This window comes from Apaloderma vittatum, unplaced genomic scaffold (assembly GCF_000703405.1).
Source record: "Apaloderma vittatum isolate BGI_N311 unplaced genomic scaffold, ASM70340v1 scaffold9018, whole genome shotgun sequence".
Classification (NCBI taxonomy): Eukaryota; Metazoa; Chordata; class Aves; order Trogoniformes; family Trogonidae; genus Apaloderma; species Apaloderma vittatum.
In genome coordinates, this window is record NW_009732407.1 from 1 (window position 1) to 64,176 (window position 64,176).

Below are 64,176 nucleotides of genomic sequence, written 5' to 3' on the forward strand. Positions count from 1 at the left end.
AACCCCTAACATTCTGTGATTCTGTGACATTACAAAATATCAAACTATGAATTTTTGGTCTAAGAGAAAAAGAACGAGAATAAATTACAACTCAGTAAAAGGTACAAATAGAAGTTTCCTTTCCAGAAATGCACAGTAAGAGTACCTAAGAGTGGGTGTGATCAGTCAAGCTGCTAAATAATGTTTCATATGATATTGGCCACTAAATTCAAACTATCACCTAACACAAGTGGTTTGTAGTTCTCAGTATTTTTTCCACCACTGAGATCCATTACTATTCCTGGAGTAATTTTGTAATTCATATAATTCATGGAGTTTCCAAATAGTAACTCCTTTTAAGAAAGCAAAATTTTAAGATAATAAATTGGACGTGCTTAAAAATACTGTTGGGAATGAAGCGAGGGAAGGAATACAAATGGCAAGAGATTCAAATCTGTCACAAGAATAATTCCACAAAAGAGTAAAACTAAAAGGTATCCTTTTTCACAGCCAAATAATGGTAAAATACTGGGATACAACCATGTTTAAGAAGAAAATACAATCAGCTCTGTGTTTCAGATGATTTAATACCTTTTATAAAGTGGGTTCTTTTCCTTCTCTCTTCACCTGGCTCCCCCTCCAAATGAATCTGAATTAAATTCTCCTGAATTTCCCGACCTTGTGATTTATGATCTAGCATAACCAAAATTTTGTTTCAAGTTCTCATTTTTGTTTCTTTTTAAACACTCAGTAACTTGACTTTTATACTCATGTGATACTAGAGACACATAACACTGCCGGTTATTCCTAATAAGCGTCTTAGAGCATTTTTGCTATTTAAGAAATTGAAAAACTCTTTAAGTAAAACTAACTTTCCAACTGTATACCCTTTCAAATGTAGTTACAGCAGATTTGGAGACTCACCTTTGTGCTTGAGTGCTATAGCTGTTATCATAGGAATCGTAGCTTTGCTCATCATAAGCAGTTCCATAACCGTCATCATACTCCTGAAATTATACAAAAGAAAGGTAATATTAACTCCAGATACAAAGTCATAACCTGGTTCTAAATATGGAACCCTCTCCTGAAATATGACATGTGCACCATGAAATGGCAGTATCTTAATGACATTAACAGAGACTACTTTCATTTAAGAGGCCGTGCGCATCCAAGACTAGGATTATAATTGTTTTGAACTACTGGCAATGTGCTTTGAAAAAATTCTTTCAGTTAACACTGCCAGAGACAGTACAAATGCTTCAAGTCTCTGTGTACTTGAATTTGAGATGAGTGAGCTATGGATCTTCAAGAAGGATCTGGGGAGAAACTCAGGAATAAATACTGTGCAACTGACTTAAAAAGTTTATTTATTTCAGGACAAAAAATTTCAATATTCTATGTAGCCTACAGATGGGAGGAATTCCCTAGAAATAACACTAGTAAAAGTTATGATTTTACTTCTTTGGATGACCTCTGTATCCTCTTCAACTTGTGGGACTCTAGTATCCATTTAGAAACTAAAAGTAAGGATTTCTTACTCTTCTCACATTATCGACACTATTTAAGTATACACTGTAGTAACACTCTTCCCAAAATAGCATTGGATTTAAATATCAAGTTGAACAAACCACTGACACCAGCTACAAGATATACTGAATTTTAAGATGAAAACCAGCAACAATGATGCTGTACTTTCCTAGACGAGGATGAACTACAGAAATTAAGAGAACTGTCACCAAATTATCCTTCCATCCAATAATAAACCTGAGCTAAACACATGGGAAGTAGAAACAACACTTCCTTTGTTCCAATTCCTAGGAAATTCTAATACCCAATATTTAGGGGTATCTTGTCCAGTTTTGCCAGGTGAGGATGACCTCCTGAAAAGACACTGAAGATACAAGGATCCAGAAAAATTAAAAACAGGCATCTTACATCTGCTGTTTCCTGAACAAGCATATATCAAATCCTGGCAACGTAAGGATGAAGTCTCAGTGAAGCACAAACACTTTCCTGTGAAAAGTAACCATTAAGAATCTTTCAGTGATGAGAGAAAACAAACCCAGCTAGTGGTATCAATCAGGTAGGGATGACAAATGATGGGTTGTCCAACTCCAGCAGAAAACATCTCCAGAGATTGGATCTGACAGCTTTCCAGACATGGTAAGGAAAGCTTTCTAACAGTAGAAGCCAATGCCAACCTCAAAACAACTGGTAGGAAACTCAACTTGCTAAGAGAGTTCTTAGCATTTTTTTTCCAGTCCTTTAAAATTGCTGTTATGGAAAAGCTGGCAATCTGCCCATCAATAATGTTGCAGCCCTGCTACAGTGAACATCATTGTTCCCAGCAGCGACAAGCAGAAGGGTGTCCATGAATATTTGCCAGCACAAATGAATGGCAGCCTATTCATAGGTCTGGAAGAAGTGAGGATTCTTCCAACTGCCGGTTGTGAAGAGATCCATAGATAAATACTCCCACTTGAAAAGGAAATGCATTGTTCTCTCTTTCAGTAATTCACTGTCCTGAAACTAAAAATTACAATAGAGCCTTAGCATTTTTTCTGCTCATCTGATATGGATTTTTCTTGATAAGCCACACACTAAACCCACAAAACCATTGCCTCCTGGCCATTAATACAAAAAAGCACTTTATTACTTATTGATGCCATGCACAGACATCTGTTAACAATACAGACATTGATCAACAGAAGCTGTCTGAGACATCTTATTTGCCCTGTTTCAGAAGATTTATGTGACATTTGGTCTCTTATAGAGAATCTCCCAACTGTGAACCAGCCATCCCTAAGACAGGCTCCCAAAAAATTCAAACTATGCACTCCCAGTAGTGACAACAAATCAAAGAAGAGGACTGAAATTAACCTTTTAACATGTTTGGAAAAGTTTGCCACGAAGAAATCACTGCAGAATTAGGCAATGAGTCCTATTCTTCACATTTATGTTAACTATTTTACTAAAAAGTTGATCAGGAAAGGGGAGAACAGACAACTGTGAAGTTTTGGTATGTCTATGACTTCTTGAAGACAAAGGAACAAAGTAAACTTGAAATAGGAAGATCCTTAACAAGATCGCCAGGAGAAAAGAGGAAAATTCTGGGAGGTAAATGCTGTACTAAGACTGAAGTGTTGCCAGTATTAGCATTTCTCTTCTGGAAAAATTTTGCCGACAACTCATTACGGCTCACCATTTTGTGTGCTAATAAACAGACTACTGTGGAAATCAAGCCCTGCACTATTATATTGTTGGAGGTAGTTCACATAAGCTTTGAATGGAAAGATATCTGGTTTGGAGTTTACACATGGGACTCCTGTCACTTAGCATTAAAAAGATCAACGTGTGGTGCTGTAATTATTATAATCTGCTTAAATAGATCAATTCTTCCATTTTTATTGCCATATTTACATTTATAAACCCAAGAATTTACATTAAAACAAAGATAAGCTTTGTGAGCAGCAAGCTGTAAAAATAGAATAGGTTTAGAGAGCTGCTCTCAATGGCTTGTTCTGTTAAGAGGTAAGAGACTCAAATTTCAAAACATTTGTTTACTGTGCACTATTCCCTTGAAGTAGCAATTAGGCAGGGGCAGCTGAATTATGTTTCAGAGCTTTTCTTGAATTAGGTCTGACACATTATTTTCTCTTAGTCACATAGCATTTAAAAACTTTCTCTTTCAGGAGGTTTCAGATAAGGTTGGCCAAGGCAGAATGTTTTACATTTTAGATTAAATCCACACTACTTGAGTATTTTCTTTCCGAATCACAGACCTCTTGTGGCTTCAATAAACGTTTTCTTTATTTAGTATCTAGGTGATATATCCTTGGCCATCCGGCATGTTTCACTACTACAAAATATCATGCCAAAATAAATGAAAATAATTATAAATTTTACATATATATTGAAAATTGACAAGACAGAACAGAACTTGAACACACGGATATCCTGTACTACATCACAGATTCACTGTCAAGCATCGCTACATAGATTTCTTCCTGTATAATACAGGATGAATTACACCCTCATAATATTTTAATTGTATTTCTCCTGTTGATTTTTTGGCATGTTTTATTATTTATAAAAGCATTCATTTTTGTATTTAAAGCCATTATTGTTCTTCATGTTGATGACAGCATTTGTATTCCTACTACCTAGCAAATGCAATACAATAGAATTCCTTCTCTGTTCCAATTACCTAAGGCTATAAATAGCTGTTCCTACATGTACTTGGCAATCAGAAAGAGTTTACTGTTGAAAGCATATTTCCTCTCCTACTCCAAAAAAAAAAAAGCCCAAAGAAGACCATATTTTCATCCCATGAATGGAATATTTTTGTTTTGTTATTAATTATTCCACTTTTCAGGATAACCTGGGAAACAAATTTTCATCAAAAGAAGGCATGTGTTTTGTACAGATTGCATTTGCCACACAAATATAGAAAAAAAGAGCCGAAAATGCTGGAGTCTTCTTAAACTACAATATTCCCCACACAACATTTGAAATATCATCAAGGTATCTAAAGCAATTTTCCCAACTTCTGTGAATTTCAGTCATAAGAATATTTCCGTGATGTAACAGAACGGCTTGATTTAGAAGACAAATCTTCTGAAAATACGAAACAATTCTATAAAATCCCAAACCTTGTAACTCCTTCATTAAGTCAACCTACAAGCCAGAATCACACATTTCCTCTTAAATAGAGCTTCTGCCTAAGGTTGTCAAATGACAGCGCCCGCATCTGATATAAATCCAAGAGCCAGCACTGGTAATAGTAATTGTTCACTGCAAAGTGCAGAAATTTTTTACGAGTAGAACCGAAGGCAATCTGTAAATATGCACTCTTCAAATATATTAACTTGTAAGTCTCTATCACAGGTCAAAAGATGGTAAAAGCAATTAAAGCAATCTTTGCCAAAACCCCTGCACTACCCGAAGCGGCATAATTCACACTAAGCCTTGCCCTTCAGTGTTTCTTCTAATAAGTAAGTACTCCGAACATACACTTTTTCATGCGGAATAGGAAAAAGTGGTTTTAAATTATAATCTGCTGGTAGTGACAATGACAGACTAGTGCTTGGGCCTGCTTTAGGGGAAATTAACAACATTTCAAAGAGAAAAAGACAAAGAAACAGTAAGAAAGGAGAGGGTATAGAGTTCATCTTAACAAAAAGGTAATTTGCAGTGCTGGGGAAAAAAATCATGGAATCAATAAGAAATCAGTTTCCCAGCTCTCCTCAACTACAGAAATCCATCCAAGGGAAAAAAATTAAGGCTGTTATCACTACAACTAAAAAGTGGTTCGTTTTCCTCATCGTTTTCTGAAATTAATACTTACACCAGTACTCTATCACTGAACACTGGAGGAATGTCTTCCCTTTAGATAAGAACTGTCACGTTCTAAAAAAAATTTGTTCGCACAGAGATTAACTTGAAGGAGAAAGAACATGAGACATCAGTGCAGCACAATGAAGAATTTTTTCAATTTTTTTTTTTTTTTCAAATTAGAATTGTAAAGGGAAGAAATAGCCATTTTCTTACATGGAAATAACATCTCCCCATCATTTAATCAACAGGGAATATGAGGCAATCAAAACAAATATGGGTAGCTACTACCATCTAAAGTCTGAGAGATAACATTAAGCACATTAGCAGCAAACGTGCAGAGACTGTAAGCTCTCAGCTTGTAGATTTTCATGTGTTCTCATCTAGAACAAACCCAGCACATATTCAATCAGAACAAATAAGGCATCCTTGGAATGAGAGATGTACTAGTGGGTTGTCTTTCGTGCACCTCTGGGGAAAAAAATAACAAAAAAAAAGGTTGCTAAAGTTGTTGATGAATAAGAAGTAACATTTAAACCAAGTTACTAAAAGGCCCAGACTCTTTGGGTTTTCTAAATACAACTGCAGGGAGCACTGTCAGAATCAGGAGGATAACTAAAGCTCATTCAATAATATCAAGTCAGAAAATGGTCAACTTAGAGGAGTAGCTTAAACTAAAACACTTTGAAAAGAAAATATTTTATATGCCCATTATAGGAGAACTTTCAACTTCAAGACAGGCAGGTGGAAAAGCTTCCCAGCCTTTCCTCTAAAACATTCCACTGTTTGTACAGCCAAAGCCACCTGAGTTCCTGAGAAAATTAAAACTTTCCATTGTCTCTTCATCTCATTCTGTAAACCCCAGAGAAGGTAAATGTAAAGCATTCAAAATAAACCCAAAAAACTGAAGGAATCAAATGTAAAAAGAAGTTTTAAATTTATTTCTTGCTTGTCCTATTTCGCATGAAAAATAACACTGCAATTGGCAAAAAAACCCCAAGAAATAGTTTGATGTTATGAATTTCTTTTCCAATAGTTTTATCTGAATTCTGACTGATTTTAAGAACAATGTTAGCACTTCTGAAAAGCCAGAATACAATAAATACATTGCTTAAAAAAATGTAAAGTACCTAAGTGAAAACCACAGCATTATCCACAGAAGGGAACAGAGAGAGAATTCTTACAGAATGAAGCTACCTCATGTTCTTTAATGGGAATCCAAGCAAAAAGCTTCACAGTCAAAACAGCGAAGCAAATGAAAACATTTTCAATTAATATTGCCTGTTATTAGTTAACTATCAACATTCAGAAGACCACGGTAAATTAAAACATGGTGTGACTCCTGCAAAGTATCATTAAAATTACAGTAGAACACTCTTCAGGGAGAATTTAAATTCTTCTCAAAGTCTTATGCCATCTGGACTAGTCCTTTCCACACATAATACTGTGCCACTTCCTCTCTAAGAAGCATTTATTTGCAAATAAAAAGCTCGGATGTTTTCAGATGGTATATACAAAGCTTTTGCGTTTTCTTCCTACACATCTTTCCTCCTTCAACCGTGAACAGCAAGTGAGTGTGCATTAATGGAAAAAAAAAATCTCCTTTAAAAACAGTTCATCATACAAAACCAGCATTGTACAAACAGCTTGAAGAAATTGCTTCCACATTAACCAAAATTTTCAGGTTTTCAAAATCTACACTAAATATGATCTTAATAAGGAGATAAGGAATTCAAGATCGGTGCTGGAGATAAAACAGAGAATTTGCACTAGCTTTCTAGGAGTCATAGAATGGCCTACGTTGGAAGGAACCTTAGAGATAATCTAATCCAACACCCCTGCCATGGGCAGGGACGCCTCTCAACTAGACCAGGTTGCTCAAGGCCTCATCCAAACTGGCCTTGAACATCTCCAGGGAGGGGGCATCCACAACTTCTCTGGATGAGGTATTCCAGAGCCTTGCCATCCTTGTACTGAAGATTTTTTTTTTTCCTAAGAATCAATATAAATCTATTCTCCTTTAACTTAAATCCATTTCTCTTTGTCCTATTGGTGGCCACTCTTGTAAAAAGTCCCTCCACTAAATAATAGGCTACAGGTTATTCAGCTGAATGGGCTCTAACCCGTAAGGAGTAAGACTCTGCATGCACTCTTTTCACTAATGGATACATACATGCATATTTTATAATAATCACTGGATCATGAAATGGATTTTGTTCTTAGCCATCCAGCCAAATGTTCTTTGTGAACAAACTTCTCTTAAGCCTTCCCACAAATCTGTAAGCACTTCATGCAAAATAGCAAAGCACTGCTGCTGCCACTGTGTGCGCCAGGTGAGCCAGTGTTGCGGTCGTCAGCATAGCAGCTCCAGAGGGAACCACGGGGATGTGAATACCTGCCCCAGGAATTTGAACTGAAGGCCTTTGCTACACTCACCACATCAGCTTTTCGGGTGAGATCTTGTTAGACCACAGGGTATGGTAATGTCATTTGGGTCTTCCCCATTTCTCATGGGAAATGGTATGAGCACAGTCTCAGACTACTGCAACATCTGTGTACCTTACAGTATACACAGTGTAAGCATAGTCTCGTGATATAAACTTAGCATGAGAATTACAGGCTTAAGTCTGATTTCAGTCTGGAGCATTGCTTTGTCCATCAGGAAAAGCAACGTATTTTTATGAAATATCCAGAAATGTACGTTTCGGAAACTAGTAAGCTTAAAAACTTACCAATCCTTAATCTATGAGTTCTTCCAGAATCAGGCAATAACTGTGTTTAAAGAGCAGATTTCAGTTTGTTACTGGTATCATTTTTGCATCCAAGTGTTCTGTATAACCTCCTAAGTAGCCTGTATCTGTACCTTTAAGTTAAAAAAATCCTGGCATGTAATTGTAACTTGAAAAAGAACATTATGAACTATTTCCAATTTACTTAACATTAGAAAGACTCCCTAGGTCTCTTACTGGTAGACATTCCATCTTAACTCAATTTTGTATTACACAAGGCAATCTCATTGAAGCATTCTAATTGAAGCACTAACTACTGGAAATTATACATGTGGTCACTGCATTAGAAAAATCTGTCACTGAGGTAACTCTTGTCTGAACACAAGAAAACAACAATAAAATTGCTAGAAACAGAACTAAATCTCTGCCACAACTTCCCCACACACACTAGGAGGCACATTTAGATCTGACTGCTTTCCAAAGTAGTGCAGAAGTCTTAGCTATGACTTGCTAGACTGCCAAGTTTTATTTTTTGGTGTAGATATTTCACACTGCCACAGCAATGGATTTTAAAAATCATGTTTAAAGTCCAATTCACCATGTCTAAAAATCTGATTAAGAATTTAGATAAATCTCACTTTGTGTTTAACACACTTAAAAACAGCAAAAAAGGATGTAACACAGCCTCACTACAGATATATTCAGGCAAAGCACAGAACTGAAATATTTACAGAATATTTCTGTTTGACTGAACATTCCCTAAGGAATTCACACTATTAAAGAACAGTGAATTGCTAGCATACTGTTACTAATTACCTGCTTATTGAAAATTATGTAAAAACTTAAAGTTTCCAGCTAGCAGTTTAATACAACTTCTATTTCTCATCTTAATGGAATAAATCGTCAACTTGAAAATACACGAAAATATTTTTATTGTTACGGATTGGTTCAACGGGAAAAACTGTCATATAATTAAGAAAACAATGTTGCTGAAACTAACTGTAAGTGCTTCAATAAATCTAGAAACCACCTATTATGAATTCCCTTATCCAAGTACTATAAAAATAATCCTGGCCATGCTTCACACATCATACTAGGTTTTCTCCTGACCTGAGCTGCTGAGGACAGAAAAATGGGAGGTGTGAGAGCTTTCAAAGAAAGTTTATCACACCAAACAGAGCAGCGAGGTTAGAACAGCGATTATAAAGCTGAATTTTTCCTATCACCCCAGCTGATTTTCCAGCTGAAGATAAATGGTGCTAAAGAGACAATGTTCACAGAAAAAGATAAGGAACTGTCGTTTAGTGACTTCAAAAACTTAATCTTGCTACTAACAATATGATGAAGTCCCAGGAAGAAGGGGTCCCAGGGTCACAAGAGTGACTGGCAACAGTGGAGTTGGAAAAATAGTTACAAGGAACTGGAAAAAACATGCAGATACTGCTGCCAGTCTGATACATTGTGTGACTTTTACAGAAGGTGAAATCAACAATCCCAAGTCTGCGCTGCAAATATCCCAGAACCATGAGAGACGATGGAGGTCGCCTACCTCTGCACAGAGCTTTCTGCAATGAGTAAGTTCTGCACAACTCTTGTAAGGGCTCCAAGCACAGGACAGCAATGGTCACCTCCTTGTATTAATCTTGAGCCCACATTAAAAAGCACCTAAACTGAAATTAAAGATTTTATTTTTTTGCCTCTGGCATGATTTTCCCCACATGAGATATTGACTCCAGAATTAACCCTTCCAATTTTTCAGAATGAAATAGGTATTCCCCCTTCCATTTTGATGTTTTCTCTTCAAAACCAACTTCTTAATCAAGGAGAGAGATTAGGATAGGCAGGACACAGAACTGAGTAAGTTCCTCATAGATGGTAAAGATTCATTGGTCTCAAGGACTACAGGAAGAAATTAACAAAGAGAGCAAAGGAAAAGGGAGGCTGTTTGTGACTCAGTGATGGCCTCAATTTCTCTCACAAGATACACTTAATAGTACTCCACAGAGGAAACGGACAAGGACTTTATGTACCAAAAGCCCTGCGTCATCTTTGAGATATTTACAGAGTCAGAGAAGCAAGTGGTTGAAGGCTTCCATCCAGAACAGAGTTTGCTTCTTTCTGAACTTGCATTAGTTTCACATTACTTTAATGAGTACAAAGCAAAGGCGCGTAAGCCTAAGGGAATGAAAAGCTTCATGAATTCTTGCAGACTTCCCAGTCCCCAGTGGAAAGCCTTCCTGCGGTGGGCTCACCCTGGCTGGACTCCAGGAGCCTGGAGCACCTCCTCCCCATCCTTCACTGACCTTGGCGTCTGCAGAGTTGTTTCACATTATTCTATCTCCTCTCTCCAGCTGAAGTAGCCAGTTGTTTTTATTTTTGTTTTTCCCTCTCTTCTTAAATATGTTGTCACAGAGGTGCTACAATTGTTGCTGATAAGCTTGGCCTTGGCAAGCAGTGGGTTCATCTTGGTGCCCGCTGCCATTGGCTCCATTAGATGTGGAGGAAGCTTCTAGGAGCTTCTCACAGAAACCACCCCTGCAGCCCCTGTTACCTAAACCTGGCCATGTAAACCCGATACACTTCTAAAGGTTGCTCTGTAACCCCTCCGGATACCCCAGTCTCTGACACTCTGAAGCTACATGCTGCTTAAAATAACTTCTTAGGATACCCACAAACTCAGTGATGTTCTTATTCTGTGGATACTTCGCAGCAAAGAGGGAGGGACACCTTACCCTGCTCAGGTATTCAGGTTGGCAAACCAGCACTTACTACTAGGTATGGCTAAACAGTAATTAGTAAGGAAAGGACAAAATTACTACTGACTGCTACCATGTGACCTTAATCTGTAAACCATAGTTAAGGCTCTTTGGTAACGTACTACAAATGGGCAGGTAAAATATACCGTGCCTTAAACTTAAACATACAACACACTAAGGGTTCATGTCCTTTCAACACTTTGTTCTAGCGAATCTACATTTTAATAAAGGAGACACAGAAAACACAGTAATTTTTAAATGGAGCTTCTAGCATCACTTTATCATTTACAGCTTTAAATAAATATCTATCCCAGTTAAGATATCTCCTCTGGAAGATAAATGCCCAGTTCTAGAGATCATTCTTTATAGAAGCTATTTACCAGAGCACTATTTTTCTTTATAGTGCTATTAGCTAATTATTCTCTCCCAGAAGTAAAGCATACATCAGGATACTGATTCAAACAGCTGTTATTCCCATGCCACTTCTACAGACACCAGCTATATATAAACATGAAGTTACTCCAAGAGGTTTATTTTCTGTCACAGCCATACATTCTTCGGTGTCTATCCTAGAAACAGGCTGTATAACAGGGACTAATTCCTCTGAAATTGTCGTGAAATAACCACTTATTTGCAGTATCCACCTCAACGAGTCAAGTCAGCTAGAGCCAGTGGACATTTAGATACGCTGTTCTAGTTCTCATAAAATTAATAAGCTACGTTAATTCCTTCTGAATTGTTCAGGTACGTGTATAAATATTTGTACTAATGGCATTAAGCTATTTTGTGCATAAAGCTGTAAGTGTTATGTAGAAAGTTAGGTTTCTGATCAAATAAATGTCGAGATTTGGTTTAGAGAGTTTCTGAGGGGGCAGTGGAAGAAGAGAGGGAGAAGGCAGGTGCAAGAAAGGTTGAGATAAAAGCAAAAAAATGTCTAAAGAGCAAAACTATTTTCTGGAACTCATGAACACTTTTATTGGTAGCCTCCGTAACAGAGAAGTCCATACAGACTTGGGTTTAGAGAGGGAATGCTAAAACCTTTAAAATATATGAAACATTAAAAGCATTGTCCTTGAAAATGTTGTTTTCTATAGGACTAAATCCATTTTCATGATGGTAGTTTTCATAAGTTTTCTTTATCTTACTGCTCTGTAAGTTTAACTTAAATTACCATAAAAAATCATAAGGGTCTATAATTTTCAATCATGTACAATATAAGTATTTTGATATGGTTTTTAATTTTTAATACAATAAAAAGATAAATATGCATGGCCTATTGAAATACACTGTATATTGTTAAAATTTTAGGATCTTTTCTGAAGCTTTCATAAACATGTTTTAATCGTCTAATCATTCAAGAGTTATATAACCACAAAGATAGGCTGAGGAAAAAGGGCAGAGTATTATTCTCAGCTTTAGCTCAGCTTTAATTCTCAGCTTTAGCTGAGAATTAAAAATCTACTGACAACACGATTTTTCAGCTTTTTGTAAAGCAGATACCTAACATAATATATTTAAGAGGTACATAACTATTTTGCTAAGTGCACTGTAAGCATCTTTATAGTAGCACTTATAACCTGAAGCTGTAATAATATCAAATAATTCAAGTCGGTAAAGGTGACAAGAGTTGACCACATTTGCCACAGGTTCAAGTCTGAATTAAGTCTAAGGAGATTGTTCCGAGTTCTGCAGTGATCGTTAGGACCATCCCCTCAAAATTTTACACTTTATGCACAATACGTCAACAGCTCAACTTACGTATTCACCGTACGTCTCCTGGGCTGGAGGTGGTGGAAGGGGCCGGTAGCCTGCAGGTGGAGGTACTCCTCTTGTTCTGGGTGCCAGAAGTCCTCGGCTACGACTGACTGGTCCTCTACTGGGAGGCACTCCTCTAGGTGCTGGTGCCCCTCTCGGTACTCCTGCCGCAGGTGGAGGCACTCCTCCACGGCCCCTGTGGACATACGGACCACTTGCCATTAAACACCACACCCCAAATCCTCCCTGTCAGCAGCTCCCTCCACCCCCAGCAAGACAATTTTGTTTTGCGACAGCCAGAAAAAGGTCTAAAAGAAGTTTACTGTTTGACTTTTTTTTTTTCCTCTATGCTTTAATCCAATTACACACACAATGCAAAAAATGCTGAAAGATACGAAACTAGACATGTGATGAAGTGATGAACTTCTCACTAGCTCGAGCCATTCTCGCATACACAGAGACACCAAAACCAATTTCCTGGAATCGGTCACCTTTACTAGAATTTGACTTTTAGTACATGAAATCACAGTCATAGAATAACAGATTAATTTGAAGATGTCAGGCTATATCATACTCAAACTCTGCACAGAGGAATGAGTTGCAGCTTGCTTCCGATCCTGTGTCAGCTTCTACATGCAAAGAACACAGTGCGTGTAAGAGAACGAGTGAGTCCGAAAAAATCACATTTTCTTCTGGTTCTAAAGAGATTTCCAGCTGTTGCAGACATATTTAAACACGTAATTAATGTGCAGGGTGATTATAGGATATAACCTGATGTTCTATATGTATTTAAGAACAAAAAGTAACATATATTTACTTCTAAAGTTCTGAAACAATGGTAAGCTTCCAGACATCTAAACCAAAATAGTTTAAAAAAATATTTGATAGATTTAGAGGTGGCATTCCCTCCCTGCCTCCCTGTAGTAAAGGGAGAGACTTAGAGGTATGATCTGTGAGAAATCTGCATCATTTATTCTAAACAGGATGCCTAAAACATTGCTAATAGATGTCTCCTTTTTAAAGGAGATCATTTCACCCCATGGACTATAATTGAATTTAAATGACTGCGCTGTAGGCAAATATCCTCATTGTATTCTCTAACATATACACAGAAGAAAACATAAGCACAAGTTCTACACTACTTTTCTACATATCAAGCCATCATCTAATTAATCTCAAAATGAAATTGAGTGAAAATACTCTGTCCTGATTTCAGTAGAAATTTTCAACTTGATCTGATAAAGTAAGACTGAGATTTGGTCTTAGGTTTTCCTATCCCATTTCAAATAAGTCATATAATTTCTCACTGGTAAACTTATTTAAAAAAATCATTTTATCACAAATAAAATCATTTTATAATACATAATTAGTATTTGAAAAACTGCATCTCTAAATGAAGAATGTAAAAATGTAAATACTTGATACAACCAGGATAGATTTTATTAATTCAATTAATTACTGATCAAAACACAGTTACAAAGTATTTTAAACAAGCCTAAAGAGTAAGTGATTTAAAGCTGTGCTTATTACTTGGTTTTGGCTAATCTGTAGAATGCCTCCTCAGGACAGGGTACCAGCTGCTTATTTGACTTCATTGTAGTGGGGGCAGGGGTGAGCAGTGAAGTTCCCAGACACAGCCTGCTGAAGTAATATAAAGAAATAGCAAATGTGATACTTTCCAAGTGAAGCCAAAGAAAGGGCATGAACCTACTGGCATAGACAATAGTCAATACCAAGTTAATTTATTTTTTTTTTTTAAAAAGTAGTCAGTAAAAAGGACTCAAGAATCACTAGCCATAATCTTCACAGCATCCTTCAGACAGGGTGCAAGTGAAAGCAGCACGAAGTAGGACATGCTGAAAAACACGGGAAAAACATTTCAGAGAGGTGAAAAAAAAAAAAAAAGTACAGTTTTAAGAACCAGAACAGATTTATTCCTGAAGAGTAATTAGGAAATTAGGACACCAGATCCATGTGATGAGATGATCTTTTCTCATTTCCAAAACAGTTTATAGGACTGGAATGGTGATGGGAGGGAAATCTTATTTCTCCTATATTAGAAGACCACTTACATGCTCTTTATAAGGAGTTGCTGCAGGGAATAAGCAATCTGAATAAGAATAAGTAATGTATAGTTCTGTACTACACCACTCAGGTGGTTACTGCACCAGGCTGGAGGAGACTGTAAAGGCGCAGAAATAGGAAACCCAGTAACAGGGGAGTTCAATTTCCATCATGCAGATTTGAGTATCATCAGGGTATAATGCTAAGAACAAATTTTTAGAAACTGTTATTTCATTAAGTAGTTACCAGGGAACTAAAAGAAATTTGATTGACATAAGCAATGAAGAAAAAAATTACTTAAGATATTGAGGAATCACTTTGAATAGGAACCTTTGCAAAAACAACAGATCAGTTCTGATATTGCTTAATTTGAAGAAGGACAGCTACATAAATGTTTAAAAATATTTAAGAGAGTAAAAAGTAAATACACAATATGGGAAGACAAAAAAAATCCCATGGGAAGTCAGAGCAAATACATAATTTTTTTTTTTTAAAAAAAAGATACAGGGTCAAAGGAGCTTGGTAAGGCTAGAACAGGGTAAAGAGAGGTATTACTAGAAAAGCTGAAATGATCTCTAACATCAGAGGACAAATGTTAATAAAACAAACATAAAATACACAGAAAAGCAGGTCACTGAATTAAAGAATTTGTAAAAAGCCTAAAAATAAAGTCTTTCAAGCATCCTGGAACTGGGAAAACTGCCAGAGTCAAATTCCAAATCACTAGTGAAGAACAGGAAGAAGGTAAGTATATATGTACATATACATTCATTAAGTTTTTGCTGCGCAATCATGAAAGATCAGACAAGGTTCTCATGCTGGAGTCTCTCCTTACAGGGAAAGCATTGGATGTTGCTGCTGACTGACTTACAGAGACAAGTTACAGGACAAAATGAGCAATTAAAAGTAATTGCACTATCGTTCCATAAACTACAATGGGAGTTTCAGGTATGTGCCTCTTTAATCTGTATCCGAACTCCAATCTGAATGTGAAGGAAAAAAAAGGAAAAAAAAAATAAATCAAAGCAGCAAAATGTAAGAGGGAACAGTTTCGACTTAATATACATACATACACATAAATGTATAAATCCTAATATTAGACAAAGTAATAAGATTCTGAGCTACCACCACCCACAGAACACTTTTAAATTAAGATTGGCCCAGTGCTCAGGACACTAAAAACCAAATCAAGTTATAGAAAATATAAGAGACTATAGAAAACTTTGTTACCCTACAGTGTGTATTTACAGTCTTGTTTCCTAATCTGGAAAGAACATCAAAGAAATAAATGGATGTGTATCAGAAACTATGTCAAAGATGACCAGCAGTATAGAACAGCTTACACATAGGGAACAATTAAATAGATTTAGGCATGTGATACTACAAACAACAACTGAGGCTTATATGAATCCAACAGAAATATCAAGAATATACATAAGGAATTATTCATCAGTCGTTCTCAATCTAAGACTCAGAGGACATCAACTGGCAGAGATGGAATATTAAACTACACTGCTTTAACGTCTGAGCCACTATGCCTGCTACTATAAAATGCAATCACTGAACGGCAACATGCTTGAGGTTGGAAGCGACCTTTGGTGGTCATCCAGTCCAACCTCCCTGCTCAAGCAGGGCTGCCTTAAGCCAGTTGCCTGGGACTGCGTCCAGATGTCTTCTGAGTATTGCCAAGGAGCAAGACCCCTGTGCCAGTCTCAGTCACTCTGACAGTCAAGTGTTTCCTGATGTTCAGAGGGTACTCCTGTGTCTCAGTTTGTGTCCACTGCCTCTGGTCCTTGCACTGGGCACCACTGAAAAGAGTCTTCTCTAGGCTGAATTATCCCAGCTCTTTCAGCCTTTCCTCATAGCAGACAAGCTCCAGACCCTTCGTCGCCTTTGTTGCTGTTCAACGGGCTACCCAGTATGCCCACAACCCTCTGGTACAGGGAGCTCAGAATGGGACACAGTATTCCAGCTATGGCCTCACCAGTACTAAGTAAAGGGAAAGGATCACCCCACTTGGCTTGCGAGCAACACTAATACACCTCAGGATACCATTAGCTTTCTTTGCAGTAAGGGCACAATGATGGCTCATGTTCAGCTTATGTCCACCCAGGTCCTTTTCAGCCAAGCTGTTTTCCAGCACATATTGATGCATTGAGTTGTTATTCTCTAGGTGCAGGACTTTGCATGACCCCCTGGCTGCATTTCGTGTGGCTCTTGCAAGGCCATTTCTCCAGAGGTCCCTCTGGATCGCAGCACTACCCTCAACATTTCAGCTACTACAGCTAGCACAGCATCACCTGCAAACCTCCCGAGGGTACACTCTGCCCCATCATCCAGATCATTTATGAAGTTAAACAGGATTCAATTCAGTATCTACCTCTGGGTTACACTGCTTGTTACTGGCCTCCACCTGGACATTCTACCACTGACCACCACCCTCTGGGGCTGGCCATTCAGCCAAATTTTAACCCACCTGTCTCCTCATGCAGCCCCACACATTAGGAGTTCCTCTATGAGGATCTTGCAGGAAACAGCCTTCCTGAAGTCACAGCACACTATCCACTGCTTTCCCTTACCTATTAGGCCAGTCACTTCATCAAAGAATGCTATCACACTGATCAAGCACGACTTCCTTTCCATAACTCCATGTTTACTATTCATGATGACCTTGTTTATGTACCTGGAAATGGTTTTCAGGATTAGTTGTTCCATCACCTTTCCAGGGATTGAGGCCAGGAGTGACATTTACTTTCCCCTAGTCCTCAGGCACCTCTGTTGATCTGCATAACTGTTCAAAGACTGAGTGGCCAGCTCCCTCAGCACTCATGGGTGCAGCAGAACCCACTAACTTCTGACCCGTTTGCCTAGCTACTCTCCAACTGGATCCTTTTCCACCAAGGTTATGCCTTTCTCCTCACTTCTGGATCCTTGGATTTCAGAAGGCCCTCTGACCAGTAAAGACCGAGCACAAAGAGTCATTAGATACCTTAGCCTTTACCATGCCCTGTATCACCACGGCCCCTGCTCCATTCAGCAGTAGGCTCACATTTTCCCTAGACTCACGCCCTATTGCTACTTAAGTATTCGCAGAAACATTTCTTGATGACTTTGACATCCCTCACCACATTATTGATGACTCCTGCAGTCATCTCTACTCAATATCTACTGGATATGTCTATCCATCATGGACTGAACTGATGGACCTCTAGGGTAGTTACCTCCCCCTGCATCTCTTACAATTCTCTTCTTCCATGTGTGCTTTTGCTAATCCTTCCACAGCTCTCAATTCCGATTCATCTTGCCTACTCTTGTTTTCTGTCTTCTATAATCTACATATTACTCCAGGTGTTTAAGGTTGAACTGATTTTATTTCACTTTTTAAGTAAAAGCTTCACTCGCACATACTTGAATGTAACTCATGACTACCATTAAGGTCAGTGAACGTGTTAATAGATTTTTCTTGACACCTTATACCCTGGATATTGTCATGTACAAACACAGCGTATCAGAAAGCACTCCCAGTAGGTATCTAATGCCTTTTCAGTCAGATTTCCAGCTGAGTTTCTTCACGTGCTCTATGTTGTATTTACCATTTCTGACCCAATCACATTTTCCCTTTTGAAATATTGTCCTTTCACCTTCCTGAACTTATTTCCCAATCAACTAGTTTTTGAGGGGTAACCATCTGCTTCTCAAGTCGCTGAAGAAACTGCCAAAAGGTCTTTTCTCTACATCTGTTTCACATAAAAAGTCAAAACCCTTGTACATCTGCTAACATTTAGATTCATTCTTCTAATTTCTAGCAAATCAAGACATCTTGAGCCGACAAGAACAGAGTTGACATCTCAGCTCTATTTTATCACATTTACACAGATATCTTGCCATCAAATTAAATTCATCATGGCTCTCAGTTCCCTCAGGTCTTTCATCGCTTGCTTCTTTGACCAAGAACATAATTCCGCAGGCCAAATTTCAGCTGTCATCACCAACTCCCCTTGACTTTGAAGCCCACAGATTATTTTTCTTTATAAAAACACCTTCTTTTCAAATTACATGAAAAATTTGGCATGGAGATTTCAGATGACATTAAAACTTTCAGATAATGAATGGCTCCCCTCATAAAAAATGAGATTCTTTCATGTTAATTGAGGGCTTAGAAAAATAAATTTTTGAAACTTTCTGAAGCATCAGTGATTAGATAACAAATTCCTATTTATTTTAATTAAAATGATGGCACATTTAAACAAACAACTATGAAACAGTCTTGATCCACAACTTTGGTTCAAGTACATAATTCATGGTTTCATCATTACTGGGAGCAGTGGTGTTTAGCATGTTTGTTGGCAACATGGAAAATCTGATCGAGCGTACCCTCAGTAAGTTTGCTGTCGACACCAAGCTGTGTGGTGTGGATAACACACTGGAGGAAAGGGAAGCCATCCGGAGGGATTTTGACAGGCTGGAGAGATGGGTCTATGCCAACCTCATGAAGTTCAATAAAGCCAAGGGCGAGGCCCTGCACACGGGTCGGGGCAATCTCAAATACAAATTCAGGGTAGGTGATGCGTAGATTGAGAGCAGCCCTACAGAGAAAGACTTGGAGGCGTTGGCTGACAAAGCACTTAACATGAGTCAGCAGTGTGTGCTGGCAGCCCAAAACACAAACCTGGGCTGCATCAAAAGATGCGTGGGCCAGCAGGTCAAGGGAAGTGACTGTCCTCTGCTCTGCTCTTGCGAGACCACACCTGGAGTACTGCGTTCAGCTCTGAAGCTGCCAACACAAGGAGAACATCTGTTGGATCTATTGGAGAGCGTCCCAAGAAGGGCCACAAAGATGATCAGAGGGCTGGATCACCTCTCCTACAAGGACAGACTGAGGGAGTTGGGTCTGTTCAGCCTGGAGAAAAAAAGACTCCGGAAAGACCTTATAGCTACCTGAGGGGGGCTACAAAAAAAAGGAGGGGCTCTTTATCAGGAAGCATAGGGATAGGATGATGGACAATGGCTTCAAACTGAAAGAGGGTAGATATAGATTAGATATTAGGAAGAAGTCCTTTACTATAAGGGTGTTGAGACACTAGAGCAGGTTGCCCAGGGAAGTTACGGATGCCCCCTCCCTGGAAGTGTTCAAGGCCAAGCTGGAAGAGGCTTGGAATAATCTGACCTAGTGGGAGGGGTCTCTGCCCATGGCAGGGGCGTTGAAACTAGATGATCCTCAAGGTCCCTTTCAACTCAAGCCATTCTATAATTCTGTGATTACAAGCAACACAGCTACTGGAAATAACTTTCACTTTTCAAAAGGAAAATTGTGCTATATTAACCCTCAATCAATGATTCTGCATCTGAAATTTTATCAGTATCCCAATATATATCCTTGCCCGTTAGCACTCTTAATCCTTCTGCTAGTTCTTTCATAACAGAAGATTTTTTTTCTACTTCTATAGCCCACAAAGCATCCCACCCAAACCTTTACAGTGGTACATTATCAAAACTCATTTGTCAACCAACGTCAGCCTCAACTACCTGCGCATATTCTGAAATACAAGAAGGGTCTTTTCACCTTTACTTTCCCCCTCACTATCATACTATCATCAACTCTTTATCATAGTGCCCATAAGAACATATTTTACAGTATTGAGACTGCGAATATATCCTGGCCAACGGTGTACACAAGTGGGCACTAAAGCCCCCACATATCAGCCTTTAAACTTTTTGAATACTTTGACTGTGTAAGTACTTTGAAACAAAATTAATGTGTCTTATTTTCAGGACACCTGAAATAAAATAGTCCTTACCTGTAATCCCTAAGATTTATGATGCTGCAAATACACAACTGAACCATCACAGGAGACACTAGTGTTGGGTTTTCTTTTTGCTGCATTTGTATGAAAAACTCTGCTCTTCTGAATCTTACATCAGTATGCTATCCAGAAGCTCATATATTTCTTTGGATGATGGAAACTTTACTCCTCAAGTGCCTATTAACTGTATTTTCTACTAAACAGGCTATAGTAGTTAAATAGAGTACTTAAACGTACTCAGTAAATCCTAGCTTCCAGCCAGGTGCTGTTATTGTTGCTAAAGTATATCTGGAGGTGACAAAGTGATCATCTACCTACTTGAGACCATTGAGTCCTACTCTCAAAGAAACACTTTACTGCCCTACACAGGATTATCATGGCTGTGAGAAAATTTAAAACATTTCTCTTAAAATAATTCACCTTTATTACCTCTTTGGTTTTGATTTTCCTGGATTTATTGATCTGGCAGTGGTGAATTCAGTGAAGGAGGTTAACCCTTCCCCATTAAATGCACAGGTGATTTAGGTGGATAAATTAAGAATAATTTTACTCCTTAAAGTGGTAATTAACTCTGCATTGAAATAAACATCTTTTTTCAATCTGAGTACCATGGACTAGACTAAAGGCAAATCCTGGTGACTCATTTAATATTTTTCATTTCACTACACTGAACAGTGTACCAGAGTAGTAGGGGGGAAATAATCTAATTCAGCTCACTCTAATTTATATCACAACAACCTCAGGAAGACAATGTCCTGAAAATTAGCTTTGTTGGAACCTGACTCTTCCCCAAAAAGCATTATTTCATGACTTATACTTCCAATTTAGTATGAGAGAAAATAATAACTGAAGTACTTAACTTTTGTAAAGCTATCATACACACATTAGAGAATGGGAAAACAAGTCTTTCACAGAAGTGCTAGAATATTCCAGTGTGATTTGCAAACACAGTAGTGTAGTTATAGAAGATAATTTTAATATATAACAACCTGAAAAGCATACCTTACTGCATACAGTAATTCAATTAAACACAGCCAACTAAATGCTGCTCAAGCAGTAAACTTTTTTGTTCATGTTTTATACTAGACAAAATGTAAAAAATAACAGGCCTATTAATATAAAATGTCAGCACCAAGACACTGAACACTCATATCCAGATACCACTCACAGACAGAGCTAGGATACCTATCATTTAATCTGTTTTTATTAAATGAGTCACTTTTGAAATTAACACTCAAGTGCAGTTTTCACAGAATCACAGAATGCTATGGGTAGGAAGGGACGTCGAAAGATCAGTCAGTTCAACCCCCCTGCCAGAGCAGGATCCCTTAAGGCAGCCACACAGGAACCCGTCCAGGTGGGTTTTGAAAGTCTCCAGAGAAGGAGACTCCACAATCTCCCTGGGCAGCCTGTGCCAGGGCTCTGTCACCCTCACAGTAAAGAAGCTTTTCCTAATGTTTTTCTGGAACCTGCTATGTTCCAGCTTGTATCTGTTGTCCCTTGTCCTGTCATTGGATATCACTAAGAAGAGCCCAGCTCCATCTTCCTGAGATTCTCCCTTGACATATTTATAAACATGAATGAGGTCACGCCTCAGCCTCTTCTTCTGCAAACTAGAGAGACCCAGCTCCTTCAGCCTTTCCTTATCAGGGAGATGTTCCACTCCATCATCATTGTGGCTCTGCGCTGGACTCTCTCCAGATTCCAGATGTGGCCTCACCAGGGCAGAGTAGAGGGGCAGAGTAGAGGGGCAGGAGGACCTCTCTCTATCTAGTAGTCACTTTCCTTCTAACACATCCCAGGATGCCATTGGCCTTCTTGGCCACGAGGGCACACTGCTGGCTCATGGTCGTCCTGTTGTCCACTAGAACCCCCAGGTCCCTTTCTCCTACACTGCTCTCCAACAGACAATCCCCAACCTGTATTGGCATATGGGATTATTCTTTCTCAAGTGCAAAACTCTACACTTGCCTTTGTTGAACTTCATCAGATTTCTCCCTTGCCAGCCCTCCAGCCTGTCTGGGTCTCTCTGAATGGCTGCACAGCCCGCTGGGGTGTCAACAGTTTTGTGTCATCAGCAAACTTGCTGACAACGCTCTCTAATCCCTCATCCAGGTCATTGATGAATATATTGAAAAACACTGGCCATAGCACTGACCCCTGAGGGACCCCACTAGACACAGGCCTCCAGTTAGACTCAATGACCAGAACTCTCTGACTTCTTTCCTGCAACCAGTTAACAACCCACCTCATTACTCGGCCATCCAGACCACACTGCCTCAGTTTACCTATGAGGATGCTGTGGGACACAGTGTCAAATGCCTTGCTGAAATCCAGATAGACCACATCCACTGCAGGGTCACCATCCATCCACCTGGTTATGTCTTCATAAAAGGCTCTCAGGTTGGTCAAACATGACTTCCCCTTGGCAAAGTCATGCTGACTGCTCCTAAGGACCCTTTTATCCTTGACATGCCTAGAGACAGCACCGAGAACATCACCTTTCCAGGAATGGAGGTGAGGCTGACTGGCCTGTAGTTACCTAGGTCCTCCTTCCTGCTCCCTTTTTGAAGGTATATTTTTATATGAAAACATCAATATGTTTGCGTTTTGATTTTATGGAAATTGGGAGATTTATCACAAGACTAAAGGAGGAAATGCTACTTTATTTGCAAAATGTCCTTAGAGGTGCACATTAACATGTATGTTAACACATGTTTATTTGCAGTTTTCAATCAGAAGTCTCAATTCACATTTCACTAGCATTACCATTGCACTGACTGAGGACATGAATTCAAATGCATTAAAGAAATACCAATCACACAATAGATATATCATCTAGCTACTCACTGTAACAGTCTCACATTAAGCATCACAGATCCTCTAAGCTTGTTAGCAAAGTAAAATTAAAAGTACCTAGTAAAATCCTTCATTTTATACATTTGCCTCAGAAAACCTGTAGGAACTAAGCCAGTTTACAATAAAAACAAAAGAAATTAAATCCAGACTTTCATCAGGGAAAGATTTTTATGTCCCTTCTCCTCTTGCAAAGAAGAGGAAGGTAAAAACTAAAGAAGTTCGATGCTCAGCATAAGCACCACAAATCAAAAGTGTTGCGATTACATCTGAAGGTCATTTATAACAGTATTACGACAAAGCAGAAAAAGAATGGAGGCAAGAGGACAGAAGGAAACAACTATAGACCCAAGAACAACGGTAAAAACATCATACTTCTAAGGGTAAATGTCAAAAAACACACAACCCTTCTACTGCAAATTCCATCCCCTCACCTCCAAAGTTTTACTTGGCTTTAGAGTCATTAAACAATTCAGTCAAGAAAAATTGGGAAAAAGAAAATTACTGAACCACAACCATTAGGAAATTACTTACCACATACAGGAATACCTGTACACAAGCTAGAAATTTGTATGCAAGCACAAACATTTCGCACAAAGTAAAATTTTGTTATGGAGCTAAACATACACATAACAAGTCTTCTTAAAAGAAGGCACTTGATAAGAAGCATTATCTCCAGTTTCAACATGTCTGATAAGGAGTAAAGAAAGGCAAAAATTAGTAACTTTGGTTCCTTTAAGTGAAACTGTTCAGGAATAATAAAGGCTTAAAAATTGGGAACTTCACCACACTCAGTTACTGCATCCTCAACAAGATGTTTCATGTATCAAGGCTGATGTCTTAAAAATACTCTATAGATAACAAAGAGGGTAGGATCAAGGTTTCAGATTTAACTTTATAAGTCTTCTCAAGCTTTGTTTCAGCCTCTCCTGGACATCTCAGGGATGCTTGCTATTAAAGCTGTTTTATTTAACACCAAGACAAAGTCTTTAACAAAGCCTTCCCTCAATGAAAGTATTACTCACTGAAATCAATTTGCACTAAAAAAGAATCAGAGCATTACAGCTGTGTTTAAGATCTTTAACTCAATGGCTGTATCTCAGTAACAATGACATTAAATTTCACTTAACGAATCTTTCATGCTAACAGAACACTTCAATTTGAGGGGAATAATTCTTGGAGTTTAAGATAAGTCTTAAAGTAAGATCAAGACAAAGAAACCACCCCCTTTCAGTTTTCGTTAAAAATTATATAAAAATAGGAGATGACAAATACAATGTTTTAGCTGTCATCTCCAAATCAAATACTGATAACATTTAAATTTACTCTGGGGAGCCTAGTTGTAGGCCAATAGGATGAACTACAAAGCATTTTGTGAGCTAAAAGCATGCATATTTTACATAAAATACAGGTTTGAAAAATAATTTACAAAAATCTAGAGGATGAAATTAGTGATATTAGAAATTTGTTGCTATGAAGAGTTAATTAAGCATGCACGTGCTACATACTAGTAGTGGAACTTAAACATGAAACTTTAGTGATAAGACCAAACAATAACTTCTGTATCCGAAACGGTAGCTTAAGGACACATGACAAATGAAGAAATAAAAATCAAAGAATCACGAGTGTCTCTATACTGAGCATCTGTTACAGGTATGTATGGCAAAGTTAAAAACATATCGCAGAAGTGAAGTACATTTAGCAAGAAAACCCCATCCTCAAAATCAAATGAGATCTCTGATTTGCAAGCACTCCTGTAAGTCTGATAACAGTGCTGAAGCAGCAAACCTTTAACTACCACTACTCTGAACGCTAAAAGCAAGAGAGCAAGTTGAACAGAGATAATATACGGTATTTCTTAAAAATGTAAGTACAAAACTTTGTTCCTTTGAAGGAAATAATTATATTCTTACAGGACACAAACAATAGTAAGTGTAAACTCTCTAAGATTCATTCTGCTTTGCCTTTACAATCATTGTTACAGGGCACATGTAATTTAACAGATCTGTATAAATGAAATAATTCCTCAGCACTTTTTCTTCTAACGTGCTTAATCCAAGTGAACAAACCTTCAGAATATTATTTTGAAACAATTTTAAAAGCTGAAACATAATTTTCAAGCTTGCATTAATAAGAACCATAGCCACAACTGAAATAAAATACTTCACTGTAGAAAATTGTTACACTTAGTTGCTGCAGCCACAATCTCTCCATACTGTAACAGAAACAGCTATGTGCTTTATTTAGTTTTTGTTTTTATATTTTGGGATTCAAAGGAGTTAAAGTTGCCATCTCAGTACTGCAAGGAAAATAGAGATGCTAGAGTACAAATAAAACATCTCCTGTGTCAAAGAAAAATAAAGCAAAAGGAGCAGTAGACTTGCCCATTCCTGAATCAAACAAAAAGCCCATTTTTAACGGAAATAAACACTACATAGATGAAACAAAATCCAATTTCTACCTCCAAACTACTTCCAAAGCATTATATTATAGGGACTATAAAAATTTCCTAATACAGTAAAAGGACTATGGATATTCCCTAAGTTAGAGATACTGATCCGAGATTCATGTCACTCATGGTAAGATTTACCCGTTATCAAAGCCATGAGCTCCACAGGGACAAAACACAGACCCTACCGGCACACAAGGAGCAAAAGGCAAGCATCATGGAAGCCTTACTGTCATGGTCACAGCAAGACTGAACATCTTTATGTCTTGCACATATTCCACTACTGTGCTCTGGGTCGGGTTTTTGGTGTTTGAAGGGAGAAGCTCAAAATATACTCATTCAAAACAAATTCCACTGCCACTGAGATACTTACCTGGACAAAGCAGGAACTGGTACTCCTCTTGCTCGAATAGATGGTTTTCCACGAACTACTGGAACTTCTGCGTTTTCTGAACCACCATTTAAATATGTTAATTCCTGAAGTTGTGCCTGTCTGATTTCATCGTTGTAGTCCTAAAAGCAGAGGGCAGAGTGAGAAAGAATACAAACTGTTCAACCATCACACCAAGTTAGAATCAGCAAACATTGCCCCTCAAAGTTTCCTCCTAAAAAGTTGAACAACTCACTGAAAAATCTTTAATATGTAGAACATTATTGGCGTATTATCCAGTCAAAAAATTCTAAAACAAATCTGCATATTAAGTGCAATTTTTGCTCAGGCACGTTTTTCTTTCCTACCACACGCTGCGTTCATATAGCTTTACCAATTAAAACACCTATGTTAAAATGCTGTACACAGCAAAAACTAAAAACAATCAAGGTCTCATTTCTGAGTTGATGTCTGATTTGTAGTTCCAGCTAGAGAATAATAGTTTGCTAAGAGCAGGAAAAGATGCATTGCCTGGTGCTGCAAGGCAGTACAGAACACACTGTAGAGAACAGCCCCTGACAACTAAAGAATAGATTAGACATCTACAATTTAAAATCAGAAGTAAGAATAAACAATGTAATTTATTGAATATAAACATGCACTATTATCTAATGACAAGAGCTCCAAAAATTTCAATTCTAGAACATGCAAGGATAAACAACTTGAATATACATGGCTTGTTTCTTATTCTGCATAAATCCTCTCTCAAGGTCTATAAAAAAGAAAGCTGAAGTGATTTGCATGGAATTAATATGGTACTTCCCAAATACATAAGAGTCTTTTCAGGGACCTTGAGCCAACCTCCAAAACCAGCAATTCACACAGGAATAAAATAGATACAGCAATGAACTTAAGCTGTATCTATTTTTCTGCCATTTTCCCTCCATTTCAAGTGAGTCAAAGAATGCATCTGTAAAGGTGAATTAGAAAAATCACTTTATTCCTTGTTTGTACAGACACACCAAGAATCAAAATATTAATAGGTCCTCTAATAAGAATGAATGGATACTTCTGATGCAATAGCTCTTCTGCAAATCCTCTCATTTCAAAGAAGGCAAGTTTGTCCAAATACTTTCTATTTTTACATTTGAATTCCAAAACAAAGGGTCTACATCTGTTATTGAAAATCAGATTTTATAACACTTATGCACTCCACAGGTGCCAAAAGACTGTCAGGCAGCCTTGCATCAGACAACTCACCAAAACTTAACTCACATTGAAAGGAGACTAAGACATCTATAAACTGAAAGATCTCAATAATCCTTTAAGTATTCTGCTTCCTCTAGATTCCACAAACAGAAATAAAAGTTTTCCTTGACATGCCATTGCTGAAGATAACTACTAGTCTTAAAAAAAGCGGCACTACAAAGGCATTTTGTCCAAACTGTCTTAAACAGGCTGTGAAATTTAACTCATCTGTCCGTTTCAGATAATCCTCAATTTAGAAGAAGAAATTAAGCAGCAAACGAGGTGAGCAAAAAAGCCTGCAAGACTGAATCAACTGTTTTAAGAAGTAATTGAAGCTTTTGAGAAACAGATTCCGTTATAAAACAACTTGGAACAAATACACAGCCACAGCATCACAAGGAGTAGAATAGAAACAGGCAGTTGAACACTGCTGGCAAACTACTGCACAGAAACACACTTTATATTTTGTCCCTGGACCAGAACAGGCTACAAATGCAGGATTCTATACAATGTATGGAACAAAGAACTTCAATTATGAAACAAAATGCTAATGAATTATTAAACCTGTACCACAGACAAAACACCTATGTCTCCAAGTACTGACATAAAATACATTAGATATGCCCTTTATACTTTCTCCAGATGTCCTCTTCAGAACTGGGCTCTTCGAAGAACATCTTTGATAGTCATTTGATATTAATTTCATCTAATTTCCTAAGAGCGACACACTTAGGTTGCCACTGTACATGTTAAGTCCTATTCCTTCCTCATGTTTTCTCATTTTCCAGTAGCACATCACTAGACGTACCAGCAGCCTTAATCATAGTCAAGGTCTTCATTGCACAAAGGCACAGAAGAGGAAATATGGTCCTTATCACATATTCCAGAGGCAGGAGGATGACACAGAGGGAAGAGGCAGTATAAGGGACTAACAATATAAGTAATCATGATAAGCAAAGGCATTAATCCATTACACTCCAAAACAGATTCTTCTATTAAAAGTAACAGATTCTGAATTTATGAATAGCCAATGATGGAAAATGGCCCACCAAGTAAAACTTCCCCACCTAGAACACAAGATAGACATGGAAACCCTTTATTGTGCACTCCTCTGCAACATACTCTTTTTTGATTTTTATCTGTCAATTTCATCCAGCCCCGATCAACACACCAGCAACAGCTCTCCTGGGGATCACCTGTAATTTAAGATCTTTTTCCAATTTCTTATTCAAACTATTTAGTAAACACATTTCTTTATCTGATATTAGGACAAACCACTGCAAAACCCAACGCAATTTTGCTGAATACCCAAGCAGATCTTATATCCTGGCAGGGAGCAATAAATAGTTATCATCCAACTTTATACACACATCTTACAGCTATTCACCAGCTTGTTTAGAGAATGAGTTTCCAAAGCCCACCAGCTCTTCCAAATGCCACTAAATATTATTTTATCGCCATACTTTAGAAACTGAGCATGTAGGAGACAAGTTAGACTACAAGCAAAACTTTTAAATTCTGCTCACATTATAAATGTACTGCTAGAGATAATTCTCTCAAATATATTTCTATATTTCACTTTAAAGACAAGGAAACCAAGTAACTTGGGTAACCAACAGCAAAGCATAATTAATGCTGTTGCTGTCAAAAGAGGAATTATCACTACTCAATAATAAAATAAAATAGACTAAGAAAAGTCCAAAACTGCAGTAATCATGTTGTAATACAGGACCTGGAGGCACGTGAGAGTGGAAGTACCTGGCTTTTTGTCTTAACTGATGGAATTAATTTTGGGATAAATTATTATCTGGCACAACATCAATCTAATATTCAAACAGACTACTGACCAGAGGATACAGCTAGAACAAAGAAATTGGTCAATTTAAAGAAGGACTTAAAATAAATAAATAAATAAATAGCTCAAGACAGAGGCCACAATTCTACCTACAGAAACAGGTGAGAATCAGGGCAATGTGATAAACACAGACAAAAAAAACCCTCAAACCAAGGTTTTAAGTCTTCATTTGAGTTATACAGATAGTTTAAGGGAAAATACATCACTGTAGCTGACGGAGGCTGAACTTCAACACAAAAGTACTTGTTCATGGATCTAAGAAGATCTGAGAAGAGAGGCTAGGGCATTTTTCCTGAAGTCAGCTACTACAAGGATATTTTGTATCCCACATAGTAGCACCAATTGTGATTGTATATTCAGGTCTGATCTGCAAAAAGAAATATGACTATATTCATAATTTTAGTTCACCATCTAAAGTTGTTGGAAGGCATAGTTAACTTACATTTTAAGAAGAACATAAATTAAGCTCATAATTATACATACTGATAGTAGGACTTCTTTCTTGAAATAAAACTGATAATTTGTAAACAAAGCCACAATAAACCTTAAAGAAATTGTTAAATCAAGTTGCATTTGGCAGCAGTTAGCCACATGGTAGTTCTAGAGAGGAGAAAGCTGCTCCTTATTGCTTCTTGGAGTGGCTGCTGCAAGTCAGGGGTAAAAGAGATTAAGGCATTTAGAAACATTCTGATAAGATTACATTTGAAAAGCTAAAGGGAAATTAAGACAGTATTGGCTTGATTCTATAGTTCAGAAAAGATTATGTAGCATCAGTTCAGCCCACTAAAATAAAGATGCTACAAACAAGAACAGGGATGGAAAAGCATGCAACCAATGAATCGAATTGCTCATTATCAGCCTACAATTCTACAGGCTTAACAGCAGTAGAGTAACAGCAAGGTTTTGATAAGCTATTTCATTTATTACGATATTATGTGAATCAAGCTCAATGAAGAAAAGTAAGATCTCTGATGAAGGGGGCATGGAGTTCAGAGATATCCTTACTCCCAGTGCATGCAAAAAGCACTTAAACTGACCAAATTTTCATCTAAAATCAAAGCAGCTGTTTACTCATAATAGCAAAGATGTTATTTCTCCCTTATATCTCCAATCAAATCATGACTCACGTAAATGCAGTAACCTTCAACATTATTACAGCCCTACAAATATTCTGTTGGGTTTCCCCTACCTCATCATTCAGGATCATTGAACAGTAATATGTTTGTTTCCCTCTTTTCATATACATCAAGACAAAAGCCACTTGGAACCTGCAAAGTTATAATGTTGTGCTTGCTTCTTTATAATATGAGAATTTAACACTTGGGACAACACTTTGCTTAAGCTGTCTTACAGGGCATTTACATTAGCGTGGTATTTCACACGAGGATGTGTTCCTAGAAGAACCTCCTGATGATTGTCACTCGTCATGTGCTGATTTATGCATTTTATGTATTTGGTTCACGAATTTCTTTGCGTCAGAAATAGTGTCACGAATTTCCTTGTGTCAGAATAGTCAGCGGGAGTAGGGAAGTGATTCTCCTCCTGTACTCGGCCCTGGTGAGGCCACGCCTCATCCTGTGGTCAGTTCTGGGCCCCTCACAACACAAAAGACATTGAAGGTGCTGGAGTGTGTCCAGAGAAGGACCACAAAGCTAGGGAGTGGTCTGGAGAACAAGTCTTATGAGAAGCATCTGAGGGAACTGGGACTGTTTAGCCTGGAGAACAGGAGGCTGAGGGGAGACCTTATCACTCTCTACCACTACCTGGAAGGAGGTTGTGATGAGGTGGGCAAGTCTCTTCTCTCATGGAATAAGCAACACACAAGAGGAAATGGCCTCAAGTTGTGCCACGGGAAGTTTAGATTGAATATTAGAAACAAATTCTTTACTGAAAGAGTTGTTAAACATTGGAATAGGCTGCCCAGTGAAGTGGTTGTGTCACCATCCCTGGAGGAGTTGGAAAGATGTGTAGATGTGGTGCTTAGGGCCATGGTAAGCCATCTAAATACGGTGCTTAGGGACATGGTTTACAAGTGGGCATGGTAGAGTTAGATAATGGTTGGATTTGATGATCTGAAAGGCCTTTTCCAACCAAACCGATTCTACAGTGTACATCATGGAGTAGTATTAGAGCATACAAACTAACTTTATTCAGACAAAACCATGCCAGAAGAAACAATCAAGGAGCACACAATCAACTAGAGCCACTCAGGGATTTAGTGTCACAAATCTAGACTAGGTTTAGTAGAAATTAAAATCCCCAAAATGCATAGGGTAGCACTGTCGCATCATCACCACCATTTCACCCCAGAGTACAGCTGGCAGTTCTGCACCCAACAGGCATCCCCAACAGATCGTGAACACAGCTACACAGAATATACTCTCAATTATTTATGTGCTGCATTCATTCAGACAGACACCTTAGTAAAGTCTCCTTAGCTACACCTCCCACATTTCCAAGACCTGACATGAATCAAGACTAACAAAGTTTTCAGCATTAAAAATAGAAAGAAAAGGTGCATTGATTTCTGTTTATATTCATCCATTTGATAACCCATTAAAACAGCATAATGTTCAATGAAAAGCAGTTAGGAACTTCATACACAGTAACATTCACTGAAGACTATCAAAATTTTTCAGAACAAAAATACTAACAGGGATGAGGAACTTCTTGATTTCTTCCAGTGCATGTCCCATTCTGGCATATGCTTCTGCCGGTGGAGCAAACACTTCAATTAAAACATGCAGGTCATCATTTAGGTGGAAGTACTTTGCCTCTCCACTTTTTCTCAATTCTTCCTCCTAGGAGGTAAGAGAAACATTGGGTTTTTTCTGCTTTATTTTAAACATATTATAATGTAAGTGTTACAGTTCTTTCAGAAGCATTTGCACATACTCACTTTCAGATGTCAACAGAAAAAAAGTATTAAATAACAGAATTTTCCAGCACAACGCAGTCATGTTCCTAAAGCAAACTGATACTATTCTCATGTTGTAGCAACAGTAAGCAATAAGTACCACACAAGATAGGACCCATCAGCTTTGGCTCACATAAACTTGTAGCACAATGGAGAATGTTTTCAGGAGTTTAAGTACATCAGTTTCATGTAGAAGACACTGAAAAACGTAAGTGAACTTGAAGCCTCTTTTTTCAAGAGTAAAGTCTTTAGAAGTAAGTTTGAACTAATATTCCACAAAAGTAAGATTCTTTAACCAATATTATTTCAAATTTAGCATTACTGCACTGCTCTGACACTTCTTATTTTCTGTTCTCACAAACCCTCCTATCCCCATCAGAATGTCCTTCACAGAACTGTGCTACTTGGACATGAAACTAACAGCATGTAGGATAAGGAAGGAGGTCATCTCCATTTCAGAAGAAAAATTATGCTGTTCTTCACCCAAACCACTTCAAGATGGCTGAGAATCAATGATTTCAATGCAGTGGAGCAAGGCTCAGTTCTCAAATATTTGCATTCACATGTAAAGTGTTCACAGACCTAAAGAACAGATTTTCAGTCTTACATAGGTTCCTCCCATCCTCTGTGTATCCAACAAGGGCATTCCAGGAGGGTAAACCACCATTAAAAATTGCACTGTATTACAATAGAATATATCAAATTCTTCCCAGTTCTGCTGTCTAAAACACAAAGCCCGAAGAATTCTCCCTGGTGGCTTATTGTATTTAGCAAGTACCAGGTAGGTACGTCGTCCTTCTGGTTACTAAAATTACAGTTTCAGTGACAGTTGAAATCTCTCCCCACGCACAACCCTTTAATGATGGGTTGAGGTTTAGAAATGACACTCTGTTTCTGTTTCTCATAAATACCATTTTTGTCCTTATACTGTGTTTGACTATATGGATATTTAAAAAAAAAAAAAATCAATGGATTCTAGTTAGCTGTTAGAGCATCCATAGCATGAATATAAAGAGGTCATAGTCAGCACGATTAGACTTTGTCAGCAAAACCATTATTTTGTCAATATAAATAATAGATCTTCAAAATAAGAAGTAAACTAATATAAACATTACAGCTCTTAAACATTCAGTTTTACTAGAAACTGTTTCTCACTTAAATATTTACTCTAAGTACAGTTATTCAAGACCTAAACCCCAACATTTGGCACTGGAAGCTAGACATACTTATCAGTGGGGTTCTCTATATACTTCGTATTTTAGTATATACATCCATGTCCCTTTATTTAAAGGACAATAAATAAAAAAAAAAAAATCACTGTGCAGTTAGATAAGCAGAGAATGGAGAATTAAGAAAATTAATTTATGTGGTTATCATAACAGCAATAAGGAATTAAAAAGTCACAATTCATTGAGTAGTGCCTGGTAAAAAAGGATTTCAGTCAGCAATTTTAACAAAACACACAGGAAATTTCTGTGCAGGCTATTGTAAAACCATTCCCATAAACAAACTCTTAATTTTAAAGTTATCCTTTTTTTCCTTACTTCATTTGCAAAATTCACTTCAAGGAATTTTTTAATTCTATAGTATGACTTTGCAATACACTATCCTCCAGCTCTTAACAGAACACATATGAGAATGAACTCATTCATTGGCCTATATCTCCCAACTTCAGGCATATATTAATCACTTCAGTGGTTTTTTTGTTCCTCATATTGACCAACAGAAAAGGCACAGTTTCTTCTTCTTCCAGTATCTCTCACTGAAAGTATTTTTAGCTCCTAGAAAAATTTCAACCATTATCTGACAGTACATACATTGGCTTGCCCAGTGTGTGTGGATATTGCTCACCTCAAGGGAGGTGAAAGGCAGCAAGGTTACCACTTTCTTTAAAAAAAAAAATAATAATTTGTCCATAAAATCATAGAATAGTTTGGGTTGAAAGCGACTGTCAAGATCATCTAGTTCTAACTCCCCTGCCATGGGCAGGGACACCTCCCACTAGACCAGGTTGCTCAAAGCCCCATCCAGCCTGGCCTTGAACTTTTCCAGGGAGGGGGCTTCCCAGCTTCTCCGGGCAACCTGTCCCAGTGTCTCACCACCCTCACAGAAAAGAATTTCTTCTTAATATCCAATCTACATCTACGCTCAGTTTGACACCATTAGCTCTTGTCCTACCCCTACACTCTCTGACAAAAAGTCCCTTCCCTTCTTTCCCATAGGCCCCCTTCAGGTACTGAAAAGCTGTAATAAGGTCTCCCTAGAGGTCTTCTGCAGGCTCACCAACCTCAACTTCCTCAGCTTGTCCTCATAGGGCAAGTGCTTCAACCTTTTGATCATCTTCATGGGCCTCCTCTGGACTTGCTCCAACAGGTCCTTGTCCTATTTATGTTGTGTTCACCAGAGCTGAAGACAGTACTGCAGGTGGGGTCTCACAAAACCAGAGTAGAGGGACAGAATCACCTCCCTTGACCTGCTGGCCATGCTTCTTTTGATGCAGCCCAGGATGTAACTGGCTTTCTAGGCTGCAAGTGCACACTGCTAGCTCATATTTGTTTTTTTTTTCATCCACCAACATCCCTGAGTCCTTCTCTACAGGGCTACTCTCAATCCACTCATCACCCAGCCTGTGCTTGAGATTGCCCCAACCCAGGTGCAGGTCCTTGCACTTGGCCTTGTTGAACTTCACAAGGTTAGCATGGGCCCACCTCTCCAGTCTGTCAAAATCCATCTGGATGGCATCCCTTCCGTCCAGCATGTCGACCACGCTACACAGCTCAGTGTCATTGGCAAAGCTGCTGCGTGTGAGACTCAAAAAAAAAGAAAGGATTGTCTCAACATTGCAAAGACGCATAGTTTGGAACTGCAAGGCTTATCACAACAAACTGCTGCTATAGTAATTAACCAACTTTCTGAAGCATTAGTAGCAACTGACACCTGCAAGGCCTTGAATATGGCTTGGACAGGAGGCCTTTTGTAACATTCTGCAAGAGAATATGGTGAAGCATCAAAGACACAGCAATAATTTAGCAAGGAACTGACACACTGCTGCAAAGGAGTCTAGATAACCGGGACTGCTAATGAGCATCTAGGTAATGAAACATGAACTCCATTGTCAGTAAGAGAGCAGCCACCTGGCCATCTGGTCTAAACCAGACTTGTAGTCACCAGCTCAGCCAGCCCAGTATTTTTGAGCCAAAGGTGAAAAGTACATAGCGAGGAAGACTAAGAGCCTTCCTCCAGAAGACCCCGGCCCACGACCACCAGACAGCAGCACGCATGCAGCAAGAGGAGATTTATCACACCTAGTTCCCATTAAAAGGTGGAGAAAAGGTGGGGACAATGGAAATAAAAAGTGCAGACCAGCACCTAGTTGGAATATTCCCTCATCGATGATGTTGGACCTGTGGGATACCACTGGACTCAGAGGTGGTATTGGTTTCTTCTTTTTTGCCCTTCTCTTTCCTCCCCCACTCCCTCCTTCTCTCTCTTTCTTTGCACTTGGAGAATAAATACTCAATGCAACACTGACTTCATTTGTGTCTTAATTTCACCTCTGGGTCCACTGTAGCTCAACTAAGTACAATCTGGGACAAGACATCAAGGATGCACAAAATCTCCACCTTCTTACACAATTTATCACACCAAATGACTCCTGGTTTGGACAATCTGATTTAACTTCATGTTTTCAGTACAGATATACCCCTGCAGTACTGCACTCTGGAAGCCTCATGAGAAAACTCATCTGCTTTTTCTCTGTACTTTGTGCTCTTGTATTTCAGCCCTCTGCGGTCCAGAAAAAAGTACCAATCCAGCTGATGATACGCAGCAGCACAAGGCATCTGACAATACGCCTAATAAAGAGCTGATATACCTTGCCCTGTACTCTGTCCTGCTTATAGAGGCTTTTGCTTCTCATCCTACTTGTTAAAGTATCAAGAACCAAATACCAGCCCTAGAAGTCTACTGCTTTAAATCAGAAGGTTAAGTAGCAGTATTTATCAAAATGTGCTCATAGTACACTTCCATCTTCACTACATCACCTTTGATTTAGATTCTAAATTTCTTTATGTACTACCTGATTAACTATTTGTAATGTTACCTTATATTTGGCTTCTGTCATATTTTACAAATAATTCAGACTACTGAAGTTGCTGAAAAGCCTGTAGCAGTTCTAACTGTTAGTAACACATGAATAATCTATTCAGGAAGGCTTTATTTCTTTAAATTTATAATATAAAAGCAATCTCATCACGGAATAAAGAAATTCTGAAATGGGTTCTCTTTTTCACTCTTCTATAGACACATGAAAGCCTGAGTAGTCTAGCACAAGATATCTTGGCACTGACTAGTGATAAGTCAATGATGAAGTGACAGCACAGCCTGAAAAAACATGTTAACTGTAGAGAATTACTGAATCGCGATATTGTATATCACAAGTAAATACACAGGCCCTCCAGATGTGGAGAAAAGAGATGGAAATAGAAGCCTAGACAGACTATAGAACTCAGTTTAATGACTAAGGAACAAAGAGGGAAAAGTTGTTCCTGAATGTGCTGTTAAATCCAAATCTCTTGTTAGGAAGAAGATTGGACATTCTAAAAAGGCAATTACAAGTCAAAGCTAGAGAAATACTGTTGCCCAAAATGGATTTAAAGTCAGACTAGTTTATCTGCATCTATTATCCTGGTTTATCTAAATCTTTCCCTAGAGAAGTTGCAAGAGATAATGGTGATATTTGCTACATTTTCTCAACCTTTCATATCAATTAGTTTTCTTCTGAAAACTTCAAAGGCTTTTAAAGTTCAAAAGAAATAAACAAAAAAAATATTTTGAAATTTAGCTTAGAAAAGTCTATAAACTTTAACTCTTTCCTGAAGAAAACTGGCATTAATCATTATTCTTTAAAACTGGTAACATAGCAGGTATACTAACATTTGTTTAGAAATATCTGACAATCTAATCTAGCGCTTCCAAGAATTGGTTCACCCCAGAATATTCCATCACCACCACTAAGTAGACACATAGCATATGCTGTCTCACTTTTAGCGACAGCAAAGATGCTGGAATAAACTTGTTTGAGACAACAGATCAGATCCTCAGCTCTATGTAGTGCAAATCTGACCTCAGTGCAAGAGTACTAATTTACATCAGCTCAAGTTTTTTAAAATTTGTGATAATGTAATTTTAGAGATTTTTCCACCTGTAACAAATTTTTATCACAATAGCGCAAAAAAAAAATAGCTTGGGTTTTCCCCTGAATGTAATTGTTTTAAAATTACAGTTAATGCCATTCAACATTGTTCTACATCACCTATACAGTTCTGAAAACAAGTTTTGCTCTAACTTCCTGTTCATCAGCAGAATATAATATCATTCAGGAGATTTCATTTTCGGCTGACCCTTAGAAAAATTGAAAAGTCAATAAGAATTGGAAGAAAATCCTACACAATGGCAATTATAGTTTTCATTCAATTCTTTCTGTGCTACAAGATGCAAAATAGCAGGCTAAAAACTTGTAGATTTTCAGTTTGGTCAACCCATTAGAAAACAGTAAGAAACAACTAGGCTGGAGAAATTGTATAGTTGACAAGAAATATTTGAAGTCAGAGGTGCAATGGAAGAGCAGTCTATCTCCCATGTGTGTCTCCAGGCTGTTTCATCATTTATCTTCTCTAGAGCAGTGCTTTAAGCATTGCCAAGAAAGCAATGAAATTGCTTGGTTTGGCCCTTGGATAACTTGAAAGGAGAAAAAGCAATGTCCATTATTTACCATATTATTCTCCTCTAAGAGCAACTTAAGCTTCTCTCCATATTTGAAATATATCAGAGCAAGAGTATGGCCTGTAGCATTAGTACAAGGGGTAAATGGTTTTAAACTAGAAGAGGGTAGACTTAGTCTAGAAATAAGGAAGATACATTTTATCATGAGGGTGGTGAAATGATGGAACAGGTTGCACAGAGAGGTGGTGAAGGCCCCATCCCTTGAAACATTGAAGGTCAGGCTGGACAGGACTTTGAGCAAGCTGATCTTAAAAGTAACCCAGCTTATTGCAATGGGGTTGGACTACAGAGATAGATAGATATAGATATATAGATATTACCTTTAAAGATCCCTTCCAGCCCAAACAATTCTATGACTCAAAGGGTGATGGACAGTATTTGTCACTAAACCACACTAAACGCTCAACTAGATTTTTCAAGTAATGCATAAAATGCACTGGTCAACATGAAAACCTGGCAGCCTTTCTGAGCAGCAACCTGTTGCGGCTGAGTAATTCAGTCCTGGGTTTCTCTTTAGCAAAGATTACTTCTTTCTCACACAGAAATAACTCTTATAATTAACCTCCTTTTATTAAATAAAAAAAAAAATTCAGTGATTAATTCATTACCAAAGGAAACAATAAATGTTTATTTCAATCATTTGAACTTCTAAGATTCTTCCTCAGGACTCTAAGAATCAAGTTTGGATCTGAACTTTTGAGCATGGGCTTCTGCTTTTAATAAAACGAAGTTACACTGCAAAGCCATTAGAAACACTCAGGGGCCTTCCTACTCCACATATTCTGATATAAAAACATGTAATATAGCATCAGAAGAATATCAGTGTGACACATTCCACAACAACTGAGAAAGTTCACCAAGTGTCATTTAAAGCAATTTGGAAAGTTACTTTGTCAAGCTGGCTTATAGCAAGCTTCATATTTTTCTTTCTTTTCTAGCTTAACTGCCATATTTCCTCTCAAAGTTACTAGCAATGTAGTTTTTCATAATGAATTGTGAAACATTTTAAATTCAAAATTGCATAACGTGTATTGTATTACACAACACCTCCCATTCAAAAAAAATCAAGACTTTGTTGTAGTGGAATGTATTTGTATAAAACAGAAGTTATATTTACCTAAGTTACATTTCATAAAGATATTTTCAAGAAGGAGAGGGAAGAGCTGGCTCTTAAGTTGCACATAGCAAAGTAATTGATGAGCTCTGATCAAGTTCTTGATAAATACTCTATAAAACACACAACACTTATGTTTTGCTGATGCAACTCAGTAGCCAGCCTTCTAATTCACTCTTCCATATGCATGTGATTATTGGTCTTTATAGCACACAGTATTTTTAAGTTACATATTACATAACCACAGAAAGATTTCGCTGGAGGCCTATACAGCGCATTATGCTATAGGCAAGAAGTATGTTCAGTACTTTAATATGTATCATTAGGAGTGCTTCAGTTAAAAAAATGTAGTTCACCAGAGGGGACATATCTCCTCACTAAAGTACACTTACCTCCTACTAATTTAGTGAGAGATTTATTTCAATAAATAGTGAAAATGGTTGGCACAAAACACTTGTCAAGATAAAGAGGGTTCTCTTCTGCTGCCTATTTTAGATCTTCTAATGGACATATCCAACCACTATAACCAAATATTTCCCATAAAGACAATTTCAAATTTTCAGTTACTTCAGCTGCATTAAGTCACTCTGAGTTCCAGATTAGTTTTTCTGGTTGCATTTTATATTAGATTAGATGATCTCTAAGGTCCCTTCCAACCCCAGCCATTCTATATTCTTTCATCAGCTCTTTTTCCTCTTTGTCAAGAAGTGTTACTAAATTTACATGTGAAAACCTTTGTTTGGATCTGTCTAGAAGTCAGGTTGCTTCAAAAGTCAGAATACTACCTCATTCACTTGGGTAATGCTCATTAAACTGTACAAGTCCAGTCTGGAGCACTGCTAATCCCCTACTAACCCCCTAATATCATGGTAGCCTCAAAATACAGCTCATCTGAATATTAACCAATATGAGGATATCCTAGGCTTTTTATTTACTCCTTTTTTTTGTTATAGAGTTTGCTCACATTCCCCAAAATTTTAGGAAGCTTAAGAAATTCAGGTATCAAGCATTCCATCAAAGTACTCAGGTCTTACCTTTGTCTTGTCCCTCATAGAACCTTTTCCCAAAATAGACATTTTGGTCAGTGTTTCTTCCTGTAAACGTTTTAGAGAATTTCCACGTGGACCCAACAGTTTTCCCACAAAGTTGAACTGTAAAAAAAACCCACACAAAAAATACTAACTTAATTCGATTTTGAAGCCTAAACAAACAAGTAAAATAAAATATTTTGTTGAAACACCTTTGTGTTCTAGGTACAAAAGAGTATTAGAATGTCAATTAAACAATCATTAAGTACAACTGTGTAGGGCAGTTTCCAGCATGTCAGTGGCTCCACCAGGTGTCAACAGAAACACAGAAGTACCTTGAACTCAAAGAAATCAAGTAGTATGAAGATAATTTTATGTTTATCCCATTCAACACTCAGAACAGATGTGCTCAAATCACTATTCAGTTTTTCAACAATTGTTACCAGGTACATAATCATAAAAGCAAAGCTGGCAGCAATCTCACAGATATGATACTAAGAAAAGCTCTGAAGAAAAATAATATCTTAATTGCCTTATTATCCTTTGATGATTTATGAAGTAACCCACTCAATATATACTACACTAAAACACAGAAACAAGTGAGCAATTATATCCAGAGAACATAATTATATAAATCTAGTCCCAAACCAGAATCAGCACTTAAGACTTCAATTGCCAGTAAAGCTCCATTACCAGTGATGTTTACAAAAGCCAGTTGGGGTTCATAGGCATCAAAATAGAACATTAAAACAACTAAGGAGAACTGGTGAAGTAGTGAGCTACAAAAAGAAAAAAAATATCAGGAAAATCCAAATATTTCATAGAATCATGGAAAATTTTTTTTAGGTTGGAAAAGAGCTTTAAGATCACAAAGTGCAACTGCTAACCTAGCACTGCCAGAACCACCACTAAACCATGTCCCTAAGTACCACATCTACACATCTTTCAACACCTCCAGGGATGGTGTCTCCACCCCTTCCCTGGGCACCCTATTCCAATTTTTAACCACTCTGCCAGTACAGAAATTTTTCCTTATACCCAATCTAAACCTCCCCTGGCACAACTTGAGGCCATTTCCTCTCATTCTATTGCTTGTTCCATGGGAGAAGAGACCAACTTCCACCTCGCTACTACCTCCTTTCAAGTGAAGCAAGGGCCCGACGGAAACGTACTATCTAAAAGCCTTTAAACAAGCAGCAGTAATAAACTAACAGTTGCATCGTGAGATGGATACGCACACACATTGTAATTGCTGAGTAGGACTTATCATCGAGAAGGGAATGCAAGGCTACTATGAGATGGACAGGCACAGGGTGCCTCAAGACTGCAGACCTTGCTTGTCAGCAAGAACAAAGGAGTACAGGCTATAGTTCACCAAAAGAACATGGTGAGGAAGAGGAGGATGAAGTAAACAACCACCAGATAACTCTGAAGCCCACCAAGAGACTATAATGCACATGTGGGAGTGGGTGGTAATCTATGATAATGAGTTCTTAGAAAATAATGAATATGTTAATAACTTCTCAGAAATACCGTGAATATGTATGTGTAACCTGCACATCTCTCTATGGCACGAACATCAGGCAGCACAATCCCCTGTGTCCAGTGCTGCCATAAAGAATACCCACTTAATAGTCACCAAGACTATTGAGTCCTGATTTTGACTTTTCACAGCATCACAGGTAGCTATAAACAGCCTCATTTTCTCCAGGCTAAACAAGCCCAGTTTCCTCAGAGGGCTTGTTCTCTAGACACTTCACCAGCCTCATTCATTGAATCATAGAACATTTTCAGCTGGAAGAGACCTTCAAGATCATCAAGTCCAACCTTTTCCTAGTCTTATCAACACCACTAAACCATGTCCCTCAATGCAACATCTACCTCGTTGCCCTTCTCTGGATATACTCCAGCACCTCAATATCTGTCTTGTAGGGAAGGGCCTAAAACTGAGCACAGGATTCCAGTTGTGGCCTCACCAGTACTAAATATAGTGGTCCTACTGGCCACACTATTCCTGATACAGGCCAGGATACTGTTGGCCTTTGCCACCTGGGCACACTGCTGGCTTATGGTCAGCTGGCTGTCCACCAACACCTCCAGGTTCTTCTCCCCCAGGCAGCTCTCCAGCCACTCTTCCCCAAGCCTGTAGCACTGCCTGGGGTTGTTAGGACCTAAATGCAAGACCTAGCCCTTGGCCTTGTTGAACTTCATACAGTTGGCCCCAGCCCACTGATCCAGCCCATCCAGATCCCTCTGCAGAACACCCCTACCTTCAAGCAAACCAACACTCCGCCCAACTTGCTGCTACCTGTAAATTTTCTGAGGGTGAACTTGACCCCCTTATCTAGATGATTGAAAAAGATATTAAACAAGCTGCCCCCAATAGCCCTGGGGACCCACTTGTGACCAGCTGCCAACTGAATTTAACTCCATTTACCACAACTCTGCCACAAAACATACAGCTGGTGCTCTTCTAGCTCAGAAGATGCTTCAGAGAGAAAATAGACTAAGGAAAACAAGTATCAAAAACCCCATTCATAATAAAGGAAAACAAGAAGGGATAGCCCACCTATTGTTGTTTCAAGAACACAAACATCAGACTTAGTAGAGCTAGGGGGTGTGAGAGTTTTCATGAGCACTGCTCTGTAGGGTATATATTGCCAGTTACATATACCAGGAAAAGTGCTGTGTACATGCAACAATTTACTTTTTTTACATCACAACACTGTATTTTGGAAGGTATATAAAATTTGAAGGGTAGTTACAGAGAAGACTAGAGGATTCACTTTAAATATGCAGACAACTACTTTTGGGGGGAGGGGTGTTAACATCACATAAAAGAGCTGATAAACACTTCCTGAAAGTAATAATTTATTCCTGAATTGGATTTAATGTGACATCTTCTCACAGGAAATGCCCACATGCTGGATAGCACCAACTCCAAGACAGATCCACCACTGCCTAAAGTGAAGCCTATTAATGACATAGCACTTCTGAGATAACATATCTAAGAACAGGTAAAAACACTATGAAGTTGAGGAAAGTGAGAAAATGAAACAGCTCTGCAGGTACCCAGGTTTGTGAAGGAGAGGGAGGAGGTAGTCCAAGGGCCAGAGCAGAGATTCCCCTGCAGCCCATGGTAAAGACCATGGTGAAGTAGGTTGTTCCCCTGCAGCCCATGGAGGACCCCACACCAGAGAAGGTGGATGTGCCTGAAAAAAGCTGCAGCCCATGGGGAGCCCATGCTGAAGCAGGCTCCTAGCAGGAGCTGTAACCTCTGGAGACGAATGCACATGTGAGCAGATTTTCCAGGAGGACCTTCAGGGGACTCACGCTGGAGCAGTCTGTTCCACAGGCTACAGTCCTTCAGGAAGGGATTCACACAGGAGCAGTTCTTGAACTGCAGCCCATGGAAAGGACTCACAGTGGAGCAGTCAGAGGACAAATTTATCCCATATGAAGAAGCCCAGGCTGGAACATGGGAAGAGCATGAGGAAGAAGGAACAGCATTCCATCACCATTCCATATCTACTGTGTCACTTGGGGGAAAGAGATACAAGTCAAGAATGAAGTTGAGTCCACAAGGAAGTGGAGAGATTGTAGGAAAGGTGATTTCTGTTTTCTCACTTTTGTTACAATTAATTGGCAATAAATTCATTTTCCCCAAGTCAAGTCTGTTCTGCCTGTGACTAACTGGTGAGTTGTCTCCTCGCCTTCACCTCAACCCACATGCTTTTCATCTTGCTTTCTTCCGTCATCCTGTTAAGGGGGGGGAAAGAGCTAGAACAGCTTGGTGGGCACCTTGCAGCCAGCTAAGGTCAACTCACCACAATTCCTGTCAAAATAATACTACAATAGAGATTATTTATCAAACTATTATTCAGTACTGTTTACTAGCTCTGTAAAAACCAGGTTATTCAAACTGTCATAATCTAAAGTGACAGCATCAAGTTAAAGAGACAGGCACAAGTAAAATACAGTGATGCCAAACAACAGGCTTAAACTACTTGTTTATCATCTCAAATTTATGAAACAGTTTGCAAATTCTTTGACTGCTCCTCTGTTATTGGCTCACTAAAGGGCCAAGATGGACTTCTTTGATCTCCCTATTCCACTGGAGGAATTTGAAAACATTTTGACAGCAGCAGCCCAAAATCCATTGTTGCTACACTGGAACTGTTGATGGAAAAAAGGTCCAGTTGCAGCAACCCTACACTATAGAAAGAAGCTACTAAATTTAAAAGTCTTTGATGAATTAGTTTGGGTTTTTTTTAAAATTATCAGGCTAAATCTCAAATTCTCAGGAAATTTCTTTAAATGAGTTTTATTAGATACATTCCATTTTTTTTCTAATAGGTCCTAAGATAAGGAAAACGTTTATCAGAAATAGGTTGCCCAGTAAAATGGTAGAAGTCTCCCTTGCCGAAATATTCAGGACTCTGGGCCACTGACAGGGCCTTGTGTAATCTAATTTACAGTCATCATTTCAGCATAATTTTGGACCAGATGTTCTCTAGAGGTCTCTTCTAACTTGTACTTCTGATTTTATTATTATTACTAGAGGTATAACTGCAAGGAAATCAAACAAATTGAAACAATTCATAACAAGTCTGAACTTCCATAAGCCAATAACTTCTTGTAAACAGTTGCTAAAATAAAGAATCATTACTCATGAACAGTTAGGCTCAAATGAAAACTTTCATGTAGTGGAATACAACACAAATTTTTCAAGTATTACTTAAGATTACTTATATTTACTTCAAAATAGCCTTTTAAGCTATTAGACATAAAAAAATTAGAAGTTAAAACAAAAATAATGTGCATGGAATGCATAGCTCTGAATAACACTTCCTAACTGGAACAAACAACTACCTATTAAAACACAGCCTACAAATCATAATCACATATCTGCAAGTAAAGTGAAATCCACTTTGTATGTAATCAAAAGTGACTGGAAGGCTTGAGTGTTCAGAGAAGATTTGGGGGCTCCAAAGTACATTTGTTTACTCCAGCTGTATTTTAACTGAAGCCAAAGTTTAATATGTTGTGTATATCTAAAAATTGACCTAGAAAAACCTTTAATGCCACCAGAAGCTGTCATCTTCAAGACCAAAGAGTCTCTAGGGTTCAAGCTAGACATTATGGTACTACACAAGTAGCTGCATAGATGACATGTTCTAGCCAATACATTTAACGAACATGAAAACATATTAGCTGTATTCTGAGATCCACTGAACTATTCTTTCCTGTGCACCAAGCCTTCAAATATTAGATTTGACAAGTCTGAAGCACGAGAAACCTCTGTTGCAGTCTGAAATTTTGCTGATTTGAAAGCACAATATCCCTTAGTTGTGTTTTTAAACTTCACCTACATTGAAAGCTACCAAAAAAATGGCTTACAAAGCAGTCCCCAGAGCCTTTTTGCTCCCACATAAAAGATAAAAAGCTCTGGAACATTTCAGTTGATTATGTCATAAGTAAGCCCCATTTATGAGACTGAGTGAATCTCTTCAGTAGAAAACAGGTGATTTTCTCTGAACAGGTGCCAGATTTTGTTCAAACTCTCAGTTTATCTTTGACATCAAATGGAAGACATCTGATCAGCAAATGTTTATTTTCAAATATTTCATAGATATATAGAAACACCGAAAAATATGTCAGCCACCAAGTTGCTATCATTACTTACACACTTCTTTATCCCTGTCAATCAAAAAGTAGAAAGACACAAACCCAAAGGTACAAAACCACCACACAGTAAGACAAGTTTTCATTACAAAATTAACAAACCCAGTCTATCTGCTGGTGAAACGAACAAATAAGCCTGGCAGATCCAAGTAAGCTTTTATACAAGACAGCTCATGTACAGGTTTCACAGGTGCTTCCTGTTCTTCCCATTTCAAGTTTATTTGCCCAAGAGCACAAGAAGAACAAATTCAGGTCTAGTATTGAACTCAAGTTTACAAACTATCTCTGAATTCGAAGCACTGGAAGAGATATCTGAGCAGCTCCGCAGAAGTCAGTTCAGTCACATTCACTAGCTCTAGCTCAGACTCCCCTCTTACTCTTCTCCCTAGTACAACACCATCACATCCAAACCACTGTAGACACCCCAAACTGACCTCAAGTTCATGAGCTTCAGCTTAACATTGTATTAAGGCAGCGTTGCAGTTCAAGACTGACAACAAAGAACCGCAGGGTCATTCATTCGCTCTTCCCCACACCCATCCCCCCAGGAGGGAGAAAAGGTCAACTAAAAAGGCTCAAGGATTGAGATTAAGACAGGGATGGTTAATTCACCCCTTACAGTCACAGGCAAGAACCAGAGATGACTTGGGAGAAAACATAAATTTACCACCACCATTCATTGACTAACTCAGGGCAGGATAGTGAGAACACATGAATAAATACAATCTGATTTTAAATACACTCCTTCCATTGCCCCATCAGTGCAAGGTGGGGAGGGGGTGTGGGGTGCAGTCCATCTGGCCATGGCTCACTGCCCATGGCAGTCCTTCCCTCTTGGGGAAGAGGGATCCTTGCAGTCTTACCCAGCTGCCAAGTGGTGTCTATCTCACACAGGCAGTCCTCACCCTCCCCATGAGTTTGTCTTAACTGAGGTTATGTGTCCTCTGCTCCTGCATGGTCTTCTCCGCCACAAGCGTGGCCTTGGCCAGAGCAGGATCTGACTTTTTTTATCTGGGGCTGGGGAAGGCTCTCAAATGTTCTTTTTCTTAAGAGTCATCCTCCACAGACATCCCCCTTGCTTCAAAAAACCTCATCAGATTCAAACCCGTGACAAGCAGTGACACTGCTCTCCAGTACAAGCTAGTCTGGAAGCTACTGTCATGTTCACAGTTCAGCAGCTGAACTCTGAAGAGCCAGCCATGAGTGTTGTTCTACATCAGATAAATCACTGTGTTAAATGAAGGATTGTCTCTACATTAAGATAGCTTCTGATGTCTAAAGCAAGAATCAGGATATTATGGATGAAGGTATATAAAGCAGAAAGAGTCCCCAACTCAAAGCTGCTTCTAGACCAGCTCTGAATTACATGTCAAATAGGGTACCTCAAACAAAAGTAGAGCAAAACACTTGAAGGCATCTTTGCAAGAACATTATCAAGATTCAAATTAATACAGGAGACAACTATGGAAGGTGAAATTGTTACCTCAGCTACAGTTCAAGCCATGTAACACTCCACTATAAATGGTACCCTCTCTATCGTGACATCATCACAAAATAACACCAGATATACATGGATTTGAATAACAGGATTTAAGACTCATGAGGTGTTTTTTATTTCCCAAAACCTCTGGTTATTGGAAGCATATTCTCCTATATTTACCTCTGGAGTACTTTGTGAGTAAGAAGTATAACAGCACCTCTTGAAACTTCCTCAGATATGGGATTCTATCCCTTAGCCATGGTGCCCACTAGCCCACGACTACTGGTTAGCTATACTGAAAGCGTGCATCATTTTCCTTTTACAAATTACCTTGAAGTGCTGTATAATTAAACCTGGAATTTAAAATAGATTTTTCCTTAAAAATGTATCCCAATAGGAATGGAAAAAGTCAATAATAAGGTTTTTTGCTTAAAAATTGTTTCCTCTCTTGATATTCATAAATCTTCACTTTAAGCATTTTTGCATATAGTACAATGGAGATTATAGACATCACAGTTAAGCAACCATTTCTTCAGAATCCCCAAATCAAAACAGTCATCTCTAGATTTCTTTTCTTACCAGAGCACAGCTTGAACCTACTGCAAGCAATTCTGCAGACAACACAGCAATAAAAAAGTATGCAAGACATTCTCTTCATAAGCATTTGCTCTACTGTATGAATCTCAGCAAAAAAGGAATTAATGCCAATGCTACAGTATTTTCAAATGTATCACAGAAAAGGGGATATAATAGAAAGTAATCCTTGTTCATCCTCACCAAGACAAGTGTGATGAGTACAGTTCATCCAGCTTAAAATACTTAGTGAAAGTATAAATGCTTGACCAAATGTTTTCCTGTAAAGCTCTAAGCAAGCCATTGTCATTAAACCCATAGAAAGCTTTCTTGGCATATTAGTTTTCTGTAATGGTTCCTCTGTGATAGGGTCACTCAAAAAAAAATAACAGTTAAATGAACATTCAGACCTTTTTCATTTACAATGATCTGGAACTAGGAAACCTAATATTTTCTTATACTCAAATAATAAGGTTTCTTTAGGGAGGTATTTCAAGCATCTGTGTTGTATCACATCAAGCTACTTTCCTTCATAAAACACAGTAATAATTCTTTAAACATTTAATCACAACAAATCTTAGTTAACTACAAAACAGTTACTCAAAAGTTATCCCTAGTACTACATTTGGTGCTAGCTTCTTCATGTTGCTACGGTTATACAACTCCATTTTCTCATTTCTACTTTAAAAAAAGAATCCTTAGAGCCAAGCTATTACAAAAAATTGGTTTTTAACTAGTCATGTGATTAGTGTTTTAATCTCTTCATGAATTTATGTAACAACTGCAGATATATCATATGAAAATAACATTTTAAAATACTTTTACTTTAAATGTTGAGCTAAAAGGCTTAAGTGGATAGTAGTTCCATAAACCAGTAACTTTTCAGAATATACATTTAAAGTATCACTTCAGAGAACACAGATCATTTCTTAATGACTTCTGGAATTTACCCAGTATTTAAGTGTAGATCTATGAACAATTCTTAAAATGGTAGCCTGTCACAAAAAAAAAATAATAAAAGTTCCCTTAGTTTTGATCTATCTCATGGAAAACCACCATCATTCCATTTATCATCCATGGAAGCTACTTTTTTTTTTTCTCTGAATTTAGAACATTCAAGTTCACTAAACTGTCAAAGCAAAATCAGATTTCTAAGACTAAACTACTTCACAATGCATACTCATTAAACATGTAGGAGGAGGAATAACCCCCTCCTGCCTTATTCCTATGTATCTAAGCACCTTTTACACATGCTGGCATTTCATAGCATTGTAAGAATAAATCCAGAGAGTCCCTTCACCAAGACAAGCAGATCATGACCTTCCATGGCCAGCTCACTTTCTCCGCCTTTAAGTCCATGCAAGTCTGAAGACTATTTTCAAGCATGAACTGCAACAGAAGTACAGGTTGAAGGGTCACATTTTCACACTTGAGTCAGTTGAAGTATTCAGCTGATCAACAGCAAAGTGTATTAAGTCACCCTGAACTCCACAACTTAAACTGACAAGATCTCATTCCATAAACTGTGGTTTAGGCATCCAGCACCCATGTGGACACTCACCTATAGGTAAGTTGATTTAGAAGGGAATCCTACCTCAAGAAGTTGGCCCTTTTCTATAAGGTTGCACAGAAAGTCCAACTTCCTGCCTGCAGCACACGTCCCAATTACAATAGGATTGAAGACAGCATTACCAGCATATATTCAAGTCTCACCTAAATAGCTCATTCATTTCCATATCATAGCAATTCAGACTTCTCAGAGAAATCTGTAGAGCTGGACCAACCCAAAAGATTTACAAGACTGCAGACAATCTGATTTTGAAAAGACTTGACTGGACCTGCAGTCTACAGAAGACTTTTCCACAAGGTTTTGTCTAACTAAGTAAGACTATCTGTAATCATATAAAGGCATATTAATTCAGTGGGTTTTAATATGTACAGGAGTCTAAAGAACACAGATGAAGAAATTAATTCAAATGCACAACCAGCCTCAAGCGGAAATTGAACATAACTCCTGGGATTAACTCCCTTAAATTATTTCATAAAGCAGACAAAAAGTCAGGCAGTCTTCATTATTCTATCACCTTCTATCAAGGTCCAGACATGAAAAGAAATGTTTAGGCCAACTAGCTCTAGTATGAGATATCAAACCTGTTAACACAGTCAAAGTTTGAACAAGATAAAATGTCCCTGCTAAACAATATATATATATATACACGTAGCACTGCAGAAGCAACCACAAGCTGTTAGGCAGGAGGCAAGTTAAATACATCACTACAGAAACTCAAATGTCTGCACACTAAGCAGAAGACCAGAAACTTAGGACTTTTCCTCCCCCTCCTTTTATTTTTTTCCCAGGGAGAGCAAAAATTCCCCCAAAATGTGAAATACTTACTTTTGACTCTGAAGTCTACCAGATTCTTTTCCAATAGAAAACACAGCTGCTCTAAACTTCAGTTGAATAGCTTTCTGCTGCAGTTAACCTGTCACCTCCCAGGGCTGCCAGAGGTAATGAGGCTGAATTTGCACAGGGCCCAGCGATGAGCCTGTGAACGTATCTGACAGGACAGGTAATGCGAGTAGGCATTGCAATGCCAGGCTGATCAGATCAGAGCTAGGACTGCCTGACCTGTGTGGAAGTTACTATTATGATTTATTCAAGGAGTCAGAGAGAAGTTGGAAAGAGGGAAAGGGCAATGAAATACTTAAAGGAAATTTAGTTAACCCCATGTGAGGTCTAGGAAGCTGCCTGAACGGGGGTAGTGCACTGGTGGGCTCTTTTGGTCCAGAGACCTTATTTATCACCAAAAAAAAATTGATTGGTATTTCATTAATACTATCTATACAGCTAAATGGCAGGGGCATCTTTGCTTGCCAAAGTCACCACTGGCAAATACAAGCAAAGGAATAGTTTCTGATAGCAAAATTATTTCTATTTCTAGTTAGCTCCACTTTTGCTGGTAAGGATTTAATTTTTTTTTTTTTACTTTGATCTTGTTTAAAAGCAAGATAATTTGGGGAAGCACTATTCCATCCCATAGAGTTGCAACAAACTTAGTTTTTCCATTCCACTTTCTGGATACCTCATTTTGCCAGACTTTTAGACTAGCAAGGTCTAGACGAGGGCTACCACTTTGGGTTGAGAGTTATCAATTATTCTAGTGACTTGATCAGCCTCAAACAGCAGATTCTCAGTTCACTACACACAAATCACCCTACATTTCCTGAAAGACTATAGATATCTTTCTTTAGGATCTTGCACAATAGCTAACATCACTAGTGTGGACTGCAGGCATACAGAGACAGATGCAAGCTTGCTAAAACCGTTCTAAACTCAATCACATGCAGAAGAGTTTTTAGTACAGATTTAATCCATACCTAAAGTCACAAGTTCCATTTTTCTGAAGCATTTGTCACCAATACCGATCAGTAGGAATGAGAAAAAAAAAATCACTGAAATTAGAACAAGATCTTTGAACTGTTTTTAAGGGAAACTATCACTTGGTACCTTCTACAGATGACACATTTGCACTAACACCTCCTGTATGTATTTCAGTCTAGGAAACTGCATAGATACACAAGAGAACATCAAGATATAAAGCATTTATTTGAAACATCATTTCAGGTTTTATAAGCACCACATACTATTTTCTGCTTAAGTTCTGCAGAACCTGAATATATAACACATGCACTTTAGAGTTCAGTGAAATCAAGATGATTGGAATAATGCCATATCTACTCCACAAAGACAGGACAAGCCACCCCTAATTTCCGAGCCCTTCTCTGAACACACCTAACAGAAAGAGAATTAGCCTTTAGAGCAAACATTAGGACGCAAAAATACTGTCCCCCTGCATGTAGGCATTCAAAAATTGTGTTACTCACTGCACACCTGTAGGGGGCCTACAAGAAAGCTGGGGAGAGACTATTCACAAAGGCATGTAGCAACAGGGCAAAGGGCAATGGTTTTAAACTAGAGCAGGGGTAGATTTAGATTAGATGTTAGAAAAAAAGAAGCCTTTTTACAATGAGGGTGGTGAAACACTGGAACAGGTTGTCCAGAGAGGTGGTGGAGGTTCCATCCCTGAAGACATTCAAGGCCAGGCTTGATGGGACTCTGAGCAACCTGATTTAGTTAAAGTTGTCTCTGCTCACTGCAGGGGGTTGGACTAGATGATCTTTAAAGCTCCCTTTCAACCCAACACCTTCTATTATTCTATGACTACAGTATGCTAGGATAAGGCTCTAAGTTTGCCATGTCATAGCTATTTAAATTTGATTTAAGCATCTAAATTTATTAGATCTCAAGACCACAAACTTGACTGCAGTGAACAAGCGATAATAAAATGCAGCGAGTGCTTGTGGTTTAGAATCAGAGTGGTTTGGGTTGGAAGGAACCTTAAAGATCATCTAGTTCAAACTCCCCTGCCATGGGCAGGGACACCCGCACACTAGGTTGCTCAAAGCCCCATCCAACCTGGCCTTGAACACTTCCAAGGAGGGGCTTCCATAACTGCTCTGGGCAACCTGGTCCAGTGCCTCAACACCCTCACAGTGAAGAATTTCTTCCTAATATCTAATCTAAATCTACTTTTTCAGTTTGAAACTGTTGCGATTTCTAAAGGGAAGGTCGCAAAAACGACAGAACTTATCTACATGTAGATAAGCAGGCACTTCTTTATTGCAGCGCTGGGAAGCCTGGGAATCACCCCATGCTTCGAATACATCAACAAAAATTCAATCTATTTATACACTTTTACAAAATTATAATATTTTAACATAAACATGCATACACTGTCCGCTATTAATTTTAACCTTTATAATGATTGGTTCAACCCTTATTAATATTCATATATCTTATTTCCATACAATCGCTGGCAATTGGGGTGAGACCACATTTAACCACAAAACAAAAATGGGGGAGTAGGGAGGTAGGGAGGCATGCCTGCGTAAAATGCAACCTATTGATCTGTCTATATAAAATATGCTGGTATTGTTATTAAAGCACAGGTGCAGTGAGACCAGAGACAGGGTGCGGTAAGACATTTTACAAGTACAAAACATTCTCTGCCAAATTTGCAGCCTACACAGCTCTGGCTTTTGCTAAGGCCTACACACGACTTTTAGCATAAGTATATTAGGATAAGGAGCACAGAATTTTAAATTAATAAACTAATTTAATTAAAATAGTGATTAGCTATTCATTAAGCAATTAGCTCCTTAAAACTTAAGTCTGATTACAACAAAACCATTACACCTGTCACTACACTCCTTGACAAAGAGTCCCTCCCATCTTCCCTGTAGCTCCCTTTAAGTACTGGAAGGCCACTATAAGGTCTCCCAGGAGGCTTCTCTTCTCTGGGCTGAACAACCCCATCTCTCTCAGCCTGTCCTCATAGGCAGTGCTCCAACCTCTGATCATCGTGGCCCTTCTCTAGGCCCATTCCAACAGGTCCATGTCTTATTCTGAGGGCTCCAGATCTGAACAAAGAACTGCAGGTGAGGTCTCACAAGAGCAAAGTCCAGGGGAAGAATCACCTCCCTTGACCTGCTGGCCACGCTTCTTTTGATGCAGCCCAGTATATGACCGGCCTTCTGGGCTGCAAGCAGGCATTGCTGGCTCATACCCAGTTTTAAATCCACCAACACCCTCAAGTCCTTCTCTGTAGGGCTGCTCTCAATCCATTTGTCACCCAGCTAGCATTTGCATTTTTCTAGGGTGGGTGTTTTTCAGAGAAGGTCAGGAATACCTGTCATAAGTCTGAATTCACACATCTTCCAAACTGTTCCTATACAGTGAGAAACTTCAATTCCTTTTGAGTATATGGAATCTTTAATGATTAAGCTTTAACATTAGTATTCCTCTATATGCAATTAAATGGAAATTTCTAAGAAAATTTCCCCCCTACAATAGGGTAAAAATCATCTTAAATAGAAAATACCTAGGATTTTATTCATCCTGGCAGAAAGGTTTTTTGTGGCTTAAACAGGGACATACAGGATTAAATCAAAGCTCTCTTTGGACATAAATTCAAGTTTCTTTCCATAGCATATTCCAGGCTTTACTCCAGCTCAGATAGTCAAATATTTTCTCCAAGGACCAGAACTACTGAGTACACAGTAGAGCATGCCTGCCCATTCCAAAGATGCCAAGGACTTTCCTACTAGCTATCCTAAATAAAAATTTCAGTGCTTAATCATTTAAGTAAACTTTACGCTACATAAAAAAAAGTAAAAGTCTTTTTCAAAGGGCAGTTTCCCCATTTTAATATCTATTTTGCCTATCTTCCCATTGAGCTCAAGTATCTACAACTCAACATCCATAAAAAAAGCCCATCCTGATTACACTGACATGTAAGCTTCCCCTTTTACCTTCCCATCTTTATGTTTCTGTAGGTTTATATACAGCTCTTCCCAGTCATAAAGATGACTTCTAAATCAAGAGTTCCAGATAGGTGCCCACATATAAATGATATGCAGCCTTGAATTCACTGAAGCAGTATTTCATGAAACTGTGAATAGCAGTAAAGCAAACCCTGCAGGTTAACCAGCATAGTCATGTGAGAAAAAACACAGATAGTGTGGGGAAGAAAAAATTATCTAGAAAAAGTCTTCCTAAAGAAACAGAGGAAGGAATCAAGGAATTCCTTTCCTCCATGAACAGCAACAGTCTTGAGATTTCTAGGAGGAAGAAAAAGCCATTTAAAACACATGAAAAAAAAATGCTAATCTCATTTTCGTACACTAACCTTAGCTTTTAATAAATTATTAAGATAATAAAAGTTCCACAGCCTATTGAATGTCGAATAAATGCTTCCAGGTAGCTATATTTTAATGCAGAATAACAGCTGGCAGTAAAGAAGTGTTAAGGATTCATGGTGGTAAAAGATATTATGAGAACAGCCCCTACCCCTCCAGAATAGACTGCATAATTTAGGTAGACATAATTAATTCAAAAGTAACAATGGCTTAAACTTATGAGAAAGAGAGAAAATTTACAGAGTTCCTTAACAGCACATTTTAAGCTGTACTTCTACCTACAACAAGAAAGTCTCAAAGCTTGGCATCAGAGTCAACTTATGTGTGTTTTCATTCCTTTTGGAAGGAAGAGGATGATCTTGCTGTCCTGATTATGAGTCATTTATCATTTGTTCTCAACACACTATTTGTTTGACCAGCATATTTATTCCAGCAAGAACCATTTGCACCTTTAAACTTCTATAGACCAGACTGCAAAACGGCAACAGTGGAGACTGATTATAGTTTTAAATTTAACAGAAAGAACAAGTGAAGCTATTAGTGGAATATCTTTTGTAAGCAATTAGATTCATCAAGTATGAAAATTTAGCTTACCTTAGGGAATTGTTTTACTGGAATCAAAACTTTTTGTCCCAACTTCATATTTTTATTGATGACTACATCAATATACTTTTCTTCTTCCTTCCCCTCCCCTTTTTGGAATTTTTCAATTTCTGTTAAAGGAAAAAAGTTAGTTATTTTCTCAGTTTAATATTACAGTTCAAAAGCTAAGAATTTTCAAAGTCAGTAGAAATTAAACTTTAAAACTAATACTGTATGGTATTACACATATGGTATATTGTGTAATTAATACATATAGTTTAATATCTAGTTCAATGGGGCATACTATATTTTGCTTTATAAGGCTCTTTTAATATTCATGTTCATAACAATCTAATTTACCACTGCAAACACTTTAAACAATAACTTTTAACACTTTAGATACATCTACATTTTATATGGCTCAAGCAGTAAAAACTGTTGTTGGATAGCTTTACTCATTTTTTAAATTCAGGAACTTACAGCCTAGTATAATACTTTACCATTTTCTCCCTCTACACAAAGTATACAGTTTTAGTGGTGGTTGTTTACAGTGCATTTATAAGCAAATGTCAAATCAATCTTTCAAAAATTTCAGGAATGTAATTGAGGCTCACAGATCATACCCAAAAATCTGAAATTACTGTTATACTAGTGATAACATAATTAGGAATGAGATCTAGAAGTCCAATCCCAGGCTGCATGACTGTACTCATTCCAGAGATGTATTCAAGAATCAGTTTTGCATGTAATTCTCTCCAAATACCGGTTCTCCGGCGTGCTAAAGAAAAACTGCAGTTTTTATTTTATTAGCAGGGAAACCTGAGGAGCACACAAGGGGACTAAAACCGAAGCACTGCTTGAAGTCTTTGCCAGATTGGGACCACACTGTGGATTGCAGCACTAAGCCTGTTAGCATAGGACACAGCAAAAATCCAATTTCAGAAGTGCAATTAAAGTTCTTTGGACATCTAGGACTTGTGCTCCACAGTCATCTCCAAACAGATTTTCACAACAATAAACACTCTTCTAGCTCTACTTAACCAGCAGAAATTAATGACTTTTATCAAGTTCTTGAGGATAAAAAAAAGCAGGAATGTGATCTTACACCAACAGCAGACAGTAACAACTTTTGAATGTGAAGAAACAGATCAAAAATATAAACAGAGAAAACATCCTTTAGATAAACTTTAAAAGTAAATTTCCTTTGAAATCACTTCCAATGAGAAAACACAGTAAACCAACACATTTCTTACTACTGAGAAAGTCATATCATAGAATCAGAGAATGGCCTGGGCTGGAAGGGACCTTAGAGATCATCTAATCCAACCTCCCTGTCATGGGCAAGGGCACAAAATCCACACATCATTAGCAGCTTTGTTAAACGAACACAGTCCCTTCCCATAGAACACAGCAGAAATGAAGACACTACCATCTTTAACTGAAAGGTCAGTCCTCCATGCAGAACAGGAAACAAAATTGCATCTATACAAGTCAGTGTTCAGTGACTGAAAAACCAATAAAGCCAAAGGAATCAAAGACTACCTGAAGGCTTCTTGAAAGAAAAACCTCCCCTAAATATACTTAGTGAGTTCTTAAGTTTTTGATTGTATGGATTCTAATCATGGAAACATTCTGAAGGAGCCTTATCAAAGCAACCTTCCCCAATGTGTTCTTTATGTTGTAGCACACTTAAATCCTCAAAATTCCTCAGCCCCCAGGCTAACAACTACTGAGGAAGATACTTTAACAGCTGCCTCCAGGTAAAAATGAAATTCACGTGTTTTTTGTAGGTGCCACTTATGGACTAGAGAATTATGGGCAATTAAAAGTTACATTGAAATTAATTTCCAGATGAAATCAAGACTGGAATTTTAGGGCATGAGGTTCCCACTCAGAAAGCCCAGGACCACAGTCAAGTTTCTAAATATCACACTCAGATGTAAGAGTGTAGTACTATGGCAGTAGTCAGAAATATACTACTTATATTGCTTCTGGATATAACAAAGGCAGCTGTGATAAAGCTCTGATTTTTCTTAGAAAAAGACTATATACTTATGTCTTTTACAAGTGGAAAACAAAACATGGCATTGATTTTTAATACTGCTGTTGGTACACACTATTAACAGTATAAATATTCAAAGTTCAAAGCTGTGATCTGAAGCATGCTGCTCTTTAGCCATATTTTTCACCAAGAAACATCAAGTATGAAAATTGTAATAACAATATATCCATTTTGTTATGGCTGAAGCACATACAGCTACAAAAACATTAATATGGCTTCATTTAATTTTGATTTTAAATGTCAGGATTAGAATTTGCTCAAAAAAAAAAAAAAATCACAAAAGCATAGCTCAGCTCCATTCAAGATTAAAAATTAACATACTGTCCTGTATTATTTTGGAATGCATCAGCACACCAAAAGACTCCTGGCAGTTAGACTGACACTAGAGCTTTAGAAGTTTTCAGTAGCTATAATTACTGTTAGAGTGAAGGACTTTTTCCTGAAGTAATCTAAACTTACAAAATAAAAGTTCCTTTAATATCAAAACCCTCCATGTTTTTATGAACTAGTAAAAGCTAAAAATTTATGGGTTTTTTTCCTGTTGACTCATACATACAACTGCACCATATTGCATACACTGCAATTCCCCAGCCCATGTGAAAAATTATATTTCATTAAAACTGTATTTCCAGAAGTAATAAGGAAGTTTAAATTAGAACCACAAGTTTGTGAACGAACAGTGGTTTAAGGATCTTTTGGAATTGCCAAGAAATTATACTTAAGGTTCCAGAAACAAAACTTGCCTTTAAGATGTGTCAGACCCATCAAGGTTAAAATATATTTGAAGAAGTAAGAGCAGAGTTCTGACAGTATCTCAGTAACATTCCTCAGATGAGCTAGCTGCATAAATTCCCTAAGAAATCACTAGTTATTTGTATTTTCTAAATATTTTAGCTCAAAGTTATTTTAACTCAGTATTTGAAAGACTTAACTGTGACTGATGATAGACACACTCAATTCTATAGCATTTTGATTTAGTTAATACCAAAAAAAAACAACGCAACTTAAAAAGGCTGTAGAGAGAACATTCTCTCCTTGCACTCATCTTCATGTAGCCAAATAAAATACCAGAAGTCCATTAATTACTCTGCAGATCAGCTTTCCTACACCATATAGCTACTTACTTTTTACTGATCATTTTAAGAACAATCATTTCTTTATTCTTTAACTTTCACTGCTTAATCAACTTTCCATTTGCTGGAAGAACCTACTGAAACCCATAAGATGCTGCCAGACATTCCTCAGCAAAATGAATCACCATTTTCCCCATTTGTTTTAAAGCCAAATGACTTCCAATAAACAGCCACAGAACTATGAAATAATAATTTTTTCCTACTAGGGTCCAAAGTTAATCAAACTGACTTGAAACTTTACACATTCACTTCTATCCTAAGAATTCAATTTTGAATGAAGTCAGGGCCACTGCATTATTGACATTCTACCTTACATTGAGACATGTTATCTCAGATTTTTCTGTTTTTTTCTTGACATGTCTTTGCACTTAAAGATGAATATGAAATAGTTAATAACTAGAATTTTATCCATATCTGCACAGCTCATTTGGCATCTGAAGCTTGATGTATGTGAATGATAATTAGGGAAAATCATGCCAGATAACACAAGAAATCCAATCAGACTTTTAAGGTCAAATTGAAAGGAAGATTTGTCTTTTCCTAATCCTTAGATTACATTCTGTACTACTTAGTTACATGAAGCAATGGCATTTTCTAGATCACAAATAGTAAATAAACATGTGATTAAAGCTTTCCATAATGCCAGAGATTAAAATCCCATGTTCTCAGACCAAGGATGCAGCTAATGCAACAGTCCAGGAATTTAACTGGATGAAGTAATAAATCCATGGCTTTTTTCTTTACATTTAATCACAGCAGTGAGATGTAAGCAATGATTACCCCTCAGTTAATTCACTGAATAATGTTGTTGGATACATCAGATAATGACAAAGTAGAATTGTTTCACATTAATCTTTAGGTAGAATTAATCTTTCTGTGGTAGAACTACAAGCCAAGATACCAACTCCTTCTACTAAGCCAATAGAAATACTTGTGTTTAATGTAAAACAAAAGCAATGCTCTGTATTTGTCTGTAGTAAATCATTATATTCAGTGGAAGATCAAATGTCAAACTCTAAGTAAGCAGAAATGTTTATTGCATTTGTCCTTAATGCAATATTTCCAAAACACAAGAACATGAAGAAACAGGAACCAGGTAAATTTGTCTGTAAATCTTTAGAAAAAAACCCTCTATTTCTCCTTAGTTTCAGAAGTCTTATCAGACATCCTTAAATCCAAATTTCATACTAATCTTTTTCAATTTCAGATGGAAGTGAAGAATCCAGGCTCAAATTCTAGGACATCCAAACAACCAAGGATTCAGAAAACAGAGGACTGATAGAATTGCACTGCAATTTCACTAAAAAACAGTTTTCACATTTAATTTGAAAATGAAAATATTATGTGAACAACATTTTCATAAATACTCTTAAATAATCCCTGACTAAACATTCTGAAACAGTTTGGAAAATTACTAATACTATACAAGAGCAGCAATGTATTTTGCTTTATTTGGACAATTCCAATTTTATTCTCTTGCAGCTGAAAGAAACATCAGAATTTCAACCAAACCAACCAAACAATTTGGTTATAAAACTACTGAAGCATGCCCCAATTACAATAGTATTTCTCTCTAAGTTCTCAAGACTTCTTAGTTGACTTAGAAAAAAAACACATCATCTTTAATTCAGAAAGCTCTTAAGCCTATGGAAGTATTTTATATCATTTCCCTGTTACTGGCTGGAAAAAAAGGTCACTGCTATTGACCATTGCTGGAGAAACAACACTGAGCTAGATGGAGATCTCGTCTGACTGCGATTCCTTATGGTTGGTACTGAAAGAAAACCAAACCAAACAAAAACCACACAACCCCACACAGAGCTTGTCTTAGTTTGTATTTTATGAAGGTCTTCTTTAAAGAACATACTCAAGCTTTGATAAGAGAAAAGCTTCCAGAGGAGGAGGGGAACTCCTTGGCAGTTGTTGCAGAATTTCAGAACAAAACTAGATTTTCCCTAATGGAGGACAAAGCATGGACAATATTGGTTCACCTTCGTCAAACTTTCTACAGTGCTTTCAATTCAGAGTGCAAGTACTTGTGAAACAGACTTTGGGCTTAGAACATTACTTTTATACCATGGGTAAAATTCTCCAGCACTCTATACTGTTTCTTATTTGAAGTTTTTCGTTGTGGCAGAGTTTACCCTTCATCTCAGAAGGCATATTTTAAGCATACCTATGCTGAAAATACCAGCAGTTAAAACTTCTGCAGTGAAGCCAAGTCACAGGAAGTCTGTTGGGCTGGATGTTGATTTAACACTCACAATCCTTCCATGACTTGTTCTGGTAAAATCAAAATGCAGTAACATAAGGTGATAAACCCAAAGATGGTTCCAATTTCAATGATACGGATGAGAGCCTAATCTCATTGTCATTGTAAAATGGTCTTAATTTTGCTTCAGATCATAGATCTCAAATATTGCATCCAGTTTTGGTGCCCCTAACAAAAGAGGGACATGGATCTGTTGGAGCATGTTTAGAGGAGGGCCACAAGGATGATCCAGGGGCTGGAGCACCTCTGCTATGAGGACAGGCTGTGGGAGCTGGGATTGTTCAGTCTGGAAAAGAGAAAACTTCAGGGGGACCTGATAGCTGCCTTCCAATACCTGAAGGGAACCTACAGGAAGGCTGGGGAGGGACTTTTTACAAGAGTGTCCACTGATAGGACAAGGGGAAATGGGTTTAAGTTGAAGGAGAATAGGTTTTGACTGAATCTTAGGAAGAAATTCTTCAGTATGAGGGTGGCAAGACTTTGGAATTAGCTCAGTGGGTTGAGTGCGGTGCTGACAACAATGACAACACCGAGGTCGTGGCTTGGATTCCCACTCAGTGCCCAAGTGTTGCCTGGTCTAGTTGACAGGTGGCATCCCTGCTCATGACAGGGAGGTTGGATTAAATGATCTCTAAGGTCCCTTCCAGCCTAGGCCATTCTATGATTCTACTCAGAGACATGGCTGCCCCCTCCCTGGAGGTGTTCAAGGCCAAACTGGACAGAGCCTTGAGTAGCCTGATCTAGCAGAGAGGCATCCCTGCCCATGACAGGGAAGTTGGATCAGATGATCTCTGAGGTCCCTTCCAGTCCAGGCCATTCTATGATGATTCTATGATCTCCTACACTGGGCTCCTTTATTCCCTGCCCCACTGATGGGGTGATTAAAACTTCTCTGGGACCTCTCCAACGAGTATTTCTTGTCTTTTCAGCTGAAAACAATGCCACACAACATGAATCACCACACTATGGCTTTAAAACATTTCAAATAGCTTTCCAAAATAAACCTTAGACTTCCTGAAAGCAGCCTCTAAGAGAGCTACCGCTGCCTCTCCCCATCTGCTTGATGAAGCTGGACAACCCTCCCAATTTTTGCACTGAACGTAAGAGGAAAGCTTAGCCCCCTGCTTTTAAGTATCTTAAAAGATGCCTAGCACAGTTTATTTAGTTCTAAAGCAGTTTATGTATATATTCACAAAAGATGCAATTCCACAACTTGAGTTGTATGTAGCTTCCCAATTGCCCAGAAAAAAAAAAAATCATACAAGAGAGCAGCAACTAAGCAATTCCCAACATAAGTAAATGCTTGGACAAATATCTTTTCTTCCACCCACAAGAAACTTCTAAAGCAAATACTAATTAATGTACCTTCACAAAAAAGGCAAACTAGAGAACCAAAGTAATCAAGTAAATAGCCTCAAAAACTGAAATAAGAGTTAAATATATGTGAAATGGCTACATCTAAATTCCTCCCAAAAGAGTCTAAAAGAATCAAATTTTAAAAAAAAACACAATAAAGCTTTTAGGTTTTAATGCAGCTGCTCTATTACTGCATTGTCCCCATTTTTCTGTGAACTTCAGAAAACTCCACCTATGCTCCTCAGCCATCATCTTGATACTTTAAAAAAAAAAAAGCTTTTTTAAAAATCACAAATTTGGCTTCCACAGTAGGGCCTAATTCTATACTGGCATAAAAAAATAATACATTAAGAGCACAAACTATACCTTAGAAATACAGGAATTTGTTTTAACAAGTGTACTTTACTACAATACTTGAATTTTGAATAACTGTCTTTCATATGCCACCTTAATTTTGTAGAAATAACTGACAATGAATCTAATTTGAATTTACAATAAAATGAGTGGTTCATGCTAGACTGATGTCTACAGTATTCAGCATACTCAAATTAATAATATCCTGGTTGAAGGACTCAAACCAATCTTTATTTAAAATGCATGCACAGGCATTGTAAGCTCTGTTTTACAGTCTAAGTACTACTGTCTGCACTGATCTGAAAATACACTTCAGTTACCAATATGACAAATAATGTGAATAGGCCTTTTTATTTAAGCAATTTAAAACTAATTGAACACCTATTACCTCCATATCAAAAATGACTCCACTAAAATCTGTTTAGACTGATTAATATTAGCAATAGAAGCAAAAAAGTACCACAGCAGAACTGTCAAAAGTAACATAAGATATTAAACAGGTGTTCAGTCAGTCTTGCTCAGGAAAAAAAAAAAAAATGTAAACTTAGGCTTCAGATCCATATACTCACCCTACACCACTGAAAATTACTATTTATCTCATTGGAAGAGAGTTTCTGAAGTTACAAAACAAGTACTAAAGTTTCCTATTTTATTTACCTACAGCTTTCTTGAAACATTAATATTTTTACATTAGAAAGGTCAGAAATCCACCAACTGCAAAAAAGCTCAACTAATTTTGTTCTATAACTTGAAAATAGAAAACAAAAAATCCCAAAGCAACTTAAACATGTGGAAGAACTAGTACCCAACATCCTATACTTGAGTACTTCAAACCTGGATGCTACAGCCAGTCAGGACAAGAAATACCTGACTGCCATGTTCCTTCACATTTTCAGGAGCACCTAACTTTGCTGCCAAAATACTGACAAGAACATTGGCTTTTGTCCTGCTTTGAGCAGGAGACTGAATCTTCTGAGATTTCTTAAAGCCTCAGGCACCTCTAAACTATTTATAGGGTATGGCAGGAATTAAAAAAATAAAGGAATTAAAGATCATTAATACCATGTTTAAAAAACATTTCTTATGGAATATTAAACATGAGCCTGAAATAATTTCCTCAAAGCAGCATGTGTAAACATGACCTTTGGCAGCACAGATATAAAGCTACTTTGGATGAAGATTTCAAGTGTCAAGCCATGACTTATTTCAGATGAGGATCCAACATACAAATCATTTTATACTACTTGGAGCATAATAGAGCTTAGAAAAAATGAAGTTAATATTTTATATCAAGAGCCCTCACAAAAGCCTGTTCCACCATTTTCATTCATATGTATGAACATGATCAGGTAGCTCTTTACACAAGATTTAACTAGACATCTTGATAAGTCATCAGGAAGGTTCTATATCCTTTACTCCTTATTTACATAGCACTACTCAAACTTTGTGATTCCTTTGTGTATTGGGTTGGCTCAGCCAGATTTTGGTGGCGGCAGGGGGGAAGCTTCAGGGTGGCCTCTGTAAGAAGCTGCTAGAAGCTTCCCGAGTTTGATAGAGCCAGTCGGCTATAAAGAGAGAACCCGCCGCTGCACCAAGGCTGAGCCTATCAGTAAAGTGATAGAAAGGAACGCCTCTGTGATAACATATTTAAGAACAGGAAAAAAAAAGAACTGCGCCATTCACAGCTGGCACAGAGATGGAGGAGTGAGAACATGTAGATACACCAAGGTCAGTAAAGAAGGAGAGGGGGGAGGATGAGCTCCAGGCACCGGAGCAGAGGGTTTCCTGGGTCGTGGTGAAGACCATGGTGAAGCGGGTTGTCCCCCTGCAGTCCATGGGTGAGATGCAGATGACCACCGTGTAGATGTCCATCGTGTA

At 38.0% G+C, this 64,176-nt stretch overlaps 1 protein-coding gene across 1 annotated transcript; it reads right to left on the minus strand.

Moving 5' to 3' along the window:
- Window positions 1–903: 903 nt before the first annotated feature.
- On the minus strand, window positions 904–55,248 carry KHDRBS3 (KH domain containing, RNA binding, signal transduction associated 3; the record flags this gene model as incomplete). The annotated part of the gene is made up of 6 exons (XM_009875521.1): window positions 55,134–55,248; window positions 40,049–40,165; window positions 31,854–32,000; window positions 26,100–26,239; window positions 12,557–12,749; window positions 904–986 (listed from the first exon to the last, which is right to left on the minus strand). Coding segments are annotated over exons 1-6 (728 nt in total), but the record flags the coding sequence as incomplete, so codon positions are not given.
- Window positions 55,249–64,176: the final 8,928 nt, after the last annotated feature.